Source organism: Salmo salar, chromosome 01 (genome assembly GCF_965601325.2).
Source record: "Salmo salar chromosome 01, fSalSal1, whole genome shotgun sequence".
Taxonomy (NCBI): Eukaryota; Metazoa; Chordata; class Actinopteri; order Salmoniformes; family Salmonidae; genus Salmo; species Salmo salar.
The window spans coordinates 184,868,975-184,940,858 of NC_138291.1; positions in this window are offsets into that span (position 1 = coordinate 184,868,975).

Here is a 71,884-nt window from a genome sequence, read left to right on the forward strand (position 1 = left end):
AGTGTGCCCGGGTACAACCTCTATGTTGTGAGTGGCTACCTGGTTGATCCTGCCAGTAGCATATGCTTGTCTCAAAGATTAAGCCATGCAAGTCTAAGTACACACGGCCGGTACAGTGAAACTGCGAATGGCTCATTAAATCAGTTATGGGTTCGATTCCGGAGAGGGATCCTGAGAAATGGCTACCACATCCAAGGAAGGCAGCAGGGGTGCAAATTACCCACTCCCGACACAAACCAAACTCTGCTGTGGGTCGGGTAGGGTAGGGGGCTCACGCCTCCCGCCTCTCCCTTCCCTCGGCGCGGGTGAACTGGTCCTAGCCCGGTTCCCCGCAGTTCCTTTTTGCCTGGGATGCGCCCGACTGGCTCCATCCCCTTTCCCCGTTAGGCACGGCTAGATGACGCACCGATGGGTGGGTGTGTAGGCCGCTACCGAGGGGGACTGGGGGTGTCCGGTGAACCGGGACTTCCCGAAATGGTCTCACATTTTTAAGCGGCTTGAGTATCACCCAGTATCCTCGCGCGGCACTGGGAACCCAGTCAACCGCTCTGCGCCCCGGCGCAGGCGGGGGTTTAATGTCTCCCCGGCCCCACCGGCGCTTCGGCGACGGCGGCAGAGGAGCACCCGGAGGCCCCCATAAAGTTAAACCTACCTGTCTTTGAACTATGACCTCTCGCTCTGGCGAAGGGCGGAGGAAAGGAGGGCAACCTCCCCAACTCCCAACCCTTGAAACACGGACCAAGGAGACTAACGCACGCGCAAGTCAGAGTGTTTTCTCCGACACACCCCGTGGCGCAATGAAAGTGAGGGCCGGCGCGCGCTGGCTGAGGTGGGATCCCGGCCCTACGGGGTTGGGCGCACCACCGGCCCGTCTCGCCCGCTCTGTCGGGGAGGTGGAGCGTGAGCGTGTGCGATAGGACCCGAAAGATGATGAACTATGCCTGGGCGGTCCTGACGTGCAAATCGGTTGTCCGATCACCGCGGTGAGCACGGAAGCTGGGCGGGAAACCCGAGAGAGGGGCCCAAGCCCTGGAAAGAGTTGCAGTTCCGGCGGCGTCCGGTGAGCTCTTGCTGGCCCTTGAAAATCCGTAAGAGAGGGTGTAAATCTCACGTCGGGCCGTACCCATATCCGCAGCAGGTCTCCAAGGGCAACATCCTCTGGCATGTTAGAACAATGCATGTTAAGGAAAGTTGATGAGTCAGATCCGTAACTTCGGGGTAAAGATTGGTTCTAAGGGCAGGGCTGGGTAGGTCGGGCTAGGGTGTGAAATGAGGCTGGGCTCGATTCATGCCGATCTCCCCAGAAAGATGCTCGTCGGCCCCAGTAACAAGGGGTAAGGGATCTCCGGCGGGTATGTAGCCTTCGAACCAAGCTTTTTTGGGACAGAAGGCGTCTTCCTCCACCTCCCCCGTTATTTCTAACTGGTTACCAGGTGCACAGAGAAGGGCCAGGAGGCAGAGTCCGGAGGCCCAGAGAGAGAGTGGGCAAGCAGACTAAAGAAGGTGGGTACCCGGGTGCAAAGTACCACCAGCACCTGGTAATCCTGGTGTGGACTTAGTCTCTGAGTGGTAAGCTGCAGGGTGACCAGGTGCACGAAGGCCGTTTTGGATCACCAGGTGCACGCGGTTCGTAACAGCGGGGCTATATGCTTTAGTGTCCGAGGAAGGGTGCTTAAGAGTGGGTGCCCTGGTTCGGATGGTGGTGGGTGCCCTGGTTCGGATGGTGGTGGGTGCCCTGGTTCGGATGGTGGTGGGTGCCCTGGTTCGCATGGTGGTGGGTGCCCTGGTTCGGATGGTGGTGGGTGCCCTGGTTCGGATGGTGGTGGGTGCCCTGGTTCGGATGGTGGTGGGTGCCCTGGTTCGGATGGTGGTGGGTGCCCTGGTTCGGATGGTGGTGGGTGCCCTGGTTCGGATGGTGGTGGGTGCCCTGGTTCGGATGGTGGTGGGTGCCCTGGTTCGGATGGTGGTGGGTGCCCTGGTTCGGATGGTGGTGGGTGCCCTGGTTCGGATGGTGGTGGGTGCCCTGGTTCGGATGGTGGTGGGTGCCCTGGTTCGGATGGTGTAAGAGCTTGTGGTGGGGGGTATCCCCCACTGGAGGTCATGCCCATAGAGAGGGGTGTTCCCCGGAGAGTGGGTGAAGGCTATCACTACCTGGTAACCCAAAATAATACCAGGCCCACAGCTGGACATAGTGCAATTTCTGAGAATTTTTGGACTTAGTCATTTTTCAAGAAAGCTCTGTCACTAACTTACATTGATGTTTAAAATGTCCAGTGGCGCCCTCTTGTGGAACATCCCGGGTGGGGGGTGTGTGAGAGGGGGGTATGGGACCGCCTATGGGGTGCTCCCTATCCGGGCATAGTAGTTTGAGGGAGTAAGCTCTACTCTCATGCCCGGAGAGATGGGTGTTCCCCGGATAGTGAGTGAAGGCCTAGAGGCCTGGAGGTCCGTAGTTCCACTGTCCTTAAGGGGGGCAGAGCAGTCAGCCTCTCTGGAGGTTGGCTGCTCTGTCCCCCTTTTTTTTTGGCCTAGTAACCCACAATTATACCAGGCCCACAGATCTGGCCAATGCCCAAACACACATAAAAACACTCATAAATCAGAAATGCTTTATCCCAGTGACATGGGGCTTCAGTATGTATCTCACATAGATAGATATGTTATGTGTGTACCATTTAAAAGTATTTAAAACCATTCTGAATGATTTTGACCTCAAAATAATACAATCACATGATTTGGCCTGGTAACTTAAAAACACATGAAAACCCTCATAAATCAGAAATGCTTTATCCCAGTGACATGGGGCTTCAGTATGTATCTCACATAGATAGATATGTTATGTGTGTACCATTTAAAAGTATTTAAAACCATTCTGAAGACTTTTGACCCCAAAATAACACAAGGCCCACAGCTGTGGCCAATGCCCAAACACACATAAAAACACTCATAAATCAGAAATGCTTTATCCCAGTGACATGGGGCTTCAGTATGTATCTCACATAGATAGATATGTTATGTGTGTACCATTTAAAAGTATTTAAAACCATTCTGAATGATTTTGACCTCAAAATAATACCATCACATGATTTGGCCTGGTAACCTAAAAACACATGAAAACCCTCATAAATCAGAAATGCTTTATCCCAGTGACATGGGGCTTCAGTATGTATCTCACATAGATAGATATGTTATGTGTGTACCATTTAAAAGTATTTAAAACCATTCTGAATGATTTTGACCTTATTTGAAAGCTCCATAAATTGATCTATGGCGCCATCAAGCGACTTTTTAAATGTACTTATCCCACTGACATGGGACAGCAGTGGGCTGCTGAAACAGGTGTCCTGGGGGTGGTGATGGCCTTTAAAAGTATTTAAAACCTTTTTAAAAAATGGTCCTGGTAACCCAGAATAAAACCAGGTGCCCGTTTGGACTTAGTGCAATTTCTGAGAAGAAAAACATAGTCATTTTTCTGAAGATTTTTTGAAAAGCTATATAATTCCCTCTTGCTGTATCTCATTGAGTTGGGCCATTAGGATGGTGCTCTAAGGGTGGGTATGGAGGTCCATATACCCTCTATAAGTATTTAAAACCGTTTTTCAAAAATTGTCCTGGTAACCCAGAATAAAACCAGGTGCACGTTTGGACTTAGTCTCTGAAGCGAACTGAAAAGTTGGCACTTTGTAACTTTTTTGACCAAAATCTGAAATTTTCAAATAATGATTAAAAATACTTCCCGGGGGGCTAGAGGTCCCAGACTTCGGCTCATACCCTCTCTCGTGATGGGCAACAATTAGCCCCGGGTTAGAAAATGTCGCTTCTATAGGAACCTATTTTTTCGGTAAACGGAACTTTTTTTCGCAAACTTAAAACTCGATTTTCTATTATAAATTGTTATGGAAAAACGGTTTAAATTAGATGGAAATGTTCGTCTACGTGTGCCCTTTCGTGCAAAAAAACCCCCATCCTGATTGGAGTTGTACTTTTCGATTTATTCAAGTTTAAAGTGTCCTACCGTGACATCGGGAATAGCCTTGAAACTGTGTGAGTGAGAGTTATTTTTACACACTCGTGGCCGTGTGGGGCAGACAGGTACCGGCGCGATTTGAGAAACCTGGTTTTTGACAACTGGAGAACCACATTCCGTCGGCGACCCATAGGTGGTTGCTACTCTGGCCGAATAGGGAGTGCTTTATGGACACTTTTGAGGGTTACAAGCCCCTCGGAACCATGGTAGTTCGGTCCTTATCCCTTCGGCGACCGATTGATGATTACTACTCATGCCGAATAGGGAGAGCTTTATGGACACTTTTGAGGGTTACAAGCCCCTCGGAACCATGGTAGTTCGGTCCTTATCCCTTCGGCGACCGATTGATGATTACTACTCATGCCGAATAGGGAGAGCTTTATGGACACTTTTGAGGGTTACAAGCCCCTCGGAACCATGGTAGTTCGGTCCTTATCCCTTCGGCGACCCGATTGATGATTACTACTCATGCCGAATAGGGAGAGCTTTATGGACACTTTTGAGGGTTACAAGCCCCTCAGAACCGTGGGTACTTTGGACCATATCCCTTCCGCGCCTGCCCTAAGGATTTGGGCCGTCAAAGGGCATTAGGGCCTATGGGTTTGGGCCTTCAAGGGCAGTACACTAATCTCTGAATCCGTATCAGAGTGCCTCTTTTCAGGCATATTGACAAGTGTGTATAGCCCTGGAAGCCTATGAAAGTACCAGGGCATGGCTGTCTGGCCTTGGCATTATGCCCTAAGGATTTGGGCCGTCAAAGGGCATTAGGGCCTATGGGTTTGGGCCTTCAAGGGCAGTACACTAATCTCTGAATCCGTATCAGAGTGCCTCTTTTCAGGCATATTGACAAGTGTGTATAGCCCTGGAAGCCTATGAAAGTAAAGGATTTGGGCCGTCAAAGGGCATTTGGGCCGTCAAAGGGCATTAGGGCCTTGGGTCTTTAGGTTCCCAGGCTCTCGGTGGAAAAAAACGGTGTGATCCCCAGCGGGGCTCGAACACCGATCGTCAGATCATAAGCCACAGCCGCTACCCCCATGGCCAACTGGGCTTTGACGAACAAAGAGGCCCTGGAAGCCTATGAAAGTACCAGGGCATGGCTGTCTGGCCTTGGCATTATGCCCTAAGGATTTGGGCCGTCAAAGGGCATTAGGGCCTATGGGTTTGGGCCTTCAAGGGCAGTACACTAATCTCTGAATCCGTATCAGAGTGCCTCTTTTCAGGCATATTGACAAGTGTGTATAGCCCTGGAAGCCTATGAAAGTACCAGGGCATGGCTGTCTGGCCTTGGCATTATGCCCTAAGGATTTGGGCCGTCGAAGGGCATTTGGGCCGTCGAAGGGCATTAGGGCCGTCGAAGGGCATTAGGGCCGTCGAAGGGCATTAGGGCCGTCAAAGGGCATTAGGGCCTTGGGTCTTTAGGTTCCCAGGCTCTCGGTGGAAAAAAACGGTGTGATCCCCAGCGGGGCTCGAACACCGATCGTCAGATCGTAAGCCACAGCCGCTACCCCCATGGCCAACTGGGCTTTGACGAACAAAGAGGCAACGAGGTGATCTTTATGGTCAAATTTCCAATCAGTCCAATTGGTCTGATATTGGCCCACACCTGGGGCTCATTAAGCCCTAGTTAGGGTTAGGTCGTTGTTTGGTGGAGCAAACAAAGAGACATACACGCACGCAGGAGAGAGAAGCTATGAACAGTAGACTAAAACGTGATTGTGGGCTTTGTTCCAAGCGGAATATCGTGCGGATAGACCGACATTTCAAGTCTGTCCATGCACTTAAGCCTGCTACTACAGAATGGAAGCGTGCTATGCAATCTAGCCGGCGTTCAACTGAGAGACAGCAGCCCGAATCATGGCAGTGTATGCAGCCTAACAACGGTGTTGCACCGCAGCTGGAGCCCTGGGAGAACCCTGGGTATTTCCAGTGTGTTGAAAGTGAGTTGTCCGTGGAGCAGCAGCTGGTAGACAAGGGTGAGCAGTCCGCGGTGGTGGATCAGCAGCTGTGGGACGAGAGTGAGCAGGCGGCGGCGACTGCGCCGGTGCAGTCAACCAGTCAGATCGGTGGTGAACCATGCTCGGAACCGAGGGAGCAAGGCTGCGTCATGGTGACTTCCACGGAGAGCGAGAGTGATGAAGGCGGCGGTGTGTCCTCCAGAATTGAAGGTTGGAGGAATGGAATTTTGACTGAATATGAACACTTTGCTATTGGTAAAAACCCTTCAGTTAAACGAATTGACAATAGTCGCACCAGTCTATCCAGAGTACGACAATTCCTCCGCTATATGTCAGAGGGCAAGGCCGATGAAGGACTGTGTTCTCTGGATAACTACAGACGTGTGTATGAGTGGTATGGTGAATGTGAAGACCGTTGTTTGGCACCATCCACGTTAAAAATGTACCGAGCTGATGTTCGAAGTTTCCTGAATTATCTTATTCAGTTCCGGCCAAAAGGTCTGCAGGCTAAAGCCAGTGGAATTCGAAAGTTGTTACTCTGCTTGGCAAAGATGGACAGGGATTCGCGGCAGAGCCAGGCAACACACAGGGCAAAATTCCGCAAACGGTGCAGGGACGAGGTGCTCAGCGCTGCGGAGTTAAGCCGGTTTGTTGAGCTAAGTAATCAAGCTATTCCTTCGGTTCTCAGTAGGCTGGAGGTCCGAGCCACCTGCGCTGATAGACGTAGGTTTGCGGCTCTCATGTCCAGCCGGTTGGCCATCTTTAATGGCACTCGACGATCCCCAGTCACCACCTTCAGTGAGAGGGAATTTACTGAAGTAACCCCGGAAAGTGGGGGTTATCAGATGTGCATTTCAAGCCACAAAACGAACTATAGCTTCGGTGAGTGCAGAGTTGTTCTATCTGAGCAGGAATACACTTGGCTTAAACGATTCCATCAGATCAGGCCTAATCTGAGTGGAATCACCTCAGACACAACACTCTTCTTTTTCACGTCCTGCGGTCAACCGTACGGCAATCTCTGTGAGTATGTGGGCCAGATATTTGCAGAGTTTGGCATTGGAAGTAAAGTCACCTTCGGTACAATTCGACGAAGCGTTGCTACATTGAACTTTAATCAAGGCTCGGTTACAGACCGGGGAACTGTGGCTGACCATATGTGTCATTCTCTGGAAACGCAGGCACGGTACTACCGGTACCATGATTTGCCTCGTAACGCCAGCCGAGCGCGGTCACTAATTGAGGGACAAATCAACCCATGATTCACTGATAAATAAAGAACATTTATTTGAAATTCACCCATGTCTTTGTGTGTCATTTGGTCACGGTTGAGAATGTATGGAGGCCTGAGGGTCTGAAATACCAGGGTGTTATGGGGTACCAGGTGCACTGAGCTGAAGAGACAGGCCGAGATAGAGGGCAGGCAGGTGGGCAGGCAGGGTAGAGAGAGTAAGCCTTGGTAACCAGTTCAATCACCAGGTACACATGCTGGACTTAGTGCAATGAGAGAGAAGTATGACTCTGTCATTGAATTGTATTGGGTTACCAGGTGACCTTGGTGGGGGGTGTGGGTCCCCCCTATGGGGTCTCCCTAACCCCCCTATGGTGGTCTCAGAGTGGGCATGTAGGTCTGTATACCCTTTAAAAATGTCACCCCTCCATAAATTGATCTATGGCGCCATCAAGCGACTTTTTAAATGTACTTATCCCACTGACATGGGACAGCAGTGGGGTGCTGAAACATGTGTCCTGGGGGTGGTGATGGCCTTTAAAAGTATTTAAAACCTTTTTAAAAAATTGGTCCTGGTAACCCAGAATAAAACCAGGTGCCCGTTTGGACTTAGTGCAATTTCTGAGAAGAAAAACATAGTCATTTTTCTGAAGATTTTTTGAAAAGCTATATAATTCCCTCTTGCTGTATCTCATTGAGTTGGGCCCTTAGGATGGTGCTCTAAGGGTGGGTATGGAGGTCCATATGCCCTCTATAAGTATTTAAAACCGTTTTTCAAAAATTGTCCTGGTAACCCAGAATAAAACCAGGTGCCCGTTTGGACTTAGTGCAATTTCTGAGAAGAAAAACATAGTCATTTTTCTGAAGATTTTTTGAAAAGCTATATAATTCCCTCTTGCTGTATCTCATTGAGTTGGGCCATTAGGATGGTGCTCTAAGGGTGGGTATGGAGGTCCATATGCCCTCTATAAGTATTTAAAACCGTTTTTCAAAAATTGTCCTGGTAACCCAGAATAAAACCAGGTGCACGTTTGGACTTAGTCTCTGAAGCGAACTGAAAAGTTGGCACTTTGTAACTTTTTTGACCAAAATCTGAAATTTTCAAATAATGATTAAAAATACTTCCTGAGGGGCTAGAGGTCCCAAATTTTGGCTCATACCCTCTCTCGTGATGGGCAACAATTAGCCCCGGGTCAGAAAATTTCGCTTCCATAGGAACATATTTTTTCGGTAAACGGAACTTTTTTTCGCAAACTTAAAACTCGATTTTCTATTATAAATTGTTATGGAAAAACGGTTTAAATTAGATGGAAATGTTCGTCTACGTGTGCCCTTTCGTGCAAAAAAACCCCCATCCTGATTGGAGTTGTACTTTTCGATTTATTCAAGTTTAAAGTGTCCTACCGTGACATCGGGAATAGCCTTGAAACTGTGTGAGTGAGAGTTATTTTTACACACTCGTGGCCGTGTGGGGCAGACAGGTACCGGCGCGATTTGAGAAACCTGGTTTTTGACAACTGGAGAACCACATTCCGTCGGCGACCCATAGGTGGTTGCTACTCTGGCCGAATAGGGAGTGCTTTATGGACACTTTTGAGGGTTACAAGCCCCTCGTAACCATGGTAGTTCGGTCCTTATCCCTTCGGCGACCGATTGATGATTACTACTCATGCCGAATAGGGAGAGCTTTATGGACACTTTTGAGGGTTACAAGCCCCTCGGAACCATGGTAGTTCGGTCCTTATCCCTTCGGCGACCGATTGATGATTACTACTCTGGCCGAATAGGGAGTGATTTATGGACATTTTTGAGGGTTGCTTGTCCCTCATAACCATGGTTCCTTTGGTTCATATCCCTTCTGCGCCTGATTGGTCGTTACTACTCAGGCCGAATAGGGAGTGCTTTATGGACACTTTTGAGGGTTACAAGCCCCTCAGAACCGTGGGTACTTTGGACCATATCCCTCCGGCGCCCGATTGGTCCTAAGTATTGATCCGATTTTCCCAGCTTGGTGGTGGGAGGATATTGAGCTCTGTCCTGGACAGGTGGTCTATCCCAGCTATCACCTTGTGGGTTTGGGTCCTCCATGACCATGGTTCTTGTCCCATGAATGTGTCCGTCCCTAGCTTCCAACACGTTGCGTATCCATGGTTGTCCTCTGTTGTCGAGCCTGTTTTACATCTTCTGACCGATTTGCAATCTGTTTCCACCTGGGAGGGCCCCTGTCGGCCGGCCATTGGTCGGTGTTCAGACGGACGGTTCCTCCCGCCCCACGTGGAATTGCCTCTATCGGGGGAGCCCCTGTCGGAGACGGTTATCCCCGTCTTAATGTCAAGCTTCAGCCGCGCTCCGTTCGTGCGAGATCTAGCCGGCCCGTCTGTCTCAGTGGCCCTACATTGGTGGGGAGTGGACTACCCAGGTAGCGATGCCTGCGGATGACGTTCACCCATACCGTACCGGCGCCAGAAACACATGTATTTCTCAAACCCTGTCTTTTATCCACGTTGATGGCGTTCCGAATTAACCCTCCAGCTAAGACAAGATACCTGATTAAGCGGTGCCCCGGCACCTGTGGCTCCGGCCACGGGCAGTTCAGGGCCTCCCGCTGGGCGCACGGTGGATTGACCTAGGGCCTCCTCCCCTCACGGGATAGGAGTGGTCCCTGGCTGTTCTCCGCTTAGTGTGCCCGGGTACAACCTCTATGTTGTGAGTGGCTACCTGGTTGATCCTGCCAGTAGCATATGCTTGTCTCAAAGATTAAGCCATGCAAGTCTAAGTACACACGGCCGGTACAGTGAAACTGCGAATGGCTCATTAAATCAGTTATGGGTTCGATTCCGGAGAGGGATCCTGAGAAATGGCTACCACATCCAAGGAAGGCAGCAGGGGTGCAAATTACCCACTCCCGACACAAACCAAACTCTGCTGTGGGTCGGGTAGGGTAGGGGGCTCACGCCTCCCGCCTCTCCCTTCCCTCGGCGCGGGTGAACTGGTCCTAGCCCGGTTCCCCGCAGTTCCTTTTTGCCTGGGATGCGCCCGACTGGCTCCATCCCCTTTCCCCGTTAGGCACGGCTAGATGACGCACCGATGGGTGGGTGTGTAGGCCGCTACCGAGGGGGACTGGGGGTGTCCGGTGAACCGGGACTTCCCGAAATGGTCTCACATTTTTAAGCGGCTTGAGTATCACCCAGTATCCTCGCGCGGCACTGGGAACCCAGTCAACCGCTCTGCGCCCCGGCGCAGGCGGGGGTTTAATGTCTCCCCGGCCCCACCGGCGCTTCGGCGACGGCGGCAGAGGAGCACCCGGAGGCCCCCATAAAGTTAAACCTACCTGTCTTTGAACTATGACCTCTCGCTCTGGCGAAGGGCGGAGGAAAGGAGGGCAACCTCCCCAACTCCCAACCCTTGAAACACGGACCAAGGAGACTAACGCACGCGCAAGTCAGAGTGTTTTCTCCGACACACCCCGTGGCGCAATGAAAGTGAGGGCCGGCGCGCGCTGGCTGAGGTGGGATCCCGGCCCTACGGGGTTGGGCGCACCACCGGCCCGTCTCGCCCGCTCTGTCGGGGAGGTGGAGCGTGAGCGTGTGCGATAGGACCCGAAAGATGATGAACTATGCCTGGGCGGTCCTGACGTGCAAATCGGTTGTCCGATCACCGCGGTGAGCACGGAAGCTGGGCGGGAAACCCGAGAGAGGGGCCCAAGCCCTGGAAAGAGTTGCAGTTCCGGCGGCGTCCGGTGAGCTCTTGCTGGCCCTTGAAAATCCGTAAGAGAGGGTGTAAATCTCACGTCGGGCCGTACCCATATCCGCAGCAGGTCTCCAAGGGCAACATCCTCTGGCATGTTAGAACAATGCATGTTAAGGAAAGTTGATGAGTCAGATCCGTAACTTCGGGGTAAAGATTGGTTCTAAGGGCAGGGCTGGGTAGGTCGGGCTAGGGTGTGAAATGAGGCTGGGCTCGATTCATGCCGATCTCCCCAGAAAGATGCTCGTCGGCCCCAGTAACAAGGGGTAAGGGATCTCCGGCGGGTATGTAGCCTTCGAACCAAGCTTTTTTGGGACAGAAGGCGTCTTCCTCCACCTCCCCCGTTATTTCTAACTGGTTACCAGGTGCACAGAGAAGGGCCAGGAGGCAGAGTCCGGAGGCCCAGAGAGAGAGTGGGCAAGCAGACTAAAGAAGGTGGGTACCCGGGTGCAAAGTACCACCAGCACCTGGTAATCCTGGTGTGGACTTAGTCTCTGAGTGGTAAGCTGCAGGGTGACCAGGTGCACGAAGGCCGTTTTGGATCACCAGGTGCACGCGGTTCGTAACAGCGGGGCTATATGCTTTAGTGTCCGAGGAAGGGTGCTTAAGAGTGGGTGCCCTGGTTCGGATGGTGGTGGGTGCCCTGGTTCGGATGGTGGTGGGTGCCCTGGTTCGGATGGTGGTGGGTGCCCTGGTTCGCATGGTGGTGGGTGCCCTGGTTCGGATGGTGGTGGGTGCCCTGGTTCGGATGGTGGTGGGTGCCCTGGTTCGGATGGTGGTGGGTGCCCTGGTTCGGATGGTGGTGGGTGCCCTGGTTCGGATGGTGGTGGGTGCCCTGGTTCGGATGGTGGTGGGTGCCCTGGTTCGGATGGTGGTGGGTGCCCTGGTTCGGATGGTGGTGGGTGCCCTGGTTCGGATGGTGGTGGGTGCCCTGGTTCGGATGGTGGTGGGTGCCCTGGTTCGGATGGTGTAAGAGCTTGTGGTGGGGGGTATCCCCCACTGGAGGTCATGCCCATAGAGAGGGGTGTTCCCCGGAGAGTGGGTGAAGGCTATCACTACCTGGTAACCCAAAATAATACCAGGCCCACAGCTGGACATAGTGCAATTTCTGAGAATTTTTGGACTTAGTCATTTTTCAAGAAAGCTCTGTCACTAACTTACATTGATGTTTAAAATGTCCAGTGGCGCCCTCTTGTGGAACATCCCGGGTGGGGGGTGTGTGAGAGGGGGGTATGGGACCGCCTATGGGGTGCTCCCTATCCGGGCATAGTAGTTTGAGGGAGTAAGCTCTACTCTCATGCCCGGAGAGATGGGTGTTCCCCGGATAGTGAGTGAAGGCCTAGAGGCCTGGAGGTCCGTAGTTCCACTGTCCTTAAGGGGGGCAGAGCAGTCAGCCTCTCTGGAGGTTGGCTGCTCTGTCCCCCTTTTTTTTTGGCCTAGTAACCCACAATTATACCAGGCCCACAGATCTGGCCAATGCCCAAACACACATAAAAACACTCATAAATCAGAAATGCTTTATCCCAGTGACATGGGGCTTCAGTATGTATCTCACATAGATAGATATGTTATGTGTGTACCATTTAAAAGTATTTAAAACCATTCTGAATGATTTTGACCTCAAAATAATACAATCACATGATTTGGCCTGGTAACTTAAAAACACATGAAAACCCTCATAAATCAGAAATGCTTTATCCCAGTGACATGGGGCTTCAGTATGTATCTCACATAGATAGATATGTTATGTGTGTACCATTTAAAAGTATTTAAAACCATTCTGAAGACTTTTGACCCCAAAATAACACAAGGCCCACAGCTGTGGCCAATGCCCAAACACACATAAAAACACTCATAAATCAGAAATGCTTTATCCCAGTGACATGGGGCTTCAGTATGTATCTCACATAGATAGATATGTTATGTGTGTACCATTTAAAAGTATTTAAAACCATTCTGAATGATTTTGACCTCAAAATAATACCATCACATGATTTGGCCTGGTAACCTAAAAACACATGAAAACCCTCATAAATCAGAAATGCTTTATCCCAGTGACATGGGGCTTCAGTATGTATCTCACATAGATAGATATGTTATGTGTGTACCATTTAAAAGTATTTAAAACCATTCTGAATGATTTTGACCTTATTTGAAAGCTCCATAAATTGATCTATGGCGCCATCAAGCGACTTTTTAAATGTACTTATCCCACTGACATGGGACAGCAGTGGGCTGCTGAAACAGGTGTCCTGGGGGTGGTGATGGCCTTTAAAAGTATTTAAAACCTTTTTAAAAAATGGTCCTGGTAACCCAGAATAAAACCAGGTGCCCGTTTGGACTTAGTGCAATTTCTGAGAAGAAAAACATAGTCATTTTTCTGAAGATTTTTTGAAAAGCTATATAATTCCCTCTTGCTGTATCTCATTGAGTTGGGCCATTAGGATGGTGCTCTAAGGGTGGGTATGGAGGTCCATATACCCTCTATAAGTATTTAAAACCGTTTTTCAAAAATTGTCCTGGTAACCCAGAATAAAACCAGGTGCACGTTTGGACTTAGTCTCTGAAGCGAACTGAAAAGTTGGCACTTTGTAACTTTTTTGACCAAAATCTGAAATTTTCAAATAATGATTAAAAATACTTCCCGGGGGGCTAGAGGTCCCAGACTTCGGCTCATACCCTCTCTCGTGATGGGCAACAATTAGCCCCGGGTTAGAAAATGTCGCTTCTATAGGAACCTATTTTTTCGGTAAACGGAACTTTTTTTCGCAAACTTAAAACTCGATTTTCTATTATAAATTGTTATGGAAAAACGGTTTAAATTAGATGGAAATGTTCGTCTACGTGTGCCCTTTCGTGCAAAAAAACCCCCATCCTGATTGGAGTTGTACTTTTCGATTTATTCAAGTTTAAAGTGTCCTACCGTGACATCGGGAATAGCCTTGAAACTGTGTGAGTGAGAGTTATTTTTACACACTCGTGGCCGTGTGGGGCAGACAGGTACCGGCGCGATTTGAGAAACCTGGTTTTTGACAACTGGAGAACCACATTCCGTCGGCGACCCATAGGTGGTTGCTACTCTGGCCGAATAGGGAGTGCTTTATGGACACTTTTGAGGGTTACAAGCCCCTCGGAACCATGGTAGTTCGGTCCTTATCCCTTCGGCGACCGATTGATGATTACTACTCATGCCGAATAGGGAGAGCTTTATGGACACTTTTGAGGGTTACAAGCCCCTCGGAACCATGGTAGTTCGGTCCTTATCCCTTCGGCGACCGATTGATGATTACTACTCTGGCCGAATAGGGAGTGATTTATGGACATTTTTGAGGGTTGCTTGTCCCTCATAACCATGGTTCCTTTGGTTCATATCCCTTCTGCGCCTGATTGGTCGTTACTACTCAGGCCGAATAGGGAGTGCTTTATGGACACTTTTGAGGGTTACAAGCCCCTCAGAACCGTGGGTACTTTGGACCATATCCCTCCGGCGCCCGATTGGTCCTAAGTATTGATCCGATTTTCCCAGCTTGGTGGTGGGAGGATATTGAGCTCTGTCCTGGACAGGTGGTCTATCCCAGCTATCACCTTGTGGGTTTGGGTCCTCCATGACCATGGTTCTTGTCCCATGAATGTGTCCGTCCCTAGCTTCCAACACGTTGCGTATCCATGGTTGTCCTCTGTTGTCGAGCCTGTTTTACATCTTCTGACCGATTTGCAATCTGTTTCCACCTGGGAGGGCCCCTGTCGGCCGGCCATTGGTCGGTGTTCAGACGGACGGTTCCTCCCGCCCCACGTGGAATTGCCTCTATCGGGGGAGCCCCTGTCGGAGACGGTTATCCCCGTCTTAATGTCAAGCTTCAGCCGCGCTCCGTTCGTGCGAGATCTAGCCGGCCCGTCTGTCTCAGTGGCCCTACATTGGTGGGGAGTGGACTACCCAGGTAGCGATGCCTGCGGATGACGTTCACCCATACCGTACCGGCGCCAGAAACACATGTATTTCTCAAACCCTGTCTTTTATCCACGTTGATGGCGTTCCGAATTAACCCTCCAGCTAAGACAAGATACCTGATTAAGCGGTGCCCCGGCACCTGTGGCTCCGGCCACGGGCAGTTCAGGGCCTCCCGCTGGGCGCACGGTGGATTGACCTAGGGCCTCCTCCCCTCACGGGATAGGAGTGGTCCCTGGCTGTTCTCCGCTTAGTGTGCCCGGGTACAACCTCTATGTTGTGAGTGGCTACCTGGTTGATCCTGCCAGTAGCATATGCTTGTCTCAAAGATTAAGCCATGCAAGTCTAAGTACACACGGCCGGTACAGTGAAACTGCGAATGGCTCATTAAATCAGTTATGGGTTCGATTCCGGAGAGGGATCCTGAGAAATGGCTACCACATCCAAGGAAGGCAGCAGGGGTGCAAATTACCCACTCCCGACACAAACCAAACTCTGCTGTGGGTCGGGTAGGGTAGGGGGCTCACGCCTCCCGCCTCTCCCTTCCCTCGGCGCGGGTGAACTGGTCCTAGCCCGGTTCCCCGCAGTTCCTTTTTGCCTGGGATGCGCCCGACTGGCTCCATCCCCTTTCCCCGTTAGGCACGGCTAGATGACGCACCGATGGGTGGGTGTGTAGGCCGCTACCGAGGGGGACTGGGGGTGTCCGGTGAACCGGGACTTCCCGAAATGGTCTCACATTTTTAAGCGGCTTGAGTATCACCCAGTATCCTCGCGCGGCACTGGGAACCCAGTCAACCGCTCTGCGCCCCGGCGCAGGCGGGGGTTTAATGTCTCCCCGGCCCCACCGGCGCTTCGGCGACGGCGGCAGAGGAGCACCCGGAGGCCCCCATAAAGTTAAACCTACCTGTCTTTGAACTATGACCTCTCGCTCTGGCGAAGGGCGGAGGAAAGGAGGGCAACCTCCCCAACTCCCAACCCTTGAAACACGGACCAAGGAGACTAACGCACGCGCAAGTCAGAGTGTTTTCTCCGACACACCCCGTGGCGCAATGAAAGTGAGGGCCGGCGCGCGCTGGCTGAGGTGGGATCCCGGCCCTACGGGGTTGGGCGCACCACCGGCCCGTCTCGCCCGCTCTGTCGGGGAGGTGGAGCGTGAGCGTGTGCGATAGGACCCGAAAGATGATGAACTATGCCTGGGCGGTCCTGACGTGCAAATCGGTTGTCCGATCACCGCGGTGAGCACGGAAGCTGGGCGGGAAACCCGAGAGAGGGGCCCAAGCCCTGGAAAGAGTTGCAGTTCCGGCGGCGTCCGGTGAGCTCTTGCTGGCCCTTGAAAATCCGTAAGAGAGGGTGTAAATCTCACGTCGGGCCGTACCCATATCCGCAGCAGGTCTCCAAGGGCAACATCCTCTGGCATGTTAGAACAATGCATGTTAAGGAAAGTTGATGAGTCAGATCCGTAACTTCGGGGTAAAGATTGGTTCTAAGGGCAGGGCTGGGTAGGTCGGGCTAGGGTGTGAAATGAGGCTGGGCTCGATTCATGCCGATCTCCCCAGAAAGATGCTCGTCGGCCCCAGTAACAAGGGGTAAGGGATCTCCGGCGGGTATGTAGCCTTCGAACCAAGCTTTTTTGGGACAGAAGGCGTCTTCCTCCACCTCCCCCGTTATTTCTAACTGGTTACCAGGTGCACAGAGAAGGGCCAGGAGGCAGAGTCCGGAGGCCCAGAGAGAGAGTGGGCAAGCAGACTAAAGAAGGTGGGTACCCGGGTGCAAAGTACCACCAGCACCTGGTAATCCTGGTGTGGACTTAGTCTCTGAGTGGTAAGCTGCAGGGTGACCAGGTGCACGAAGGCCGTTTTGGATCACCAGGTGCACGCGGTTCGTAACAGCGGGGCTATATGCTTTAGTGTCCGAGGAAGGGTGCTTAAGAGTGGGTGCCCTGGTTCGGATGGTGGTGGGTGCCCTGGTTCGGATGGTGGTGGGTGCCCTGGTTCGGATGGTGGTGGGTGCCCTGGTTCGCATGGTGGTGGGTGCCCTGGTTCGGATGGTGGTGGGTGCCCTGGTTCGGATGGTGGTGGGTGCCCTGGTTCGGATGGTGGTGGGTGCCCTGGTTCGGATGGTGGTGGGTGCCCTGGTTCGGATGGTGGTGGGTGCCCTGGTTCGGATGGTGGTGGGTGCCCTGGTTCGGATGGTGGTGGGTGCCCTGGTTCGGATGGTGGTGGGTGCCCTGGTTCGGATGGTGGTGGGTGCCCTGGTTCGGATGGTGGTGGGTGCCCTGGTTCGGATGGTGTAAGAGCTTGTGGTGGGGGGTATCCCCCACTGGAGGTCATGCCCATAGAGAGGGGTGTTCCCCGGAGAGTGGGTGAAGGCTATCACTACCTGGTAACCCAAAATAATACCAGGCCCACAGCTGGACATAGTGCAATTTCTGAGAATTTTTGGACTTAGTCATTTTTCAAGAAAGCTCTGTCACTAACTTACATTGATGTTTAAAATGTCCAGTGGCGCCCTCTTGTGGAACATCCCGGGTGGGGGGTGTGTGAGAGGGGGGTATGGGACCGCCTATGGGGTGCTCCCTATCCGGGCATAGTAGTTTGAGGGAGTAAGCTCTACTCTCATGCCCGGAGAGATGGGTGTTCCCCGGATAGTGAGTGAAGGCCTAGAGGCCTGGAGGTCCGTAGTTCCACTGTCCTTAAGGGGGGCAGAGCAGTCAGCCTCTCTGGAGGTTGGCTGCTCTGTCCCCCTTTTTTTTTGGCCTAGTAACCCACAATTATACCAGGCCCACAGATCTGGCCAATGCCCAAACACACATAAAAACACTCATAAATCAGAAATGCTTTATCCCAGTGACATGGGGCTTCAGTATGTATCTCACATAGATAGATATGTTATGTGTGTACCATTTAAAAGTATTTAAAACCATTCTGAATGATTTTGACCTCAAAATAATACAATCACATGATTTGGCCTGGTAACTTAAAAACACATGAAAACCCTCATAAATCAGAAATGCTTTATCCCAGTGACATGGGGCTTCAGTATGTATCTCACATAGATAGATATGTTATGTGTGTACCATTTAAAAGTATTTAAAACCATTCTGAAGACTTTTGACCCCAAAATAACACAAGGCCCACAGCTGTGGCCAATGCCCAAACACACATAAAAACACTCATAAATCAGAAATGCTTTATCCCAGTGACATGGGGCTTCAGTATGTATCTCACATAGATAGATATGTTATGTGTGTACCATTTAAAAGTATTTAAAACCATTCTGAATGATTTTGACCTCAAAATAATACCATCACATGATTTGGCCTGGTAACCTAAAAACACATGAAAACCCTCATAAATCAGAAATGCTTTATCCCAGTGACATGGGGCTTCAGTATGTATCTCACATAGATAGATATGTTATGTGTGTACCATTTAAAAGTATTTAAAACCATTCTGAATGATTTTGACCTTATTTGAAAGCTCCATAAATTGATCTATGGCGCCATCAAGCGACTTTTTAAATGTACTTATCCCACTGACATGGGACAGCAGTGGGCTGCTGAAACAGGTGTCCTGGGGGTGGTGATGGCCTTTAAAAGTATTTAAAACCTTTTTAAAAAATGGTCCTGGTAACCCAGAATAAAACCAGGTGCCCGTTTGGACTTAGTGCAATTTCTGAGAAGAAAAACATAGTCATTTTTCTGAAGATTTTTTGAAAAGCTATATAATTCCCTCTTGCTGTATCTCATTGAGTTGGGCCATTAGGATGGTGCTCTAAGGGTGGGTATGGAGGTCCATATACCCTCTATAAGTATTTAAAACCGTTTTTCAAAAATTGTCCTGGTAACCCAGAATAAAACCAGGTGCACGTTTGGACTTAGTCTCTGAAGCGAACTGAAAAGTTGGCACTTTGTAACTTTTTTGACCAAAATCTGAAATTTTCAAATAATGATTAAAAATACTTCCCGGGGGGCTAGAGGTCCCAGACTTCGGCTCATACCCTCTCTCGTGATGGGCAACAATTAGCCCCGGGTTAGAAAATGTCGCTTCTATAGGAACCTATTTTTTCGGTAAACGGAACTTTTTTTCGCAAACTTAAAACTCGATTTTCTATTATAAATTGTTATGGAAAAACGGTTTAAATTAGATGGAAATGTTCGTCTACGTGTGCCCTTTCGTGCAAAAAAACCCCCATCCTGATTGGAGTTGTACTTTTCGATTTATTCAAGTTTAAAGTGTCCTACCGTGACATCGGGAATAGCCTTGAAACTGTGTGAGTGAGAGTTATTTTTACACACTCGTGGCCGTGTGGGGCAGACAGGTACCGGCGCGATTTGAGAAACCTGGTTTTTGACAACTGGAGAACCACATTCCGTCGGCGACCCATAGGTGGTTGCTACTCTGGCCGAATAGGGAGTGCTTTATGGACACTTTTGAGGGTTACAAGCCCCTCGGAACCATGGTAGTTCGGTCCTTATCCCTTCGGCGACCGATTGATGATTACTACTCATGCCGAATAGGGAGAGCTTTATGGACACTTTTGAGGGTTACAAGCCCCTCGGAACCATGGTAGTTCGGTCCTTATCCCTTCGGCGACCGATTGATGATTACTACTCATGCCGAATAGGGAGAGCTTTATGGACACTTTTGAGGGTTACAAGCCCCTCGGAACCATGGTAGTTCGGTCCTTATCCCTTCGGCGACCCGATTGATGATTACTACTCATGCCGAATAGGGAGAGCTTTATGGACACTTTTGAGGGTTACAAGCCCCTCAGAACCGTGGGTACTTTGGACCATATCCCTTCCGCGCCTGCCCTAAGGATTTGGGCCGTCAAAGGGCATTAGGGCCTATGGGTTTGGGCCTTCAAGGGCAGTACACTAATCTCTGAATCCGTATCAGAGTGCCTCTTTTCAGGCATATTGACAAGTGTGTATAGCCCTGGAAGCCTATGAAAGTACCAGGGCATGGCTGTCTGGCCTTGGCATTATGCCCTAAGGATTTGGGCCGTCAAAGGGCATTAGGGCCTATGGGTTTGGGCCTTCAAGGGCAGTACACTAATCTCTGAATCCGTATCAGAGTGCCTCTTTTCAGGCATATTGACAAGTGTGTATAGCCCTGGAAGCCTATGAAAGTAAAGGATTTGGGCCGTCAAAGGGCATTTGGGCCGTCAAAGGGCATTAGGGCCTTGGGTCTTTAGGTTCCCAGGCTCTCGGTGGAAAAAAACGGTGTGATCCCCAGCGGGGCTCGAACACCGATCGTCAGATCATAAGCCACAGCCGCTACCCCCATGGCCAACTGGGCTTTGACGAACAAAGAGGCCCTGGAAGCCTATGAAAGTACCAGGGCATGGCTGTCTGGCCTTGGCATTATGCCCTAAGGATTTGGGCCGTCAAAGGGCATTAGGGCCTATGGGTTTGGGCCTTCAAGGGCAGTACACTAATCTCTGAATCCGTATCAGAGTGCCTCTTTTCAGGCATATTGACAAGTGTGTATAGCCCTGGAAGCCTATGAAAGTACCAGGGCATGGCTGTCTGGCCTTGGCATTATGCCCTAAGGATTTGGGCCGTCGAAGGGCATTTGGGCCGTCGAAGGGCATTAGGGCCGTCGAAGGGCATTAGGGCCGTCGAAGGGCATTAGGGCCGTCAAAGGGCATTAGGGCCTTGGGTCTTTAGGTTCCCAGGCTCTCGGTGGAAAAAAACGGTGTGATCCCCAGCGGGGCTCGAACACCGATCGTCAGATCGTAAGCCACAGCCGCTACCCCCATGGCCAACTGGGCTTTGACGAACAAAGAGGCAACGAGGTGATCTTTATGGTCAAATTTCCAATCAGTCCAATTGGTCTGATATTGGCCCACACCTGGGGCTCATTAAGCCCTAGTTAGGGTTAGGTCGTTGTTTGGTGGAGCAAACAAAGAGACATACACGCACGCAGGAGAGAGAAGCTATGAACAGTAGACTAAAACGTGATTGTGGGCTTTGTTCCAAGCGGAATATCGTGCGGATAGACCGACATTTCAAGTCTGTCCATGCACTTAAGCCTGCTACTACAGAATGGAAGCGTGCTATGCAATCTAGCCGGCGTTCAACTGAGAGACAGCAGCCCGAATCATGGCAGTGTATGCAGCCTAACAACGGTGTTGCACCGCAGCTGGAGCCCTGGGAGAACCCTGGGTATTTCCAGTGTGTTGAAAGTGAGTTGTCCGTGGAGCAGCAGCTGGTAGACAAGGGTGAGCAGTCCGCGGTGGTGGATCAGCAGCTGTGGGACGAGAGTGAGCAGGCGGCGGCGACTGCGCCGGTGCAGTCAACCAGTCAGATCGGTGGTGAACCATGCTCGGAACCGAGGGAGCAAGGCTGCGTCATGGTGACTTCCACGGAGAGCGAGAGTGATGAAGGCGGCGGTGTGTCCTCCAGAATTGAAGGTTGGAGGAATGGAATTTTGACTGAATATGAACACTTTGCTATTGGTAAAAACCCTTCAGTTAAACGAATTGACAATAGTCGCACCAGTCTATCCAGAGTACGACAATTCCTCCGCTATATGTCAGAGGGCAAGGCCGATGAAGGACTGTGTTCTCTGGATAACTACAGACGTGTGTATGAGTGGTATGGTGAATGTGAAGACCGTTGTTTGGCACCATCCACGTTAAAAATGTACCGAGCTGATGTTCGAAGTTTCCTGAATTATCTTATTCAGTTCCGGCCAAAAGGTCTGCAGGCTAAAGCCAGTGGAATTCGAAAGTTGTTACTCTGCTTGGCAAAGATGGACAGGGATTCGCGGCAGAGCCAGGCAACACACAGGGCAAAATTCCGCAAACGGTGCAGGGACGAGGTGCTCAGCGCTGCGGAGTTAAGCCGGTTTGTTGAGCTAAGTAATCAAGCTATTCCTTCGGTTCTCAGTAGGCTGGAGGTCCGAGCCACCTGCGCTGATAGACGTAGGTTTGCGGCTCTCATGTCCAGCCGGTTGGCCATCTTTAATGGCACTCGACGATCCCCAGTCACCACCTTCAGTGAGAGGGAATTTACTGAAGTAACCCCGGAAAGTGGGGGTTATCAGATGTGCATTTCAAGCCACAAAACGAACTATAGCTTCGGTGAGTGCAGAGTTGTTCTATCTGAGCAGGAATACACTTGGCTTAAACGATTCCATCAGATCAGGCCTAATCTGAGTGGAATCACCTCAGACACAACACTCTTCTTTTTCACGTCCTGCGGTCAACCGTACGGCAATCTCTGTGAGTATGTGGGCCAGATATTTGCAGAGTTTGGCATTGGAAGTAAAGTCACCTTCGGTACAATTCGACGAAGCGTTGCTACATTGAACTTTAATCAAGGCTCGGTTACAGACCGGGGAACTGTGGCTGACCATATGTGTCATTCTCTGGAAACGCAGGCACGGTACTACCGGTACCATGATTTGCCTCGTAACGCCAGCCGAGCGCGGTCACTAATTGAGGGACAAATCAACCCATGATTCACTGATAAATAAAGAACATTTATTTGAAATTCACCCATGTCTTTGTGTGTCATTTGGTCACGGTTGAGAATGTATGGAGGCCTGAGGGTCTGAAATACCAGGGTGTTATGGGGTACCAGGTGCACTGAGCTGAAGAGACAGGCCGAGATAGAGGGCAGGCAGGTGGGCAGGCAGGGTAGAGAGAGTAAGCCTTGGTAACCAGTTCAATCACCAGGTACACATGCTGGACTTAGTGCAATGAGAGAGAAGTATGACTCTGTCATTGAATTGTATTGGGTTACCAGGTGACCTTGGTGGGGGGTGTGGGTCCCCCCTATGGGGTCTCCCTAACCCCCCTATGGTGGTCTCAGAGTGGGCATGTAGGTCTGTATACCCTTTAAAAATGTCACCCCTCCATAAATTGATCTATGGCGCCATCAAGCGACTTTTTAAATGTACTTATCCCACTGACATGGGACAGCAGTGGGGTGCTGAAACATGTGTCCTGGGGGTGGTGATGGCCTTTAAAAGTATTTAAAACCTTTTTAAAAAATTGGTCCTGGTAACCCAGAATAAAACCAGGTGCCCGTTTGGACTTAGTGCAATTTCTGAGAAGAAAAACATAGTCATTTTTCTGAAGATTTTTTGAAAAGCTATATAATTCCCTCTTGCTGTATCTCATTGAGTTGGGCCCTTAGGATGGTGCTCTAAGGGTGGGTATGGAGGTCCATATGCCCTCTATAAGTATTTAAAACCGTTTTTCAAAAATTGTCCTGGTAACCCAGAATAAAACCAGGTGCCCGTTTGGACTTAGTGCAATTTCTGAGAAGAAAAACATAGTCATTTTTCTGAAGATTTTTTGAAAAGCTATATAATTCCCTCTTGCTGTATCTCATTGAGTTGGGCCATTAGGATGGTGCTCTAAGGGTGGGTATGGAGGTCCATATGCCCTCTATAAGTATTTAAAACCGTTTTTCAAAAATTGTCCTGGTAACCCAGAATAAAACCAGGTGCACGTTTGGACTTAGTCTCTGAAGCGAACTGAAAAGTTGGCACTTTGTAACTTTTTTGACCAAAATCTGAAATTTTCAAATAATGATTAAAAATACTTCCTGAGGGGCTAGAGGTCCCAAATTTTGGCTCATACCCTCTCTCGTGATGGGCAACAATTAGCCCCGGGTCAGAAAATTTCGCTTCCATAGGAACATATTTTTTCGGTAAACGGAACTTTTTTTCGCAAACTTAAAACTCGATTTTCTATTATAAATTGTTATGGAAAAACGGTTTAAATTAGATGGAAATGTTCGTCTACGTGTGCCCTTTCGTGCAAAAAAACCCCCATCCTGATTGGAGTTGTACTTTTCGATTTATTCAAGTTTAAAGTGTCCTACCGTGACATCGGGAATAGCCTTGAAACTGTGTGAGTGAGAGTTATTTTTACACACTCGTGGCCGTGTGGGGCAGACAGGTACCGGCGCGATTTGAGAAACCTGGTTTTTGACAACTGGAGAACCACATTCCGTCGGCGACCCATAGGTGGTTGCTACTCTGGCCGAATAGGGAGTGCTTTATGGACACTTTTGAGGGTTACAAGCCCCTCGTAACCATGGTAGTTCGGTCCTTATCCCTTCGGCGACCGATTGATGATTACTACTCATGCCGAATAGGGAGAGCTTTATGGACACTTTTGAGGGTTACAAGCCCCTCGGAACCATGGTAGTTCGGTCCTTATCCCTTCGGCGACCGATTGATGATTACTACTCTGGCCGAATAGGGAGTGATTTATGGACATTTTTGAGGGTTGCTTGTCCCTCATAACCATGGTTCCTTTGGTTCATATCCCTTCTGCGCCTGATTGGTCGTTACTACTCAGGCCGAATAGGGAGTGCTTTATGGACACTTTTGAGGGTTACAAGCCCCTCAGAACCGTGGGTACTTTGGACCATATCCCTCCGGCGCCCGATTGGTCCTAAGTATTGATCCGATTTTCCCAGCTTGGTGGTGGGAGGATATTGAGCTCTGTCCTGGACAGGTGGTCTATCCCAGCTATCACCTTGTGGGTTTGGGTCCTCCATGACCATGGTTCTTGTCCCATGAATGTGTCCGTCCCTAGCTTCCAACACGTTGCGTATCCATGGTTGTCCTCTGTTGTCGAGCCTGTTTTACATCTTCTGACCGATTTGCAATCTGTTTCCACCTGGGAGGGCCCCTGTCGGCCGGCCATTGGTCGGTGTTCAGACGGACGGTTCCTCCCGCCCCACGTGGAATTGCCTCTATCGGGGGAGCCCCTGTCGGAGACGGTTATCCCCGTCTTAATGTCAAGCTTCAGCCGCGCTCCGTTCGTGCGAGATCTAGCCGGCCCGTCTGTCTCAGTGGCCCTACATTGGTGGGGAGTGGACTACCCAGGTAGCGATGCCTGCGGATGACGTTCACCCATACCGTACCGGCGCCAGAAACACATGTATTTCTCAAACCCTGTCTTTTATCCACGTTGATGGCGTTCCGAATTAACCCTCCAGCTAAGACAAGATACCTGATTAAGCGGTGCCCCGGCACCTGTGGCTCCGGCCACGGGCAGTTCAGGGCCTCCCGCTGGGCGCACGGTGGATTGACCTAGGGCCTCCTCCCCTCACGGGATAGGAGTGGTCCCTGGCTGTTCTCCGCTTAGTGTGCCCGGGTACAACCTCTATGTTGTGAGTGGCTACCTGGTTGATCCTGCCAGTAGCATATGCTTGTCTCAAAGATTAAGCCATGCAAGTCTAAGTACACACGGCCGGTACAGTGAAACTGCGAATGGCTCATTAAATCAGTTATGGGTTCGATTCCGGAGAGGGATCCTGAGAAATGGCTACCACATCCAAGGAAGGCAGCAGGGGTGCAAATTACCCACTCCCGACACAAACCAAACTCTGCTGTGGGTCGGGTAGGGTAGGGGGCTCACGCCTCCCGCCTCTCCCTTCCCTCGGCGCGGGTGAACTGGTCCTAGCCCGGTTCCCCGCAGTTCCTTTTTGCCTGGGATGCGCCCGACTGGCTCCATCCCCTTTCCCCGTTAGGCACGGCTAGATGACGCACCGATGGGTGGGTGTGTAGGCCGCTACCGAGGGGGACTGGGGGTGTCCGGTGAACCGGGACTTCCCGAAATGGTCTCACATTTTTAAGCGGCTTGAGTATCACCCAGTATCCTCGCGCGGCACTGGGAACCCAGTCAACCGCTCTGCGCCCCGGCGCAGGCGGGGGTTTAATGTCTCCCCGGCCCCACCGGCGCTTCGGCGACGGCGGCAGAGGAGCACCCGGAGGCCCCCATAAAGTTAAACCTACCTGTCTTTGAACTATGACCTCTCGCTCTGGCGAAGGGCGGAGGAAAGGAGGGCAACCTCCCCAACTCCCAACCCTTGAAACACGGACCAAGGAGACTAACGCACGCGCAAGTCAGAGTGTTTTCTCCGACACACCCCGTGGCGCAATGAAAGTGAGGGCCGGCGCGCGCTGGCTGAGGTGGGATCCCGGCCCTACGGGGTTGGGCGCACCACCGGCCCGTCTCGCCCGCTCTGTCGGGGAGGTGGAGCGTGAGCGTGTGCGATAGGACCCGAAAGATGATGAACTATGCCTGGGCGGTCCTGACGTGCAAATCGGTTGTCCGATCACCGCGGTGAGCACGGAAGCTGGGCGGGAAACCCGAGAGAGGGGCCCAAGCCCTGGAAAGAGTTGCAGTTCCGGCGGCGTCCGGTGAGCTCTTGCTGGCCCTTGAAAATCCGTAAGAGAGGGTGTAAATCTCACGTCGGGCCGTACCCATATCCGCAGCAGGTCTCCAAGGGCAACATCCTCTGGCATGTTAGAACAATGCATGTTAAGGAAAGTTGATGAGTCAGATCCGTAACTTCGGGGTAAAGATTGGTTCTAAGGGCAGGGCTGGGTAGGTCGGGCTAGGGTGTGAAATGAGGCTGGGCTCGATTCATGCCGATCTCCCCAGAAAGATGCTCGTCGGCCCCAGTAACAAGGGGTAAGGGATCTCCGGCGGGTATGTAGCCTTCGAACCAAGCTTTTTTGGGACAGAAGGCGTCTTCCTCCACCTCCCCCGTTATTTCTAACTGGTTACCAGGTGCACAGAGAAGGGCCAGGAGGCAGAGTCCGGAGGCCCAGAGAGAGAGTGGGCAAGCAGACTAAAGAAGGTGGGTACCCGGGTGCAAAGTACCACCAGCACCTGGTAATCCTGGTGTGGACTTAGTCTCTGAGTGGTAAGCTGCAGGGTGACCAGGTGCACGAAGGCCGTTTTGGATCACCAGGTGCACGCGGTTCGTAACAGCGGGGCTATATGCTTTAGTGTCCGAGGAAGGGTGCTTAAGAGTGGGTGCCCTGGTTCGGATGGTGGTGGGTGCCCTGGTTCGGATGGTGGTGGGTGCCCTGGTTCGGATGGTGGTGGGTGCCCTGGTTCGGATGGTGGTGGGTGCCCTGGTTCGGATGGTGGTGGGTGCCCTGGTTCGGATGGTGGTGGGTGCCCTGGTTCGGATGGTGGTGGGTGCCCTGGTTCGGATGGTGGTGGGTGCCCTGGTTCGGATGGTGGTGGGTGCCCTGGTTCGGATGGTGGTGGGTGCCCTGGTTCGGATGGTGGTGGGTGCCCTGGTTCGGATGGTGGTGGGTGCCCTGGTTCGGATGGTGGTGGGTGCCCTGGTTCGGATGGTGGTGGGTGCCCTGGTTCGGATGGTGTAAGAGCTTGTGGTGGGGGGTATCCCCCACTGGAGGTCATGCCCATAGAGAGGGGTGTTCCCCGGAGAGTGGGTGAAGGCTATCACTACCTGGTAACCCAAAATAATACCAGGCCCACAGCTGGACATAGTGCAATTTCTGAGAATTTTTGGACTTAGTCATTTTTCAAGAAAGCTCTGTCACTAACTTACATTGATGTTTAAAATGTCCAGTGGCGCCCTCTTGTGGAACATCCCGGGTGGGGGGTGTGTGAGAGGGGGGTATGGGACCGCCTATGGGGTGCTCCCTATCCGGGCATAGTAGTTTGAGGGAGTAAGCTCTACTCTCATGCCCGGAGAGATGGGTGTTCCCCGGATAGTGAGTGAAGGCCTAGAGGCCTGGAGGTCCGTAGTTCCACTGTCCTTAAGGGGGGCAGAGCAGTCAGCCTCTCTGGAGGTTGGCTGCTCTGTCCCCCTTTTTTTTTGGCCTAGTAACCCACAATTATACCAGGCCCACAGATCTGGCCAATGCCCAAACACACATAAAAACACTCATAAATCAGAAATGCTTTATCCCAGTGACATGGGGCTTCAGTATGTATCTCACATAGATAGATATGTTATGTGTGTACCATTTAAAAGTATTTAAAACCATTCTGAATGATTTTGACCTCAAAATAATACAATCACATGATTTGGCCTGGTAACTTAAAAACACATGAAAACCCTCATAAATCAGAAATGCTTTATCCCAGTGACATGGGGCTTCAGTATGTATCTCACATAGATAGATATGTTATGTGTGTACCATTTAAAAGTATTTAAAACCATTCTGAAGACTTTTGACCCCAAAATAACACAAGGCCCACAGCTGTGGCCAATGCCCAAACACACATAAAAACACTCATAAATCAGAAATGCTTTATCCCAGTGACATGGGGCTTCAGTATGTATCTCACATAGATAGATATGTTATGTGTGTACCATTTAAAAGTATTTAAAACCATTCTGAATGATTTTGACCTCAAAATAATACCATCACATGATTTGGCCTGGTAACCTAAAAACACATGAAAACCCTCATAAATCAGAAATGCTTTATCCCAGTGACATGGGGCTTCAGTATGTATCTCACATAGATAGATATGTTATGTGTGTACCATTTAAAAGTATTTAAAACCATTCTGAATGATTTTGACCTTATTTGAAAGCTCCATAAATTGATCTATGGCGCCATCAAGCGACTTTTTAAATGTACTTATCCCACTGACATGGGACAGCAGTGGGCTGCTGAAACAGGTGTCCTGGGGGTGGTGATGGCCTTTAAAAGTATTTAAAACCTTTTTAAAAAATGGTCCTGGTAACCCAGAATAAAACCAGGTGCCCGTTTGGACTTAGTGCAATTTCTGAGAAGAAAAACATAGTCATTTTTCTGAAGATTTTTTGAAAAGCTATATAATTCCCTCTTGCTGTATCTCATTGAGTTGGGCCATTAGGATGGTGCTCTAAGGGTGGGTATGGAGGTCCATATACCCTCTATAAGTATTTAAAACCGTTTTTCAAAAATTGTCCTGGTAACCCAGAATAAAACCAGGTGCACGTTTGGACTTAGTCTCTGAAGCGAACTGAAAAGTTGGCACTTTGTAACTTTTTTGACCAAAATCTGAAATTTTCAAATAATGATTAAAAATACTTCCCGGGGGGCTAGAGGTCCCAGACTTCGGCTCATACCCTCTCTCGTGATGGGCAACAATTAGCCCCGGGTTAGAAAATGTCGCTTCTATAGGAACCTATTTTTTCGGTAAACGGAACTTTTTTTCGCAAACTTAAAACTCGATTTTCTATTATAAATTGTTATGGAAAAACGGTTTAAATTAGATGGAAATGTTCGTCTACGTGTGCCCTTTCGTGCAAAAAAACCCCCATCCTGATTGGAGTTGTACTTTTCGATTTATTCAAGTTTAAAGTGTCCTACCGTGACATCGGGAATAGCCTTGAAACTGTGTGAGTGAGAGTTATTTTTACACACTCGTGGCCGTGTGGGGCAGACAGGTACCGGCGCGATTTGAGAAACCTGGTTTTTGACAACTGGAGAACCACATTCCGTCGGCGACCCATAGGTGGTTGCTACTCTGGCCGAATAGGGAGTGCTTTATGGACACTTTTGAGGGTTACAAGCCCCTCGGAACCATGGTAGTTCGGTCCTTATCCCTTCGGCGACCGATTGATGATTACTACTCATGCCGAATAGGGAGAGCTTTATGGACACTTTTGAGGGTTACAAGCCCCTCGGAACCATGGTAGTTCGGTCCTTATCCCTTCGGCGACCGATTGATGATTACTACTCATGCCGAATAGGGAGAGCTTTATGGACACTTTTGAGGGTTACAAGCCCCTCGGAACCATGGTAGTTCGGTCCTTATCCCTTCGGCGACCCGATTGATGATTACTACTCATGCCGAATAGGGAGAGCTTTATGGACACTTTTGAGGGTTACAAGCCCCTCAGAACCGTGGGTACTTTGGACCATATCCCTTCCGCGCCTGCCCTAAGGATTTGGGCCGTCAAAGGGCATTAGGGCCTATGGGTTTGGGCCTTCAAGGGCAGTACACTAATCTCTGAATCCGTATCAGAGTGCCTCTTTTCAGGCATATTGACAAGTGTGTATAGCCCTGGAAGCCTATGAAAGTACCAGGGCATGGCTGTCTGGCCTTGGCATTATGCCCTAAGGATTTGGGCCGTCAAAGGGCATTAGGGCCTATGGGTTTGGGCCTTCAAGGGCAGTACACTAATCTCTGAATCCGTATCAGAGTGCCTCTTTTCAGGCATATTGACAAGTGTGTATAGCCCTGGAAGCCTATGAAAGTAAAGGATTTGGGCCGTCAAAGGGCATTTGGGCCGTCAAAGGGCATTAGGGCCTTGGGTCTTTAGGTTCCCAGGCTCTCGGTGGAAAAAAACGGTGTGATCCCCAGCGGGGCTCGAACACCGATCGTCAGATCATAAGCCACAGCCGCTACCCCCATGGCCAACTGGGCTTTGACGAACAAAGAGGCCCTGGAAGCCTATGAAAGTACCAGGGCATGGCTGTCTGGCCTTGGCATTATGCCCTAAGGATTTGGGCCGTCAAAGGGCATTAGGGCCTATGGGTTTGGGCCTTCAAGGGCAGTACACTAATCTCTGAATCCGTATCAGAGTGCCTCTTTTCAGGCATATTGACAAGTGTGTATAGCCCTGGAAGCCTATGAAAGTACCAGGGCATGGCTGTCTGGCCTTGGCATTATGCCCTAAGGATTTGGGCCGTCAAAGGGCATTAGGGCCTATGGGTTTGGGCCTTCAAGGGCAGTACACTAATCTCTGAATCCGTATCAGAGTGCCTCTTTTCAGGCATATTGACAAGTGTGTATAGCCCTGGAAGCCTATGAAAGTAAAGGATTTGGGCCGTCAAAGGGCATTTGGGCCGTCAAAGGGCATTAGGGCCTTGGGTCTTTAGGTTCCCAGGCTCTCGGTGGAAAAAAACGGTGTGATCCCCAGCGGGGCTCGAACACCGATCGTCAGATCATAAGCCACAGCCGCTACCCCCATGGCCAACTGGGCTTTGACGAACAAAGAGGCCCTGGAAGCCTATGAAAGTACCAGGGCATGGCTGTCTGGCCTTGGCATTATGCCCTAAGGATTTGGGCCGTCAAAGGGCATTAGGGCCTATGGGTTTGGGCCTTCAAGGGCAGTACACTAATCTCTGAATCCGTATCAGAGTGCCTCTTTTCAGGCATATTGACAAGTGTGTATAGCCCTGGAAGCCTATGAAAGTACCAGGGCATGGCTGTCTGGCCTTGGCATTATGCCCTAAGGATTTGGGCCGTCGAAGGGCATTTGGGCCGTCGAAGGGCATTTGGGCCGTCGAAGGGCATTAGGGCCGTCGAAGGGCATTAGGGCCGTCAAAGGGCATTAGGGCCGTCAAAGGGCATTAGGGCCGTCAAAGGGCATTAGGGCCTTGGGTCTTTAGGTTCCCAGGCTCTCGGTGGAAAAAAACGGTGTGATCCCCAGCGGGGCTCGAACACCGATCGTCAGATCGTAAGCCACAGCCGCTACCCCCATGGCCAACTGGGCTTTGACGAACAAAGAGGCAACGAGGTGATCTTTATGGTCAAATTTCCAATCAGTCCAATTGGTCTGATATTGGCCCACACCTGGGGCTCATTAAGCCCTAGTTAGGGTTAGGTCGTTGTTTGGTGGAGCAAACAAAGAGACATACACGCACGCAGGAGAGAGAAGCTATGAACAGTAGACTAAAACGTGATTGTGGGCTTTGTTCCAAGCGGAATATCGTGCGGATAGACCGACATTTCAAGTCTGTCCATGCACTTAAGCCTGCTACTACAGAATGGAAGCGTGCTATGCAATCTAGCCGGCGTTCAACTGAGAGACAGCAGCCCGAATCATGGCAGTGTATGCAGCCTAACAACGGTGTTGCACCGCAGCTGGAGCCCTGGGAGAACCCTGGGTATTTCCAGTGTGTTGAAAGTGAGTTGTCCGTGGAGCAGCAGCTGGTAGACAAGGGTGAGCAGTCCGCGGTGGTGGATCAGCAGCTGTGGGACGAGAGTGAGCAGGCGGCGGCGACTGCGCCGGTGCAGTCAACCAGTCAGATCGGTGGTGAACCATGCTCGGAACCGAGGGAGCAAGGCTGCGTCATGGTGACTTCCACGGAGAGCGAGAGTGATGAAGGCGGCGGTGTGTCCTCCAGAATTGAAGGTTGGAGGAATGGAATTTTGACTGAATATGAACACTTTGCTATTGGTAAAAACCCTTCAGTTAAACGAATTGACAATAGTCGCACCAGTCTATCCAGAGTACGACAATTCCTCCGCTATATGTCAGAGGGCAAGGCCGATGAAGGACTGTGTTCTCTGGATAACTACAGACGTGTGTATGAGTGGTATGGTGAATGTGAAGACCGTTGTTTGGCACCATCCACGTTAAAAATGTACCGAGCTGATGTTCGAAGTTTCCTGAATTATCTTATTCAGTTCCGGCCAAAAGGTCTGCAGGCTAAAGCCAGTGGAATTCGAAAGTTGTTACTCTGCTTGGCAAAGATGGACAGGGATTCGCGGCAGAGCCAGGCAACACACAGGGCAAAATTCCGCAAACGGTGCAGGGACGAGGTGCTCAGCGCTGCGGAGTTAAGCCGGTTTGTTGAGCTAAGTAATCAAGCTATTCCTTCGGTTCTCAGTAGGCTGGAGGTCCGAGCCACCTGCGCTGATAGACGTAGGTTTGCGGCTCTCATGTCCAGCCGGTTGGCCATCTTTAATGGCACTCGACGATCCCCAGTCACCACCTTCAGTGAGAGGGAATTTACTGAAGTAACCCCGGAAAGTGGGGGTTATCAGATGTGCATTTCAAGCCACAAAACGAACTATAGCTTCGGTGAGTGCAGAGTTGTTCTATCTGAGCAGGAATACACTTGGCTTAAACGATTCCATCAGATCAGGCCTAATCTGAGTGGAATCACCTCAGACACAACACTCTTCTTTTTCACGTCCTGCGGTCAACCGTACGGCAATCTCTGTGAGTATGTGGGCCAGATATTTGCAGAGTTTGGCATTGGAAGTAAAGTCACCTTCGGTACAATTCGACGAAGCGTTGCTACATTGAACTTTAATCAAGGCTCGGTTACAGACCGGGGAACTGTGGCTGACCATATGTGTCATTCTCTGGAAACGCAGGCACGGTACTACCGGTACCATGATTTGCCTCGTAACGCCAGCCGAGCGCGGTCACTAATTGAGGGACAAATCAACCCATGATTCACTGATAAATAAAGAACATTTATTTGAAATTCACCCATGTCTTTGTGTGTCATTTGGTCACGGTTGAGAATGTATGGAGGCCTGAGGGTCTGAAATACCAGGGTGTTATGGGGTACCAGGTGCACTGAGCTGAAGAGACAGGCCGAGATAGAGGGCAGGCAGGTGGGCAGGCAGGGTAGAGAGAGTAAGCCTTGGTAACCAGTTCAATCACCAGGTACACATGCTGGACTTAGTGCAATGAGAGAGAAGTATGACTCTGTCATTGAATTGTATTGGGTTACCAGGTGACCTTGGTGGGGGGTGTGGGTCCCCCCTATGGGGTCTCCCTAACCCCCCTATGGTGGTCTCAGAGTGGGCATGTAGGTCTGTATACCCTTTAAAAATGTCACCCCTCCATAAATTGATCTATGGCGCCATCAAGCGACTTTTTAAATGTACTTATCCCACTGACATGGGACAGCAGTGGGGTGCTGAAACATGTGTCCTGGGGGTGGTGATGGCCTTTAAAAGTATTTAAAACCTTTTTAAAAAATTGGTCCTGGTAACCCAGAATAAAACCAGGTGCCCGTTTGGACTTAGTGCAATTTCTGAGAAGAAAAACATAGTCATTTTTCTGAAGATTTTTTGAAAAGCTATATAATTCCCTCTTGCTGTATCTCATTGAGTTGGGCCCTTAGGATGGTGCTCTAAGGGTGGGTATGGAGGTCCATATGCCCTCTATAAGTATTTAAAACCGTTTTTCAAAAATTGTCCTGGTAACCCAGAATAAAACCAGGTGCACGTTTGGACTTAGTCTCTGAAGCGAACTGAAAAGTTGGCACTTTGTAACTTTTTTGACCAAAATCTGAAATTTTCAAATAATGATTAAAAATACTTCCTGAGGGGCTAGAGGTCCCAAATTTTGGCTCATACCCTCTCTCGTGATGGGCAACAATTAGCCCCGGGTTAGAAAATTTCGCTTCCATAGGAACCTATTTTTTCGGTAAACGGAACTTTTTTTCGCAAACTTAAAACTCGATTTTCTATTATAAATTGTTAACTTTGGACCATATCCCTCCGGCGTCCGATTGGTCCTAAGTATTGATCCGATTTTCCCAGCTTGGTGGTGGGAGGATATTGAGCTCTGTCCTGGACAGGTGCTCTATCCCAGCTATCACCTTGTGGGTTTGGGTCCTCCATGACCATGGTTCTTGTCCCATGAATGTGTCCGTCCCTAGCTTCCAACACGTTGCGTATCCATGGTTGTCCTCTGTTGTCGAGCCTGTTTTACATCTTCTGACCGATTTGCAATCTGTTTCCACCTGGGAGGGCCCCTGTCGGCCGGCCATTGGTCGGTGTTCAGACGGACGGTTCCTCCCGCCCCACGTGGAATTGCCTCTATCGGGGGAGCCCCTGTCGGAGACGGTTATCCCCGTCTTAATGTCAAGCTTCAGCCGCGCTCCGTTCGTGCGAGATCTAGCCGGCCCGTCTGTCTCAGTGGCCCTACATTGGTGGGGAGTGGACTACCCAGGTAGCGATGCCTGCGGATGACGTTCACCCATACCGTACCGGCGCCAGAAACACATGTATTTCTCAAACCCTGTCTTTTATCCACGTTGATGGCGTTCCGAATTAACCCTCCAGCTAAGACAAGATACCTGATTAAGCGGTGCCCCGGCACCTGTGGCTCCGGCCACGGGCAGTTCAGGGCCTCCCGCTGGGCGCACGGTGGATTGACCTAGGGCCTCCTCCCCTCACGGGATAGGAGTGGTCCCTGGCTGTTCTCCGCTTAGTGTGCCCGGGTACAACCTCTATGTTGTGAGTGGCTACCTGGTTGATCCTGCCAGTAGCATATGCTTGTCTCAAAGATTAAGCCATGCAAGTCTAAGTACACACGGCCGGTACAGTGAAACTGCGAATTGGCTCATTAAATCAGTTATGGGTTCGATTCCGGAGAGGGATCCTGAAGAAATGGCTACCACATCCAAGGAAGGCAGCAGGGGTGCAAATTACCCACTCCCGACACAAACCAAACTCTGCTGTGGGTCGGGTAGGGTAGGGGGCTCACGCCTCCCGCCTCTCCCTTCCCTCGGCGCGGGTGAACTGGTCCTAGCCCGGTTCCCCGCAGTTCCTTTTTGCCTGGGATGCGCCCGACTGGCTCCATCCCCTTTCCCCGTTAGGCACGGCTAGATGACGCACCGATGGGTGGGTGTGTAGGCCGCTACCGAGGGGGACTGGGGGTGTCCGGTGTGAACCGGGACTTCCCGAAATGGTCTCACATTTTTAAGCGGCTTGAGTATCACCCAGTATCCTCGCGCGGCACTGGGAACCCAGTCAACCGCTCTGCCGCCCCGGCGCAGGCGGGGGTTTAATGTCTCCCCGGCCCCACCGGCGCTTCGGCGACGGCGGCAGAGGAGCACCCGGAGGCCCCCATAAAGTTAAACCTACCTGTCTTTGAACTATGACCTCTCGCTCTGGCGAAGGGCGGAGGAAAGGAGGGCAACCTCCCCAACTCCCAACCCTTGAAACACGGACCAAGGAGACTAACGCACGCGCAAGTCAGAGTGTTTTCTCCGACACACCCCGTGGCGCAATGAAAGTGAGGGCCGGCGCGCGCTGGCTGAGGTGGGATCCCGGCCCTACGGGGTTGGGCGCACCACCGGCCCGTTCTCGCCCGCTCTGTCGGGGAGGTGGAGCGTGAGCGTGTGCGATAGGACCCGAAAGATGATGAACTATGCCTGGGCGGTCCTGACGTGCAAATCGGTTGTCCGATCACCGCGGTGAGCACGGAAGCTGGGCGGGAAACCCGAGAGAGGGGCCCAAGCCCTGGAAAGAGTTGCAGTTCCGGCGGCGTCCGGTGAGCTCTTGCTGGCCCTTGAAAATCCGTAAGAGAGGGTGTAAATCTCACGTCGGGCCGTACCCATATCCGCAGCAGGTCTCCAAGGGCAACATCCTCTGGCATGTTAGAACAATGCATGTTAAGGAAAGTTGATGAGTCAGATCCGTAACTTCGGGGTAAAGATTGGTTCTAAGGGCAGGGCTGGGTAGGTCGGGCTAGGGTGTGAAATGAGGCTGGGCTCGATTCATGCCGATCTCCCCAGAAAGATGCTCGTCGGCCCCAGTAACAAGGGGTAAGGGATCTCCGGCGGGTATGTAGCCTTCGAACCAAGCTTTTTTGGGACGGAAGGCGTCTTCCTCCACCTCCCCCGTTATTTCTAACTGGTTACCAGGTGCACAGAGAAGGGCCAGGAGGCAGAGTCCGGAGGCCCAGAGAGAGAGTGGGCAAGCAGACTAAAGAAGGTGGGTACCCGGGTGCAAAGTACCACCAGCACCTGGTAATCCTGGTGTGGACTTAGTCTCTGAGTGGTAAGCTGCAGGGTGACCAGGTGCACGAAGGCCGTTTTGGATCACCAGGTGCACGCGGTTCGTAACAGCGGGGCTATATGCTTTAGTGTCCGAGGAAGGGTGCTTAAGAGTGGGTGCCCTGGTTCGGATGGTGGTGGGTGCCCTGGTTCGGATGGTGGTGGGTGCCCTGGTTCGGATGGTGGTGGGTGCCCTGGTTCGGATGGTGGTGGGTGCCCTGGTTCGGATGGTGGTGGGTGCCCTGGTTCGGATGGTGGTGGGTGCCCTGGTTCAGATGGTGGTGGGTGCCCTGGTTCGGATGGTGGTGGGTGCCCTGGTTCGGATGGTGGTGGGTGCCCTGGTTCGGATGGTGGTGGGTGCCCTGGTTCGGATGGTGGTGGGTGCCCTGGTTCGGATGGTGGTGGGTGCCCTGGTTCGGATGGTGGTGGGTGCCCTGGTTCGGATGGTGGTGGGTGCCCTGGTTCGGATGGTGGTGGGTGCCCTGGTTCGGATGGTGGTGGGTGCCCTGGTTCGGATGGTGGTGGGTGCCCTGGTTCGGATGGTGTAAGAGCTTGTGGTGGGGGGTATCCCCCACTGGAGGTCATGCCCATAGAGAGGGGTGTTCCCCGGAGAGTGGGTGAAGGCTATCACTACCTGGTAACCCAAAATAATACCAGGCCCACAGCTGGACATAGTGCAATTTCTGAGAATTTTTGGACTTAGTCATTTTTCAAGAAAGCTCTGTCACTAACTTACATTGATGTTTAAAATGTCCAGTGGCGCCCTCTTGTGGAACATCCCGGGTGGGGGGTGTGTGAGAGGGGGGTATGGGACCGCCTATAGGGTGCTCCCTATCCGGGCATAGTAGTTTGAGGGAGTAAGCTCTACTCTCATGCCCGGAGAGATGGGTGTTCCCCGGATAGTGAGTGAAGGCCTAGAGGCCTGGAGGTCCGTAGTTCCACTGTCCTTAAGGGGGGCAGAGCAGTCAGCCTCTCTGGAGGTTGGCTGCTCTGTCCCCCTTTTTTTTTGGCCTAGTAACCCACAATTATACCAGGCCCACAGATCTGGCCAATGCCCAAACACACATAAAAACACTCATAAATCAGAAATGCTTTATCCCAGTGACATGGGGCTTCAGTATGTATCTCACATAGATAGATATGTTATGTGTGTACCATTTAAAAGTATTTAAAACCATTCTGAAGACTTTTGACCCCAAAATAACACAAGGCCCACAGCTGTGGCCAATGCCCAAACACACATAAAAACACTCATAAATCAGAAATGCTTTATCCCAGTGACATGGGGCTTCAGTATGTATCTCACATAGATAGATATGTTATGTGTGTACCATTTAAAAGTATTTAAAACCATTCTGAATGATTTTGACCTTATTTGAAAGCTCCATAAATTGATCTATGGCGCCATCAAGCGACTTTTTAAATGTACTTATCCCAATGACATGGGACAGCAGTGGGCTGCTGAAACAGGTGTCCTGGGGGTGGTGATGGCCTTTAAAAGTATTTAAAACCTTTTTAAAAAATTGGTCCTGGTAACCCAGAATAAAACCAGGTGCCCGTTTGGACTTAGTGCAATTTCTGAGAAGAAAAACATAGTCATTTTTCTGAAGATTTTTTGAAAAGCTATATAATTCCCTCTTGCTGTATCTCATTGAGTTGGGCCCTTAGGATGGTGCTCTAAGGGTGGGTATGGAGGTCCATATACCCTCTATAAGTATTTAAAACCGTTTTTCAAAAATTGTCCTGGTAACCCAGAATAAAACCAGGTGCACGTTTGGACTTAGTCTCTGAAGCGAACTGAAAAGTTGGCACTTTGTAACTTTTTTGACCAAAATCTGAAATTTTCAAATAATGATTAAAAATACTTCCTGAGGGGCTAGAGGTCCCAAATTTTGGCTCATACCCTCTCTCGTGATGGGCAACAATTAGCCCCGGGTTAGAAAATTTCGCTTCCATAGGAACCTATTTTTTCGGTAAACGGAACTTTTTTTCGCAAACTTAAAACTCGATTTTCTATTATAAATTGTTATGGAAAAACGGTTTAAATTAGATGGAAATGTTCGTCTACGTGTGCCCTTTCGTGCAAAAAAACCCCCATCCTGATTGGAGTTGTACTTTTCGATTTATTCAAGTTTAAAGTGTCCTACCGTGACATCGGGAATAGCCTTGAAACTGTGTGAGTGACAGTTATTTTTACACACTCGTGACCGTGTGGGGCAGACAGGTACCGGCGCGATTTGAGAAACCTGGTTTTTGACAACTGGAGAACCACATTCCGTCGGCGACCCATAGGTGGTTGCTACTCTGGCCGAATAGGGAGTGCTTTATGGACATTTTTGAGGGTTGCTTGTCCCTCATAACCATGGTTCCTTTGGTTCATATCCCTTCTGCGCCTGATTGGTCGTTACTACTCAGGCCGAATAGGGAGTGCTTTATGGACACTTTTGAGGGTTACAAGCCCCTCAGAACCGTGGGTACTTTGGACCATATCCCTCCGGCGTCCGATTGGTCCTAAGTATTGATCCGATTTTCCCAGCTTGGTGGTGGGAGGATATTGAGCTCTGTCCTGGACAGGTGCTCTATCCCAGCTATCACCTTGTGGGTTTGGGTCCTCCATGACCATGGTTCTTGTCCCATGAATGTGTCCGTCCCTAGCTTCCAACACGTTGCGTATCCATGGTTGTCCTCTGTTGTCGAGCCTGTTTTACATCTTCTGACCGATTTGCAATCTGTTTCCACCTGGGAGGGCCCCTGTCGGCCGGCCATTGGTCGGTGTTCAGACGGACGGTTCCTCCCGCCCCACGTGGAATTGCCTCTATCGGGGGAGCCCCTGTCGGAGACGGTTATCCCCGTCTTAATGTCAAGCTTCAGCCGCGCTCCGTTCGTGCGAGATCTAGCCGGCCCGTCTGTCTCAGTGGCCCTACATTGGTGGGGAGTGGACTACCCAGGTAGCGATGCCTGCGGATGACGTTCACCCATACCGTACCGGCGCCAGAAACACATGTATTTCTCAAACCCTGTCTTTTATCCACGTTGATGGCGTTCCGAATTAACCCTCCAGCTAAGACAAGATACCTGATTAAGCGGTGCCCCGGCACCTGTGGCTCCGGCCACGGGCAGTTCAGGGCCTCCCGCTGGGCGCACGGTGGATTGACCTAGGGCCTCCTCCCCTCACGGGATAGGAGTGGTCCCTGGCTGTTCTCCGCTTAGTGTGCCCGGGTACAACCTCTATGTTGTGAGTGGCTACCTGGTTGATCCTGCCAGTAGCATATGCTTGTCTCAAAGATTAAGCCATGCAAGTCTAAGTACACACGGCCGGTACAGTGAAACTGCGAATTGGCTCATTAAATCAGTTATGGGTTCGATTCCGGAGAGGGATCCTGAGAAATGGCTACCACATCCAAGGAAGGCAGCAGGGGTGCAAATTACCCACTCCCGACACAAACCAAACTCTGCTGTGGGTCGGGTAGGGTAGGGGGCTCACGCCTCCCGCCTCTCCCTTCCCTCGGCGCGGGTGAACTGGTCCTAGCCCGGTTCCCCGCAGTTCCTTTTTGCCTGGGATGCGCCCGACTGGCTCCATCCCCTTTCCCCGTTAGGCACGGCTAGATGACGCACCGATGGGTGGGTGTGTAGGCCGCTACCGAGGGGGACTGGGGGTGTCCGGTGAACCGGGACTTCCCGAAATGGTCTCACATTTTTAAGCGGCTTGAGTATCACCCAGTATCCTCGCGCGGCACTGGGAACCCAGTCAACCGCTCTGCGCCCCGGCGCAGGCGGGGGTTTAATGTCTCCCCGGCCCCACCGGCGCTTCGGCGACGGCGGCAGAGGAGCACCCGGAGGCCCCCATAAAGTTAAACCTACCTGTCTTTGAACTATGACCTCTCGCTCTGGCGAAGGGCGGAGGAAAGGAGGGCAACCTCCCCAACTCCCAACCCTTGAAACACGGACCAAGGAGACTAACGCACGCGCAAGTCAGAGTGTTTTCTCCGACACACCCCGTGGCGCAATGAAAGTGAGGGCCGGCGCGCGCTGGCTGAGGTGGGATCCCGGCCCTACGGGGTTGGGCGCACCACCGGCCCGTCTCGCCCGCTCTGTCGGGGAGGTGGAGCGTGAGCGTGTGCGATAGGACCCGAAAGATGATGAACTATGCCTGGGCGGTCCTGACGTGCAAATCGGTTGTCCGATCACCGCGGTGAGCACGGAAGCTGGGCGGGAAACCCGAGAGAGGGGCCCAAGCCCTGGAAAGAGTTGCAGTTCCGGCGGCGTCCGGTGAGCTCTTGCTGGCCCTTGAAAATCCGTAAGAGAGGGTGTAAATCTCACGTCGGGCCGTACCCATATCCGCAGCAGGTCTCCAAGGGCAACATCCTCTGGCATGTTAGAACAATGCATGTTAAGGAAAGTTGATGAGTCAGATCCGTAACTTCGGGGTAAAGATTGGTTCTAAGGGCAGGGCTGGGTAGGTCGGGCTAGGGTGTGAAATGAGGCTGGGCTCGATTCATGCCGATCTCCCCAGAAAGATGCTCGTCGGCCCCAGTAACAAGGGGTAAGGGATCTCCGGCGGGTATGTAGCCTTCGAACCAAGCTTTTTTGGGACGGAAGGCGTCTTCCTCCACCTCCCCCGTTATTTCTAACTGGTTACCAGGTGCACAGAGAAGGGCCAGGAGGCAGAGTCCGGAGGCCCAGAGAGAGAGTGGGCAAGCAGACTAAAGAAGGTGGGTACCCGGGTGCAAAGTACCACCAGCACCTGGTAATCCTGGTGTGGACTTAGTCTCTGAGTGGTAAGCTGCAGGGTGACCAGGTGCACGAAGGCCGTTTTGGATCACCAGGTGCACGCGGTTCGTAACAGCGGGGCTATATGCTTTAGTGTCCGAGGAAGGGTGCTTAAGAGTGGGTGCCCTGGTTCGGATGGTGGTGGGTGCCCTGGTTCGGATGGTGGTGGGTGCCCTGGTTCGGATGGTGGTGGGTGCCCTGGTTCGGATGGTGGTGGGTGCCCTGGTTCGGATGGTGGTGGGTGCCCTGGTTCGGATGGTGGTGGGTGCCCTGGTTCAGATGGTGGTGGGTGCCCTGGTTCGGATGGTGGTGGGTGCCCTGGTTCGGATGGTGGTGGGTGCCCTGGTTCGGATGGTGGTGGGTGCCCTGGTTCGGATGGTGGTGGGTGCCCTGGTTCGGATGGTGGTGGGTGCCCTGGTTCGGATGGTGGTGGGTGCCCTGGTTCGGATGGTGGTGGGTGCCCTGGTTCGGATGGTGGTGGGTGCCCTGGTTCGGATGGTGGTGGGTGCCCTGGTTCGGATGGTGGTGGGTGCCCTGGTTCGGATGGTGTAAGAGCTTGTGGTGGGGGGTATCCCCCACTGGAGGTCATGCCCATAGAGAGGGGTGTTCCCCGGAGAGTGGGTGAAGGCTATCACTACCTGGTAACCCAAAATAATACCAGGCCCACAGCTGGACATAGTGCAATTTCTGAGAATTTTTGGACTTAGTCATTTTTCAAGAAAGCTCTGTCACTAACTTACATTGATGTTTAAAATGTCCAGTGGCGCCCTCTTGTGGAACATCCCGGGTGGGGGGTGTGTGAGAGGGGGGTATGGGACCGCCTATAGGGTGCTCCCTATCCGGGCATAGTAGTTTGAGGGAGTAAGCTCTACTCTCATGCCCGGAGAGATGGGTGTTCCCCGGATAGTGAGTGAAGGCCTAGAGGCCTGGAGGTCCGTAGTTCCACTGTCCTTAAGGGGGGCAGAGCAGTCAGCCTCTCTGGAGGTTGGCTGCTCTGTCCCCCTTTTTTTTTGGCCTAGTAACCCACAATTATACCAGGCCCACAGATCTGGCCAATGCCCAAACACACATAAAAACACTCATAAATCAGAAATGCTTTATCCCAGTGACATGGGGCTTCAGTATGTATCTCACATAGATAGATATGTTATGTGTGTACCATTTAAAAGTATTTAAAACCATTCTGAAGACTTTTGACCCCAAAATAACACAAGGCCCACAGCTGTGGCCAATGCCCAAACACACATAAAAACACTCATAAATCAGAAATGCTTTATCCCAGTGACATGGGGCTTCAGTATGTATCTCACATAGATAGATATGTTATGTGTGTACCATTTAAAAGTATTTAAAACCATTCTGAATGATTTTGACCTTATTTGAAAGCTCCATAAATTGATCTATGGCGCCATCAAGCGACTTTTTAAATGTACTTATCCCAATGACATGGGACAGCAGTGGGCTGCTGAAACAGGTGTCCTGGGGGTGGTGATGGCCTTTAAAAGTATTTAAAACCTTTTTTAAAAATTGGTCCTGGTAACCCAGAATAAAACCAGGTGCCCGTTTGGACTTAGTGCAATTTCTGAGAAGAAAAACATAGTCATTTTTCTGAAGATTTTTTTAAAAGCTATATAATTCCCTCTTGCTGTATCTCATTGAGTTGGGCCCTTAGGATGGTGCTCTAAGGGTGGGTATGGAGGTCCATATACCCTCTATAAGTATTTAAAACCGTTTTTCAAAAATTGTCCTGGTAACCCAGAATAAAACCAGGTGCACGTTTGGACTTAGTCTCTGAAGCGAACTGAAAAGTTGGCACTTTGTAACTTTTTTGACCAAAATCTGAAATTTTCAAATAATGATTAAAAATACTTCCCGGGGGGCTAGAGGTCCCAGACTTCGGCTCATACCCTCTCTCGTGATGGGCAACAATTAGCCCCGGGTTAGAAAATGTCGCTTCTATAGGAACCTATTTTTTCGGTAAACGGAACTTTTTTTCGCAAACTTAAAACTCGATTTTCTATTATAAATTGTTATGGAAAAACGGTTTAAATTAGATGGAAATGTTCGTCTACGTGTGCCCTTTCGTGCAAAAAAACCCCCATCCTGATTGGAGTTGTACTTTTCGATTTATTCAAGTTTAAAGTGTCCTACCGTGACATCGGGAATAGCCTTGAAACTGTGTGAGTGACAGTTATTTTTACACACTCGTGACCGTGTGGGGCAGACAGGTACCGGCGCGATTTGAGAAACCTGGTTTTTGACAACTGGAGAACCACATTCCGTCGGCGACCCATAGGTGGTTGCTACTCTGGCCGAATAGGGAGTGCTTTATGGACATTTTTGAGGGTTGCTTGTCCCTCATAACCATGGTTCCTTTGGTTCATATCCCTTCTGCGCCTGATTGGTCGTTACTACTCAGGCCGAATAGGGAGTGCTTTATGGACACTTTTGAGGGTTACAAGCCCCTCAGAACCGTGGGTACTTTGGACCATATCCCTCCGGCGTCCGATTGGTCCTAAGTATTGATCCGATTTTCCCAGCTTGGTGGTGGGAGGATATTGAGCTCTGTCCTGGACAGGTGCTCTATCCCAGCTATCACCTTGTGGGTTTGGGTCCTCCATGACCATGGTTCTTGTCCCATGAATGTGTCCGTCCCTAGCTTCCAACACGTTGCGTATCCATGGTTGTCCTCTGTTGTCGAGCCTGTTTTACATCTTCTGACCGATTTGCAATCTGTTTCCACCTGGGAGGGCCCCTGTCGGCCGGCCATTGGTCGGTGTTCAGACGGACGGTTCCTCCCGCCCCACGTGGAATTGCCTCTATCGGGGGAGCCCCTGTCGGAGACGGTTATCCCCGTCTTAATGTCAAGCTTCAGCCGCGCTCCGTTCGTGCGAGATCTAGCCGGCCCGTCTGTCTCAGTGGCCCTACATTGGTGGGGAGTGGACTACCCAGGTAGCGATGCCTGCGGATGACGTTCACCCATACCGTACCGGCGCCAGAAACACATGTATTTCTCAAACCCTGTCTTTTATCCACGTTGATGGCGTTCCGAATTAACCCTCCAGCTAAGACAAGATACCTGATTAAGCGGTGCCCCGGCACCTGTGGCTCCGGCCACGGGCAGTTCAGGGCCTCCCGCTGGGCGCACGGTGGATTGACCTAGGGCCTCCTCCCCTCACGGGATAGGAGTGGTCCCTGGCTGTTCTCCGCTTAGTGTGCCCGGGTACAACCTCTATGTTGTGAGTGGCTACCTGGTTGATCCTGCCAGTAGCATATGCTTGTCTCAAAGATTAAGCCATGCAAGTCTAAGTACACACGGCCGGTACAGTGAAACTGCGAATTGGCTCATTAAATCAGTTATGGGTTCGATTCCGGAGAGGGATCCTGAGAAATGGCTACCACATCCAAGGAAGGCAGCAGGGGTGCAAATTACCCACTCCCGACACAAACCAAACTCTGCTGTGGGTCGGGTAGGGTAGGGGGCTCACGCCTCCCGCCTCTCCCTTCCCTCGGCGCGGGTGAACTGGTCCTAGCCCGGTTCCCCGCAGTTCCTTTTTGCCTGGGATGCGCCCGACTGGCTCCATCCCCTTTCCCCGTTAGGCACGGCTAGATGACGCACCGATGGGTGGGTGTGTAGGCCGCTACCGAGGGGGACTGGGGGTGTCCGGTGAACCGGGACTTCCCGAAATGGTCTCACATTTTTAAGCGGCTTGAGTATCACCCAGTATCCTCGCGCGGCACTGGGAACCCAGTCAACCGCTCTGCGCCCCGGCGCAGGCGGGGGTTTAATGTCTCCCCGGCCCCACCGGCGCTTCGGCGACGGCGGCAGAGGAGCACCCGGAGGCCCCCATAAAGTTAAACCTACCTGTCTTTGAACTATGACCTCTCGCTCTGGCGAAGGGCGGAGGAAAGGAGGGCAACCTCCCCAACTCCCAACCCTTGAAACACGGACCAAGGAGACTAACGCACGCGCAAGTCAGAGTGTTTTCTCCGACACACCCCGTGGCGCAATGAAAGTGAGGGCCGGCGCGCGCTGGCTGAGGTGGGATCCCGGCCCTACGGGGTTGGGCGCACCACCGGCCCGTCTCGCCCGCTCTGTCGGGGAGGTGGAGCGTGAGCGTGTGCGATAGGACCCGAAAGATGATGAACTATGCCTGGGCGGTCCTGACGTGCAAATCGGTTGTCCGATCACCGCGGTGAGCACGGAAGCTGGGCGGGAAACCCGAGAGAGGGGCCCAAGCCCTGGAAAGAGTTGCAGTTCCGGCGGCGTCCGGTGAGCTCTTGCTGGCCCTTGAAAATCCGTAAGAGAGGGTGTAAATCTCACGTCGGGCCGTACCCATATCCGCAGCAGGTCTCCAAGGGCAACATCCTCTGGCATGTTAGAACAATGCATGTTAAGGAAAGTTGATGAGTCAGATCCGTAACTTCGGGGTAAAGATTGGTTCTAAGGGCAGGGCTGGGTAGGTCGGGCTAGGGTGTGAAATGAGGCTGGGCTCGATTCATGCCGATCTCCCCAGAAAGATGCTCGTCGGCCCCAGTAACAAGGGGTAAGGGATCTCCGGCGGGTATGTAGCCTTCGAACCAAGCTTTTTTGGGACGGAAGGCGTCTTCCTCCACCTCCCCCGTTATTTCTAACTGGTTACCAGGTGCACAGAGAAGGGCCAGGAGGCAGAGTCCGGAGGCCCAGAGAGAGAGTGGGCAAGCAGACTAAAGAAGGTGGGTACCCGGGTGCAAAGTACCACCAGCACCTGGTAATCCTGGTGTGGACTTAGTCTCTGAGTGGTAAGCTGCAGGGTGACCAGGTGCACGAAGGCCGTTTTGGATCACCAGGTGCACGCGGTTCGTAACAGCGGGGCTATATGCTTTAGTGTCCGAGGAAGGGTGCTTAAGAGTGGGTGCCCTGGTTCGGATGGTGGTGGGTGCCCTGGTTCGGATGGTGGTGGGTGCCCTGGTTCGGATGGTGGTGGGTGCCCTGGTTCGGATGGTGGTGGGTGCCCTGGTTCGGATGGTGGTGGGTGCCCTGGTTCGGATGGTGGTGGGTGCCCTGGTTCAGATGGTGGTGGGTGCCCTGGTTCGGATGGTGGTGGGTGCCCTGGTTCGGATGGTGGTGGGTGCCCTGGTTCGGATGGTGGTGGGTGCCCTGGTTCGGATGGTGGTGGGTGCCCTGGTTCGGATGGTGGTGGGTGCCCTGGTTCGGATGGTGGTGGGTGCCCTGGTTCGGATGGTGGTGGGTGCCCTGGTTCGGATGGTGGTGGGTGCCCTGGTTCGGATGGTGGTGGGTGCCCTGGTTCGGATGGTGGTGGGTGCCCTGGTTCGGATGGTGTAAGAGCTTGTGGTGGGGGGTATCCCCCACTGGAGGTCATGCCCATAGAGAGGGGTGTTCCCCGGAGAGTGGGTGAAGGCTATCACTACCTGGTAACCCAAAATAATACCAGGCCCACAGCTGGACATAGTGCAATTTCTGAGAATTTTTGGACTTAGTCATTTTTCAAGAAAGCTCTGTCACTAACTTACATTGATGTTTAAAATGTCCAGTGGCGCCCTCTTGTGGAACATCCCGGGTGGGGGGTGTGTGAGAGGGGGGTATGGGACCGCCTATAGGGTGCTCCCTATCCGGGCATAGTAGTTTGAGGGAGTAAGCTCTACTCTCATGCCCGGAGAGATGGGTGTTCCCCGGATAGTGAGTGAAGGCCTAGAGGCCTGGAGGTCCGTAGTTCCACTGTCCTTAAGGGGGGCAGAGCAGTCAGCCTCTCTGGAGGTTGGCTGCTCTGTCCCCCTTTTTTTTTGGCCTAGTAACCCACAATTATACCAGGCCCACAGATCTGGCCAATGCCCAAACACACATAAAAACACTCATAAATCAGAAATGCTTTATCCCAGTGACATGGGGCTTCAGTATGTATCTCACATAGATAGATATGTTATGTGTGTACCATTTAAAAGTATTTAAAACCATTCTGAAGACTTTTGACCCCAAAATAACACAAGGCCCACAGCTGTGGCCAATGCCCAAACACACATAAAAACACTCATAAATCAGAAATGCTTTATCCCAGTGACATGGGGCTTCAGTATGTATCTCACATAGATAGATATGTTATGTGTGTACCATTTAAAAGTATTTAAAACCATTCTGAATGATTTTGACCTTATTTGAAAGCTCCATAAATTGATCTATGGCGCCATCAAGCGACTTTTTAAATGTACTTATCCCAATGACATGGGACAGCAGTGGGCTGCTGAAACAGGTGTCCTGGGGGTGGTGATGGCCTTTAAAAGTATTTAAAACCTTTTTAAAAAATTGGTCCTGGTAACCCAGAATAAAACCAGGTGCCCGTTTGGACTTAGTGCAATTTCTGAGAAGAAAAACATAGTCATTTTTCTGAAGATTTTTTGAAAAGCTATATAATTCCCTCTTGCTGTATCTCATTGAGTTGGGCCCTTAGGATGGTGCTCTAAGGGTGGGTATGGAGGTCCATATACCCTCTATAAGTATTTAAAACCGTTTTTCAAAAATTGTCCTGGTAACCCAGAATAAAACCAGGTGCACGTTTGGACTTAGTCTCTGAAGCGAACTGAAAAGTTGGCACTTTGTAACTTTTTTGACCAAAATCTGAAATTTTCAAATAATGATTAAAAATACTTCCTGAGGGGCTAGAGGTCCCAAATTTTGGCTCATACCCTCTCTCGTGATGGGCAACAATTAGCCCCGGGTTAGAAAATTTCGCTTCCATAGGAACCTATTTTTTCGGTAAACGGAACTTTTTTTCGCAAACTTAAAACTCGATTTTCTATTATAAATTGTTATGGAAAAACGGTTTAAATTAGATGGAAATGTTCGTCTACGTGTGCCCTTTCGTGCAAAAAAACCCCCATCCTGATTGGAGTTGTACTTTTCGATTTATTCAAGTTTAAAGTGTCCTACCGTGACATCGGGAATAGCCTTGAAACTGTGTGAGTGACAGTTATTTTTACACACTCGTGACCGTGTGGGGCAGACAGGTACCGGCGCGATTTGAGAAACCTGGTTTTTGACAACTGGAGAACCACATTCCGTCGGCGACCCATAGGTGGTTGCTACTCTGGCCGAATAGGGAGTGCTTTATGGACATTTTTGAGGGTTGCTTGTCCCTCATAACCATGGTTCCTTTGGTTCATATCCCTTCTGCGCCTGATTGGTCGTTACTACTCAGGCCGAATAGGGAGTGCTTTATGGACACTTTTGAGGGTTACAAGCCCCTCAGAACCGTGGGTACTTTGGACCATATCCCTCCGGCGTCCGATTGGTCCTAAGTATTGATCCGATTTTCCCAGCTTGGTGGTGGGAGGATATTGAGCTCTGTCCTGGACAGGTGCTCTATCCCAGCTATCACCTTGTGGGTTTGGGTCCTCCATGACCATGGTTCTTGTCCCATGAATGTGTCCGTCCCTAGCTTCCAACACGTTGCGTATCCATGGTTGTCCTCTGTTGTCGAGCCTGTTTTACATCTTCTGACCGATTTGCAATCTGTTTCCACCTGGGAGGGCCCCTGTCGGCCGGCCATTGGTCGGTGTTCAGACGGACGGTTCCTCCCGCCCCACGTGGAATTGCCTCTATCGGGGGAGCCCCTGTCGGAGACGGTTATCCCCGTCTTAATGTCAAGCTTCAGCCGCGCTCCGTTCGTGCGAGATCTAGCCGGCCCGTCTGTCTCAGTGGCCCTACATTGGTGGGGAGTGGACTACCCAGGTAGCGATGCCTGCGGATGACGTTCACCCATACCGTACCGGCGCCAGAAACACATGTATTTCTCAAACCCTGTCTTTTATCCACGTTGATGGCGTTCCGAATTAACCCTCCAGCTAAGACAAGATACCTGATTAAGCGGTGCCCCGGCACCTGTGGCTCCGGCCACGGGCAGTTCAGGGCCTCCCGCTGGGCGCACGGTGGATTGACCTAGGGCCTCCTCCCCTCACGGGATAGGAGTGGTCCCTGGCTGTTCTCCGCTTAGTGTGCCCGGGTACAACCTCTATGTTGTGAGTGGCTACCTGGTTGATCCTGCCAGTAGCATATGCTTGTCTCAAAGATTAAGCCATGCAAGTCTAAGTACACACGGCCGGTACAGTGAAACTGCGAATTGGCTCATTAAATCAGTTATGGGTTCGATTCCGGAGAGGGATCCTGAGAAATGGCTACCACATCCAAGGAAGGCAGCAGGGGTGCAAATTACCCACTCCCGACACAAACCAAACTCTGCTGTGGGTCGGGTAGGGTAGGGGGCTCACGCCTCCCGCCTCTCCCTTCCCTCGGCGCGGGTGAACTGGTCCTAGCCCGGTTCCCCGCAGTTCCTTTTTGCCTGGGATGCGCCCGACTGGCTCCATCCCCTTTCCCCGTTAGGCACGGCTAGATGACGCACCGATGGGTGGGTGTGTAGGCCGCTACCGAGGGGGACTGGGGGTGTCCGGTGAACCGGGACTTCCCGAAATGGTCTCACATTTTTAAGCGGCTTGAGTATCACCCAGTATCCTCGCGCGGCACTGGGAACCCAGTCAACCGCTCTGCGCCCCGGCGCAGGCGGGGGTTTAATGTCTCCCCGGCCCCACCGGCGCTTCGGCGACGGCGGCAGAGGAGCACCCGGAGGCCCCCATAAAGTTAAACCTACCTGTCTTTGAACTATGACCTCTCGCTCTGGCGAAGGGCGGAGGAAAGGAGGGCAACCTCCCCAACTCCCAACCCTTGAAACACGGACCAAGGAGACTAACGCACGCGCAAGTCAGAGTGTTTTCTCCGACACACCCCGTGGCGCAATGAAAGTGAGGGCCGGCGCGCGCTGGCTGAGGTGGGATCCCGGCCCTACGGGGTTGGGCGCACCACCGGCCCGTCTCGCCCGCTCTGTCGGGGAGGTGGAGCGTGAGCGTGTGCGATAGGACCCGAAAGATGATGAACTATGCCTGGGCGGTCCTGACGTGCAAATCGGTTGTCCGATCACCGCGGTGAGCACGGAAGCTGGGCGGGAAACCCGAGAGAGGGGCCCAAGCCCTGGAAAGAGTTGCAGTTCCGGCGGCGTCCGGTGAGCTCTTGCTGGCCCTTGAAAATCCGTAAGAGAGGGTGTAAATCTCACGTCGGGCCGTACCCATATCCGCAGCAGGTCTCCAAGGGCAACATCCTCTGGCATGTTAGAACAATGCATGTTAAGGAAAGTTGATGAGTCAGATCCGTAACTTCGGGGTAAAGATTGGTTCTAAGGGCAGGGCTGGGTAGGTCGGGCTAGGGTGTGAAATGAGGCTGGGCTCGATTCATGCCGATCTCCCCAGAAAGATGCTCGTCGGCCCCAGTAACAAGGGGTAAGGGATCTCCGGCGGGTATGTAGCCTTCGAACCAAGCTTTTTTGGGACGGAAGGCGTCTTCCTCCACCTCCCCCGTTATTTCTAACTGGTTACCAGGTGCACAGAGAAGGGCCAGGAGGCAGAGTCCGGAGGCCCAGAGAGAGAGTGGGCAAGCAGACTAAAGAAGGTGGGTACCCGGGTGCAAAGTACCACCAGCACCTGGTAATCCTGGTGTGGACTTAGTCTCTGAGTGGTAAGCTGCAGGGTGACCAGGTGCACGAAGGCCGTTTTGGATCACCAGGTGCACGCGGTTCGTAACAGCGGGGCTATATGCTTTAGTGTCCGAGGAAGGGTGCTTAAGAGTGGGTGCCCTGGTTCGGATGGTGGTGGGTGCCCTGGTTCGGATGGTGGTGGGTGCCCTGGTTCGGATGGTGGTGGGTGCCCTGGTTCGGATGGTGGTGGGTGCCCTGGTTCGGATGGTGGTGGGTGCCCTGGTTCGGATGGTGGTGGGTGCCCTGGTTCGGATGGTGGTGGGTGCCCTGGTTCGGATGGTGGTGGGTGCCCTGGTTCGGATGGTGGTGGGTGCCCTGGTTCGGATGGTGGTGGGTGCCCTGGTTCGGATGGTGGTGGGTGCCCTGGTTCGGATGGTGGTGGGTGCCCTGGTTCGGATGGTGGTGGGTGCCCTGGTTCGGATGGTGTAAGAGCTTGTGGTGGGGGGTATCCCCCACTGGAGGTCATGCCCATAGAGAGGGGTGTTCCCCGGAGAGTGGGTGAAGGCTATCACTACCTGGTAACCCAAAATAATACCAGGCCCACAGCTGGACATAGTGCAATTTCTGAGAATTTTTGGACTTAGTCATTTTTCAAGAAAGCTCTGTCACTAACTTACATTGATGTTTAAAATGTCCAGTGGCGCCCTCTTGTGGAACATCCCGGGTGGGGGGTGTGTGAGAGGGGGGTATGGGACCGCCTATAGGGTGCTCCCTATCCGGGCATAGTAGTTTGAGGGAGTAAGCTCTACTCTCATGCCCGGAGAGATGGGTGTTCCCCGGATAGTGAGTGAAGGCCTAGAGGCCTGGAGGTCCGTAGTTCCACTGTCCTTAAGGGGGGCAGAGCAGTCAGCCTCTCTGGAGGTTGGCTGCTCTGTCCCCCTTTTTTTTTGGCCTAGTAACCCACAATTATACCAGGCCCACAGATCTGGCCAATGCCCAAACACACATAAAAACACTCATAAATCAGAAATGCTTTATCCCAGTGACATGGGGCTTCAGTATGTATCTCACATAGATAGATATGTTATGTGTGTACCATTTAAAAGTATTTAAAACCATTCTGAAGACTTTTGACCCCAAAATAACACAAGGCCCACAGCTGTGGCCAATGCCCAAACACACATAAAAACACTCATAAATCAGAAATGCTTTATCCCAGTGACATGGGGCTTCAGTATGTATCTCACATAGATAGATATGTTATGTGTGTACCATTTAAAAGTATTTAAAACCATTCTGAATGATTTTGACCTCAAAATAATACAATCACATGATTTGGCCTGGTAACTTAAAAACACATGAAAACCCTCATAAATCAGAAATGCTTTATCCCAGTGACATGGGGCTTCAGTATGTATCTCACATAGATAGATATGTTATGTGTGTACCATTTAAAAGTATTTAAAACCATTCTGAAGACTTTTGACCCCAAAATAACACAAGGCCCACAGCTGTGGCCAATGCCCAAACACACATAAAAACACTCATAAATCAGAAATGCTTTATCCCAGTGACATGGGGCTTCAGTATGTATCTCACATAGATAGATATGTTATGTGTGTACCATTTAAAAGTATTTAAAACCATTCTGAATGATTTTGACCTTATTTGAAAGCTCCATAAATTGATCTATGGCGCCATCAAGCGACTTTTTAAATGTACTTATCCCAATGACATGGGACAGCAGTGGGCTGCTGAAACAGGTGTCCTGGGGGTGGTGATGGCCTTTAAAAGTATTTAAAACCTTTTTAAAAAATTGGTCCTGGTAACCCAGAATAAAACCAGGTGCCCGTTTGGACTTAGTGCAATTTCTGAGAAGAAAAACATAGTCATTTTTCTGAAGATTTTTTGAAAAGCTATATAATTCCCTCTTGCTGTATCTCATTGAGTTGGGCCCTTAGGATGGTGCTCTAAGGGTGGGTATGGAGGTCCATATACCCTCTATAAGTATTTAAAACCGTTTTTCAAAAATTGTCCTGGTAACCCAGAATAAAACCAGGTGCACGTTTGGACTTAGTCTCTGAAGCGAACTGAAAAGTTGGCACTTTGTAACTTTTTTGACCAAAATCTGAAATGTTCAAATAATGATTAAAAATACTTCCCGGGGGGCTAGAGGTCCCAGACTTCGGCTCATACCCTCTCTCGTGATGGGCAACAATTAGCCCCGGGTTAGAAAATGTCGCTTCTATAGGAACCTATTTTTTCGGTAAACGGAACTTTTTTTCGCAAACTTAAAACTCGATTTTCTATTATAAATTGTTATGGAAAAACGGTTTAAATTAGATGGAAATGTTCGTCTACGTGTGCCCTTTCGTGCAAAAAAACCCCCATCCTGATTGGAGTTGTACTTTTCGATTTATTCAAGTTTAAAGTGTCCTACCGTGACATCGGGAATAGCCTTGAAACTGTGTGAGTGACAGTTATTTTTACACACTCGTAGCCGTGTGGGGCAGACAGGTACCGGCGCGAAATCATAAACCTGGTTTTTGACAACACGACTTCCATGGCCTAGAAGCTCGGGGATAGTGGCAAACTACTAGTCCGATATAATAAATGCGAAACGGACACTTCTGAGGGTTGCTTGTCCCTCGGAACCATGGTAGTTCGGTCCTTATCCCTTCGGCGACCGATTGATGATTACTACTCATGCCGAATAGGGAGAGCTTTATGGACACTTTTGAGGGTTACAAGCCCCTCAGAACCGTGGGTACTTTGGACCATATCCCTTCCGCGCCTGCCCTGTACACTAATCTCTGAATCCGTATCAGAGTGCCTCTTTTCAGGCATATTGACAAGTGTGTATAGCCCTGGAAGCCTATGAAAGTACCAGGGCATGGCTGTCTGGCCTTGGCATTATGCCCTAAGGATTTGGGCCGTCAAAGGGCATTAGGGCCTATGGGTTTGGGCCTTCAAGGGCAGTACACTAATCTCTGAATCCGTATCAGAGTGCCTCTTTTCAGGCATATTGACAAGTGTGTATAGCCCTGGAAGCCTATGAAAGTACCAGGGCATGGCTGTCTGGCCTTGGCATTATGCCCTAAGGATTTGGGCCGTCAAAGGGCATTAGGGCCTATGGGTTTGGGCCTTCAAGGGCAGTACACTAATCTCTGAATCCGTATCAGAGTGCCTCTTTTCAGGCATATTGACAAGTGTGTATAGCCCTGGAAGCCTATGAAAGTACCAGGGCATGGCTGTCTGGCCTTGGCATTATGCCCTAAGGATTTGGGCCGTCAAAGGGCATTAGGGCCTATGGGTTTGGGCCTTCAAGGGCAGTACACTAATCTCTGAATCCGTATCAGAGTGCCTCTTTTCAGGCATATTGACAAGTGTGTATAGCCCTGGAAGCCTATGAAAGTACCAGGGCATGGCTGTCTGGCCTTGGCATTATGCCCTAAGGATTTGGGCCGTCAAAGGGCATTTGGGCCGTCAGAGGGCATTAGGGCCGTCAAAGGGCATTAGGGCTTTAGGTTCCCAGGCTCTCGGTGGAAAAAAACGGTGTGATCCCCAGCGGGGCTCGAACACCGATCGTCAGATCGTAAGCCACAGCCGCTACCCCCATGGCCAACTGGGCTTTGACGAACAAAGAGGCAACGAGGTGATCTTTATGGTCAAATTTCCAATCAGTCCAATTGGTCTGATATTGGCCCACACCTGGGGCTCATTAAGCCCTAGTTAGGGTTAGGTCGTTGTTTGGTGGAGCAAACAAAGAGACATACACGCACGCAGGAGAGAGAAGCTATGAACAGTAGACTAAAACGTGATTGTGGGCTTTGTTCCAAGCGGAATATCGTGCGGATAGACCGACATTTCAAGTCTGTCCATGCACTTAAGCCTGCTACTACAGAATGGAAGCGTGCTATGCAATCTAGCCGGCGTTCAACTGAGAGACAGCAGCCCGAATCATGGCAGTGTATGCAGCCTAACAACGGTGTTGCACCGCAGCTGGAGCCCTGGGAGAACCCTGGGTATTTCCAGTGTGTTGAAAGTGAGTTGTCCGTGGAGCAGCAGCTGGTAGACAAGGGTGAGCAGTCCGCGGTGGTGGATCAGCAGCTGTGGGACGAGAGTGAGCAGGCGGCGGCGACTGCGCCGGTGCAGTCAACCAGTCAGATCGGTGGTGAACCATGCTCGGAACCGAGGGAGCAAGGCTGCGTCATGGTGACTTCCACGGAGAGCGAGAGTGATGAAGGCGGCGGTGTGTCCTCCAGAATTGAAGGTTGGAGGAATGGAATTTTGACTGAATATGAACACTTTGCTATTGGTAAAAACCCTTCAGTTAAACGAATTGACAATAGTCGCACCAGTCTATCCAGAGTACGACAATTCCTCCGCTATATGTCAGAGGGCAAGGCCGATGAAGGACTGTGTTCTCTGGATAACTACAGACGTGTGTATGAGTGGTATGGTGAATGTGAAGACCGTTGTTTGGCACCATCCACGTTAAAAATGTACCGAGCTGATGTTCGAAGTTTCCTGAATTATCTTATTCAGTTCCGGCCAAAAGGTCTGCAGGCTAAAGCCAGTGGAATTCGAAAGTTGTTACTCTGCTTGGCAAAGATGGACAGGGATTCGCGGCAGAGCCAGGCAACACACAGGGCAAAATTCCGCAAACGGTGCAGGGACGAGGTGCTCAGCGCTGCGGAGTTAAGCCGCTTTGTTGAGCTAAGTAATCAAGCTATTCCTTCGGTTCTCAGTAGGCTGGAGGTCCGAGCCACCTGCGCTGATAGACGTAGGTTTGCGGCTCTCATGTCCAGCCGGTTGGCCATCTTTAATGGCACTCGACGATCCCCAGTCACCACCTTCAGTGAGAGGGAATTTACTGAAGTAACCCCGGAAAGTGGGGGTTATCAGATGTGCATTTCAAGCCACAAAACGAACTATAGCTTCGGTGAGTGCAGAGTTGTTCTATCTGAGCAGGAATACACTTGGCTTAAACGATTCCATCAGATCAGGCCTAATCTGAGTGGAATCACCTCAGACACAACACTCTTCTTTTTCACGTCCTGCGGTCAACCGTACGGCAATCTCTGTGAGTATGTGGGCCAGATATTTGCAGAGTTTGGCATTGGAAGTAAAGTCACCTTCGGTACAATTCGACGAAGCGTTGCTACATTGAACTTTAATCAAGGCTCGGTTACAGACCGGGGAACTGTGGCTGACCATATGTGTCATTCTCTGGAAACGCAGGCACGGTACTACCGGTACCATGATTTGCCTCGTAACGCCAGCCGAGCGCGGTCACTAATTGAGGGACAAATCAACCCATGATTCACTGATAAATAAAGAACATTTATTTGAAATTCACCCATGTCTTTGTGTGTCATTTGGTCACGGTTGAGAATGTATGGAGGCCTGAGGGTCTGAAATACCAGGGTGTTATGGGGTACCAGGTGCACTGAGCTGAAGAGACAGGCCGAGATAGAGGGCAGGCAGGTGGGCAGGCAGGGTAGAGAGAGTAAGCCTTGGTAACCAGTTCAATCACCAGGTACACATGCTGGACTTAGTGCAATGAGAGAGAAGTATGACTCTGTCATTGAATTGTATTGGGTTACCAGGTGACCTTGGTGGGGGGTGTGGGTCCCCCTATGGGGTCTCCCTAACCCCCCTATGGTGGTCTCAGAGTGGGCATGTAGGTCTGTATACCCTTTAAAAATGTCACCCCTCCATAAATTGATCTATGGCGCCATCAAGCGACTTTTTAAATGTACTTATCCCACTGACATGGGTCAGCAGTGGGGTGCTGAAACATGTGTCCTGGGGGTGGTGATGGCCTTTAAAAGTATTTAAAACCTTTTTAAAAAATTGGTACTGGTAACCCAAACATAAAACATAGTGCAATTTCTGAGAGGTGAAACATAGCCGTTTTTGTGAGACTTTTGGACTTAGTCATTTTTCTGAGAATTATTTGAAAGCTCCATAAATTGATCTATGGCGCCATCAAGCGACTTTTTAAATGTACTTATCCCACTGACATGGGACAGCAGTGGGGTGCTGAAACAGGTGTCCTGGGGGTGGTGATGGCCTTTAAAAGTATTTAAAACCTTTTTAAAAAATTGGTCCTGGTAACCCAGAATAAAACCAGGTGCCCGTTTGGACTTAGTGCAATTTCTGAGAAGAAAAACATAGTCATTTTTCTGAAGATTTTTTGAAAAGCTATATAATTCCCTCTTGCTGTATCTCATTGAGTTGGGCCCTTAGGATGGTGCTCTAAGGGTGGGTATGGAGGTCCATATACCCTCTATAAGTATTTAAAACCGTTTTTCAAAAATTGTCCTGGTAACCCAGAATAAAACCAGGTGCACGTTTGGACTTAGTCTCTGAAGCGAACTGAAAAGTTGGCACTTTGTAACTTTTTTGACCAAAATCTGAAATTTTCAAATAATGATTAAAAATACTTCCCGGGGGGCTAGAGGTCCCAAATTTTGGCTCATACCCTCTCTCGTGATGGGCAACAATTAGCCCCGGGTTAGAAAATTTCGCTTCCATAGGAACCTATTTTTTCGGTAAACGGAACTTTTTTTCGCAAACTTAAAACTCGATTTTCTATTATAAATTGTTATGGAAAAACGGTTTAAATTAGATGGAAATGTTCGTCTACGTGTGCCCTTTCGTGCAAAAAAACCCCCATCCTGATTGGAGTTGTACTTTTCGATTTATTCAAGTTTAAAGTGTCCTACCGTGACATCGGGAATAGCCTTGAAACTGTGTGAGTGACAGTTATTTTTACACACTCGTGACCGTGTGGGGCAGACAGGTACCGGCGCGATTTGAGAAACCTGGTTTTTGACAACTGGAGAACCACATTCCGTCGGCGACCCATAGGTGGTTGCTACTCTGGCCGAATAGGGAGTGCTTTATGGACATTTTTGAGGGTTGCTTGTCCCTCATAACCATGGTTCCTTTGGTTCATATCCCTTCTGCGCCTGATTGGTCGTTACTACTCAGGCCGAATAGGGAGTGCTTTATGGACACTTTTGAGGGTTACAAGCCCCTCAGAACCGTGGGTACTTTGGACCATATCCCTCCGGCGTCCGATTGGTCCTAAGTATTGATCCGATTTTCCCAGCTTGGTGGTGGGAGGATATTGAGCTCTGTCCTGGACAGGTGCTCTATCCCAGCTATCACCTTGTGGGTTTGGGTCCTCCATGACCATGGTTCTTGTCCCATGAATGTGTCCGTCCCTAGCTTCCAACACGTTGCGTATCCATGGTTGTCCTCTGTTGTCGAGCCTGTTTTACATCTTCTGACCGATTTGCAATCTGTTTCCACCTGGGAGGGCCCCTGTCGGCCGGCCATTGGTCGGTGTTCAGACGGACGGTTCCTCCCGCCCCACGTGGAATTGCCTCTATCGGGGGAGCCCCTGTCGGAGACGGTTATCCCCGTCTTAATGTCAAGCTTCAGCCGCGCTCCGTTCGTGCGAGATCTAGCCGGCCCGTCTGTCTCAGTGGCCCTACATTGGTGGGGAGTGGACTACCCAGGTAGCGATGCCTGCGGATGACGTTCACCCATACCGTACCGGCGCCAGAAACACATGTATTTCTCAAACCCTGTCTTTTATCCACGTTGATGGCGTTCCGAATTAACCCTCCAGCTAAGACAAGATACCTGATTAAGCGGTGCCCCGGCACCTGTGGCTCCGGCCACGGGCAGTTCAGGGCCTCCCGCTGGGCGCACGGTGGATTGACCTAGGGCCTCCTCCCCTCACGGGATAGGAGTGGTCCCTGGCTGTTCTCCGCTTAGTGTGCCCGGGTACAACCTCTATGTTGTGAGTGGCTACCTGGTTGATCCTGCCAGTAGCATATGCTTGTCTCAAAGATTAAGCCATGCAAGTCTAAGTACACACGGCCGGTACAGTGAAACTGCGAATTGGCTCATTAAATCAGTTATGGGTTCGATTCCGGAGAGGGATCCTGAGAAATGGCTACCACATCCAAGGAAGGCAGCAGGGGTGCAAATTACCCACTCCCGACACAAACCAAACTCTGCTGTGGGTCGGGTAGGGTAGGGGGCTCACGCCTCCCGCCTCTCCCTTCCCTCGGCGCGGGTGAACTGGTCCTAGCCCGGTTCCCCGCAGTTCCTTTTTGCCTGGGATGCGCCCGACTGGCTCCATCCCCTTTCCCCGTTAGGCACGGCTAGATGACGCACCGATGGGTGGGTGTGTAGGCCGCTACCGAGGGGGACTGGGGGTGTCCGGTGAACCGGGACTTCCCGAAATGGTCTCACATTTTTAAGCGGCTTGAGTATCACCCAGTATCCTCGCGCGGCACTGGGAACCCAGTCAACCGCTCTGCGCCCCGGCGCAGGCGGGGGTTTAATGTCTCCCCGGCCCCACCGGCGCTTCGGCGACGGCGGCAGAGGAGCACCCGGAGGCCCCCATAAAGTTAAACCTACCTGTCTTTGAACTATGACCTCTCGCTCTGGCGAAGGGCGGAGGAAAGGAGGGCAACCTCCCCAACTCCCAACCCTTGAAACACGGACCAAGGAGACTAACGCACGCGCAAGTCAGAGTGTTTTCTCCGACACACCCCGTGGCGCAATGAAAGTGAGGGCCGGCGCGCGCTGGCTGAGGTGGGATCCCGGCCCTACGGGGTTGGGCGCACCACCGGCCCGTCTCGCCCGCTCTGTCGGGGAGGTGGAGCGTGAGCGTGTGCGATAGGACCCGAAAGATGATGAACTATGCCTGGGCGGTCCTGACGTGCAAATCGGTTGTCCGATCACCGCGGTGAGCACGGAAGCTGGGCGGGAAACCCGAGAGAGGGGCCCAAGCCCTGGAAAGAGTTGCAGTTCCGGCGGCGTCCGGTGAGCTCTTGCTGGCCCTTGAAAATCCGTAAGAGAGGGTGTAAATCTCACGTCGGGCCGTACCCATATCCGCAGCAGGTCTCCAAGGGCAACATCCTCTGGCATGTTAGAACAATGCATGTTAAGGAAAGTTGATGAGTCAGATCCGTAACTTCGGGGTAAAGATTGGTTCTAAGGGCAGGGCTGGGTAGGTCGGGCTAGGGTGTGAAATGAGGCTGGGCTCGATTCATGCCGATCTCCCCAGAAAGATGCTCGTCGGCCCCAGTAACAAGGGGTAAGGGATCTCCGGCGGGTATGTAGCCTTCGAACCAAGCTTTTTTGGGACGGAAGGCGTCTTCCTCCACCTCCCCCGTTATTTCTAACTGGTTACCAGGTGCACAGAGAAGGGCCAGGAGGCAGAGTCCGGAGGCCCAGAGAGAGAGTGGGCAAGCAGACTAAAGAAGGTGGGTACCCGGGTGCAAAGTACCACCAGCACCTGGTAATCCTGGTGTGGACTTAGTCTCTGAGTGGTAAGCTGCAGGGTGACCAGGTGCACGAAGGCCGTTTTGGATCACCAGGTGCACGCGGTTCGTAACAGCGGGGCTATATGCTTTAGTGTCCGAGGAAGGGTGCTTAAGAGTGGGTGCCCTGGTTCGGATGGTGGTGGGTGCCCTGGTTCGGATGGTGGTGGGTGCCCTGGTTCGGATGGTGGTGGGTGCCCTGGTTCGGATGGTGGTGGGTGCCCTGGTTCGGATGGTGGTGGGTGCCCTGGTTCGGATGGTGGTGGGTGCCCTGGTTCGGATGGTGGTGGGTGCCCTGGTTCGGATGGTGGTGGGTGCCCTGGTTCGGATGGTGGTGGGTGCCCTGGTTCGGATGGTGGTGGGTGCCCTGGTTCGGATGGTGGTGGGTGCCCTGGTTCGGATGGTGGTGGGTGCCCTGGTTCGGATGGTGGTGGGTGCCCTGGTTCGGATGGTGTAAGAGCTTGTGGTGGGGGGTATCCCCCACTGGAGGTCATGCCCATAGAGAGGGGTGTTCCCCGGAGAGTGGGTGAAGGCTATCACTACCTGGTAACCCAAAATAATACCAGGCCCACAGCTGGACATAGTGCAATTTCTGAGAATTTTTGGACTTAGTCATTTTTCAAGAAAGCTCTGTCACTAACTTACATTGATGTTTAAAATGTCCAGTGGCGCCCTCTTGTGGAACATCCCGGGTGGGGGGTGTGTGAGAGGGGGGTATGGGACCGCCTATAGGGTGCTCCCTATCCGGGCATAGTAGTTTGAGGGAGTAAGCTCTACTCTCATGCCCGGAGAGATGGGTGTTCCCCGGATAGTGAGTGAAGGCCTAGAGGCCTGGAGGTCCGTAGTTCCACTGTCCTTAAGGGGGGCAGAGCAGTCAGCCTCTCTGGAGGTTGGCTGCTCTGTCCCCCTTTTTTTTTGGCCTAGTAACCCACAATTATACCAGGCCCACAGATCTGGCCAATGCCCAAACACACATAAAAACACTCATAAATCAGAAATGCTTTATCCCAGTGACATGGGGCTTCAGTATGTATCTCACATAGATAGATATGTTATGTGTGTACCATTTAAAAGTATTTAAAACCATTCTGAAGACTTTTGACCCCAAAATAACACAAGGCCCACAGCTGTGGCCAATGCCCAAACACACATAAAAACACTCATAAATCAGAAATGCTTTATCCCAGTGACATGGGGCTTCAGTATGTATCTCACATAGATAGATATGTTATGTGTGTACCATTTAAAAGTATTTAAAACCATTCTGAATGATTTTGACCTTATTTGAAAGCTCCATAAATTGATCTATGGCGCCATCAAGCGACTTTTTAAATGTACTTATCCCAATGACATGGGACAGCAGTGGGCTGCTGAAACAGGTGTCCTGGGGGTGGTGATGGCCTTTAAAAGTATTTAAAACCTTTTTAAAAAATTGGTCCTGGTAACCCAGAATAAAACCAGGTGCCCGTTTGGACTTAGTGCAATTTCTGAGAAGAAAAACATAGTCATTTTTCTGAAGATTTTTTGAAAAGCTATATAATTCCCTCTTGCTGTATCTCATTGAGTTGGGCCCTTAGGATGGTGCTCTAAGGGTGGGTATGGAGGTCCATATACCCTCTATAAGTATTTAAAACCGTTTTTCAAAAATTGTCCTGGTAACCCAGAATAAAACCAGGTGCACGTTTGGACTTAGTCTCTGAAGCGAACTGAAAAGTTGGCACTTTGTAACTTTTTTGGCTTGGTGGTGGGAGGATATTGAGCTCTGTCCTGGACAGGTGCTCTATCCCAGCTATCACCTTGTGGGTTTGGGTCCTCCATGACCATGGTTCTTGTCCCATGAATGTGTCCGTCCCTAGCTTCCAACACGTTGCGTATCCATGGTTGTCCTCTGTTGTCGAGCCTGTTTTACATCTTCTGACCGATTTGCAATCTGTTTCCACCTGGGAGGGCCCCTGTCGGCCGGCCATTGGTCGGTGTTCAGACGGACGGTTCCTCCCGCCCCACGTGGAATTGCCTCTATCGGGGGAGCCCCTGTCGGAGACGGTTATCCCCGTCTTAATGTCAAGCTTCAGCCGCGCTCCGTTCGTGCGAGATCTAGCCGGCCCGTCTGTCTCAGTGGCCCTACATTGGTGGGGAGTGGACTACCCAGGTAGCGATGCCTGCGGATGACGTTCACCCATACCGTACCGGCGCCAGAAACACATGTATTTCTCAAACCCTGTCTTTTATCCACGTTGATGGCGTTCCGAATTAACCCTCCAGCTAAGACAAGATACCTGATTAAGCGGTGCCCCGGCACCTGTGGCTCCGGCCACGGGCAGTTCAGGGCCTCCCGCTGGGCGCACGGTGGATTGACCTAGGGCCTCCTCCCCTCACGGGATAGGAGTGGTCCCTGGCTGTTCTCCGCTTAGTGTGCCCGGGTACAACCTCTATGTTGTGAGTGGCTACCTGGTTGATCCTGCCAGTAGCATATGCTTGTCTCAAAGATTAAGCCATGCAAGTCTAAGTACACACGGCCGGTACAGTGAAACTGCGAATTGGCTCATTAAATCAGTTATGGGTTCGATTCCGGAGAGGGATCCTGAGAAATGGCTACCACATCCAAGGAAGGCAGCAGGGGTGCAAATTACCCACTCCCGACACAAACCAAACTCTGCTGTGGGTCGGGTAGGGTAGGGGGCTCACGCCTCCCGCCTCTCCCTTCCCTCGGCGCGGGTGAACTGGTCCTAGCCCGGTTCCCCGCAGTTCCTTTTTGCCTGGGATGCGCCCGACTGGCTCCATCCCCTTTCCCCGTTAGGCACGGCTAGATGACGCACCGATGGGTGGGTGTGTAGGCCGCTACCGAGGGGGACTGGGGGTGTCCGGTGAACCGGGACTTCCCGAAATGGTCTCACATTTTTAAGCGGCTTGAGTATCACCCAGTATCCTCGCGCGGCACTGGGAACCCAGTCAACCGCTCTGCGCCCCGGCGCAGGCGGGGGTTTAATGTCTCCCCGGCCCCACCGGCGCTTCGGCGACGGCGGCAGAGGAGCACCCGGAGGCCCCCATAAAGTTAAACCTACCTGTCTTTGAACTATGACCTCTCGCTCTGGCGAAGGGCGGAGGAAAGGAGGGCAACCTCCCCAACTCCCAACCCTTGAAACACGGACCAAGGAGACTAACGCACGCGCAAGTCAGAGTGTTTTCTCCGACACACCCCGTGGCGCAATGAAAGTGAGGGCCGGCGCGCGCTGGCTGAGGTGGGATCCCGGCCCTACGGGGTTGGGCGCACCACCGGCCCGTCTCGCCCGCTCTGTCGGGGAGGTGGAGCGTGAGCGTGTGCGATAGGACCCGAAAGATGATGAACTATGCCTGGGCGGTCCTGACGTGCAAATCGGTTGTCCGATCACCGCGGTGAGCACGGAAGCTGGGCGGGAAACCCGAGAGAGGGGCCCAAGCCCTGGAAAGAGTTGCAGTTCCGGCGGCGTCCGGTGAGCTCTTGCTGGCCCTTGAAAATCCGTAAGAGAGGGTGTAAATCTCACGTCGGGCCGTACCCATATCCGCAGCAGGTCTCCAAGGGCAACATCCTCTGGCATGTTAGAACAATGCATGTTAAGGAAAGTTGATGAGTCAGATCCGTAACTTCGGGGTAAAGATTGGTTCTAAGGGCAGGGCTGGGTAGGTCGGGCTAGGGTGTGAAATGAGGCTGGGCTCGATTCATGCCGATCTCCCCAGAAAGATGCTCGTCGGCCCCAGTAACAAGGGGTAAGGGATCTCCGGCGGGTATGTAGCCTTCGAACCAAGCTTTTTTGGGACGGAAGGCGTCTTCCTCCACCTCCCCCGTTATTTCTAACTGGTTACCAGGTGCACAGAGAAGGGCCAGGAGGCAGAGTCCGGAGGCCCAGAGAGAGAGTGGGCAAGCAGACTAAAGAAGGTGGGTACCCGGGTGCAAAGTACCACCAGCACCTGGTAATCCTGGTGTGGACTTAGTCTCTGAGTGGTAAGCTGCAGGGTGACCAGGTGCACGAAGGCCGTTTTGGATCACCAGGTGCACGCGGTTCGTAACAGCGGGGCTATATGCTTTAGTGTCCGAGGAAGGGTGCTTAAGAGTGGGTGCCCTGGTTCGGATGGTGGTGGGTGCCCTGGTTCGGATGGTGGTGGGTGCCCTGGTTCGGATGGTGGTGGGTGCCCTGGTTCGGATGGTGGTGGGTGCCCTGGTTCGGATGGTGGTGGGTGCCCTGGTTCGGATGGTGGTGGGTGCCCTGGTTCAGATGGTGGTGGGTGCCCTGGTTCGGATGGTGGTGGGTGCCCTGGTTCGGATGGTGGTGGGTGCCCTGGTTCGGATGGTGGTGGGTGCCCTGGTTCGGATGGTGGTGGGTGCCCTGGTTCGGATGGTGGTGGGTGCCCTGGTTCGGATGGTGGTGGGTGCCCTGGTTCGGATGGTGGTGGGTGCCCTGGTTCGGATGGTGGTGGGTGCCCTGGTTCGGATGGTGGTGGGTGCCCTGGTTCGGATGGTGGTGGGTGCCCTGGTTCGGATGGTGTAAGAGCTTGTGGTGGGGGGTATCCCCCACTGGAGGTCATGCCCATAGAGAGGGGTGTTCCCCGGAGAGTGGGTGAAGGCTATCACTACCTGGTAACCCAAAATAATACCAGGCCCACAGCTGGACATAGTGCAATTTCTGAGAATTTTTGGACTTAGTCATTTTTCAAGAAAGCTCTGTCACTAACTTACATTGATGTTTAAAATGTCCAGTGGCGCCCTCTTGTGGAACATCCCGGGTGGGGGGTGTGTGAGAGGGGGGTATGGGACCGCCTATAGGGTGCTCCCTATCCGGGCATAGTAGTTTGAGGGAGTAAGCTCTACTCTCATGCCCGGAGAGATGGGTGTTCCCCGGATAGTGAGTGAAGGCCTAGAGGCCTGGAGGTCCGTAGTTCCACTGTCCTTAAGGGGGGCAGAGCAGTCAGCCTCTCTGGAGGTTGGCTGCTCTGTCCCCCTTTTTTTTTGGCCTAGTAACCCACAATTATACCAGGCCCACAGATCTGGCCAATGCCCAAACACACATAAAAACACTCATAAATCAGAAATGCTTTATCCCAGTGACATGGGGCTTCAGTATGTATCTCACATAGATAGATATGTTATGTGTGTACCATTTAAAAGTATTTAAAACCATTCTGAAGACTTTTGACCCCAAAATAACACAAGGCCCACAGCTGTGGCCAATGCCCAAACACACATAAAAACACTCATAAATCAGAAATGCTTTATCCCAGTGACATGGGGCTTCAGTATGTATCTCACATAGATAGATATGTTATGTGTGTACCATTTAAAAGTATTTAAAACCATTCTGAATGATTTTGACCTTATTTGAAAGCTCCATAAATTGATCTATGGCGCCATCAAGCGACTTTTTAAATGTACTTATCCCAATGACATGGGACAGCAGTGGGCTGCTGAAACAGGTGTCCTGGGGGTGGTGATGGCCTTTAAAAGTATTTAAAACCTTTTTAAAAAATTGGTCCTGGTAACCCAGAATAAAACCAGGTGCCCGTTTGGACTTAGTGCAATTTCTGAGAAGAAAAACATAGTCATTTTTCTGAAGATTTTTTGAAAAGCTATATAATTCCCTCTTGCTGTATCTCATTGAGTTGGGCCCTTAGGATGGTGCTCTAAGGGTGGGTATGGAGGTCCATATACCCTCTATAAGTATTTAAAACCGTTTTTCAAAAATTGTCCTGGTAACCCAGAATAAAACCAGGTGCACGTTTGGACTTAGTCTCTGAAGCGAACTGAAAAGTTGGCACTTTGTAACTTTTTTGACCAAAATCTGAAATTTTCAAATAATGATTAAAAATACTTCCTGAGGGGCTAGAGGTCCCAAATTTTGGCTCATACCCTCTCTCGTGATGGGCAACAATTAGCCCCGGGTTAGAAAATTTCGCTTCCATAGGAACCTATTTTTTCGGTAAACGGAACTTTTTTTCGCAAACTTAAAACTCGATTTTCTATTATAAATTGTTATGGAAAAACGGTTTAAATTAGATGGAAATGTTCGTCTACGTGTGCCCTTTCGTGCAAAAAAACCCCCATCCTGATTGGAGTTGTACTTTTCGATTTATTCAAGTTTAAAGTGTCCTACCGTGACATCGGGAATAGCCTTGAAACTGTGTGAGTGACAGTTATTTTTACACACTCGTGACCGTGTGGGGCAGACAGGTACCGGCGCGATTTGAGAAACCTGGTTTTTGACAACTGGAGAACCACATTCCGTCGGCGACCCATAGGTGGTTGCTACTCTGGCCGAATAGGGAGTGCTTTATGGACATTTTTGAGGGTTGCTTGTCCCTCATAACCATGGTTCCTTTGGTTCATATCCCTTCTGCGCCTGATTGGTCGTTACTACTCAGGCCGAATAGGGAGTGCTTTATGGACACTTTTGAGGGTTACAAGCCCCTCAGAACCGTGGGTACTTTGGACCATATCCCTCCGGCGTCCGATTGGTCCTAAGTATTGATCCGATTTTCCCAGCTTGGTGGTGGGAGGATATTGAGCTCTGTCCTGGACAGGTGCTCTATCCCAGCTATCACCTTGTGGGTTTGGGTCCTCCATGACCATGGTTCTTGTCCCATGAATGTGTCCGTCCCTAGCTTCCAACACGTTGCGTATCCATGGTTGTCCTCTGTTGTCGAGCCTGTTTTACATCTTCTGACCGATTTGCAATCTGTTTCCACCTGGGAGGGCCCCTGTCGGCCGGCCATTGGTCGGTGTTCAGACGGACGGTTCCTCCCGCCCCACGTGGAATTGCCTCTATCGGGGGAGCCCCTGTCGGAGACGGTTATCCCCGTCTTAATGTCAAGCTTCAGCCGCGCTCCGTTCGTGCGAGATCTAGCCGGCCCGTCTGTCTCAGTGGCCCTACATTGGTGGGGAGTGGACTACCCAGGTAGCGATGCCTGCGGATGACGTTCACCCATACCGTACCGGCGCCAGAAACACATGTATTTCTCAAACCCTGTCTTTTATCCACGTTGATGGCGTTCCGAATTAACCCTCCAGCTAAGACAAGATACCTGATTAAGCGGTGCCCCGGCACCTGTGGCTCCGGCCACGGGCAGTTCAGGGCCTCCCGCTGGGCGCACGGTGGATTGACCTAGGGCCTCCTCCCCTCACGGGATAGGAGTGGTCCCTGGCTGTTCTCCGCTTAGTGTGCCCGGGTACAACCTCTATGTTGTGAGTGGCTACCTGGTTGATCCTGCCAGTAGCATATGCTTGTCTCAAAGATTAAGCCATGCAAGTCTAAGTACACACGGCCGGTACAGTGAAACTGCGAATTGGCTCATTAAATCAGTTATGGGTTCGATTCCGGAGAGGGATCCTGAGAAATGGCTACCACATCCAAGGAAGGCAGCAGGGGTGCAAATTACCCACTCCCGACACAAACCAAACTCTGCTGTGGGTCGGGTAGGGTAGGGGGCTCACGCCTCCCGCCTCTCCCTTCCCTCGGCGCGGGTGAACTGGTCCTAGCCCGGTTCCCCGCAGTTCCTTTTTGCCTGGGATGCGCCCGACTGGCTCCATCCCCTTTCCCCGTTAGGCACGGCTAGATGACGCACCGATGGGTGGGTGTGTAGGCCGCTACCGAGGGGGACTGGGGGTGTCCGGTGAACCGGGACTTCCCGAAATGGTCTCACATTTTTAAGCGGCTTGAGTATCACCCAGTATCCTCGCGCGGCACTGGGAACCCAGTCAACCGCTCTGCGCCCCGGCGCAGGCGGGGGTTTAATGTCTCCCCGGCCCCACCGGCGCTTCGGCGACGGCGGCAGAGGAGCACCCGGAGGCCCCCATAAAGTTAAACCTACCTGTCTTTGAACTATGACCTCTCGCTCTGGCGAAGGGCGGAGGAAAGGAGGGCAACCTCCCCAACTCCCAACCCTTGAAACACGGACCAAGGAGACTAACGCACGCGCAAGTCAGAGTGTTTTCTCCGACACACCCCGTGGCGCAATGAAAGTGAGGGCCGGCGCGCGCTGGCTGAGGTGGGATCCCGGCCCTACGGGGTTGGGCGCACCACCGGCCCGTCTCGCCCGCTCTGTCGGGGAGGTGGAGCGTGAGCGTGTGCGATAGGACCCGAAAGATGATGAACTATGCCTGGGCGGTCCTGACGTGCAAATCGGTTGTCCGATCACCGCGGTGAGCACGGAAGCTGGGCGGGAAACCCGAGAGAGGGGCCCAAGCCCTGGAAAGAGTTGCAGTTCCGGCGGCGTCCGGTGAGCTCTTGCTGGCCCTTGAAAATCCGTAAGAGAGGGTGTAAATCTCACGTCGGGCCGTACCCATATCCGCAGCAGGTCTCCAAGGGCAACATCCTCTGGCATGTTAGAACAATGCATGTTAAGGAAAGTTGATGAGTCAGATCCGTAACTTCGGGGTAAAGATTGGTTCTAAGGGCAGGGCTGGGTAGGTCGGGCTAGGGTGTGAAATGAGGCTGGGCTCGATTCATGCCGATCTCCCCAGAAAGATGCTCGTCGGCCCCAGTAACAAGGGGTAAGGGATCTCCGGCGGGTATGTAGCCTTCGAACCAAGCTTTTTTGGGACGGAAGGCGTCTTCCTCCACCTCCCCCGTTATTTCTAACTGGTTACCAGGTGCACAGAGAAGGGCCAGGAGGCAGAGTCCGGAGGCCCAGAGAGAGAGTGGGCAAGCAGACTAAAGAAGGTGGGTACCCGGGTGCAAAGTACCACCAGCACCTGGTAATCCTGGTGTGGACTTAGTCTCTGAGTGGTAAGCTGCAGGGTGACCAGGTGCACGAAGGCCGTTTTGGATCACCAGGTGCACGCGGTTCGTAACAGCGGGGCTATATGCTTTAGTGTCCGAGGAAGGGTGCTTAAGAGTGGGTGCCCTGGTTCGGATGGTGGTGGGTGCCCTGGTTCGGATGGTGGTGGGTGCCCTGGTTCGGATGGTGGTGGGTGCCCTGGTTCGGATGGTGGTGGGTGCCCTGGTTCGGATGGTGGTGGGTGCCCTGGTTCGGATGGTGGTGGGTGCCCTGGTTCAGATGGTGGTGGGTGCCCTGGTTCGGATGGTGGTGGGTGCCCTGGTTCGGATGGTGGTGGGTGCCCTGGTTCGGATGGTGGTGGGTGCCCTGGTTCGGATGGTGGTGGGTGCCCTGGTTCGGATGGTGGTGGGTGCCCTGGTTCGGATGGTGGTGGGTGCCCTGGTTCGGATGGTGGTGGGTGCCCTGGTTCGGATGGTGGTGGGTGCCCTGGTTCGGATGGTGGTGGGTGCCCTGGTTCGGATGGTGGTGGGTGCCCTGGTTCGGATGGTGTAAGAGCTTGTGGTGGGGGGTATCCCCCACTGGAGGTCATGCCCATAGAGAGGGGTGTTCCCCGGAGAGTGGGTGAAGGCTATCACTACCTGGTAACCCAAAATAATACCAGGCCCACAGCTGGACATAGTGCAATTTCTGAGAATTTTTGGACTTAGTCATTTTTCAAGAAAGCTCTGTCACTAACTTACATTGATGTTTAAAATGTCCAGTGGCGCCCTCTTGTGGAACATCCCGGGTGGGGGGTGTGTGAGAGGGGGGTATGGGACCGCCTATAGGGTGCTCCCTATCCGGGCATAGTAGTTTGAGGGAGTAAGCTCTACTCTCATGCCCGGAGAGATGGGTGTTCCCCGGATAGTGAGTGAAGGCCTAGAGGCCTGGAGGTCCGTAGTTCCACTGTCCTTAAGGGGGGCAGAGCAGTCAGCCTCTCTGGAGGTTGGCTGCTCTGTCCCCCTTTTTTTTTGGCCTAGTAACCCACAATTATACCAGGCCCACAGATCTGGCCAATGCCCAAACACACATAAAAACACTCATAAATCAGAAATGCTTTATCCCAGTGACATGGGGCTTCAGTATGTATCTCACATAGATAGATATGTTATGTGTGTACCATTTAAAAGTATTTAAAACCATTCTGAAGACTTTTGACCCCAAAATAACACAAGGCCCACAGCTGTGGCCAATGCCCAAACACACATAAAAACACTCATAAATCAGAAATGCTTTATCCCAGTGACATGGGGCTTCAGTATGTATCTCACATAGATAGATATGTTATGTGTGTACCATTTAAAAGTATTTAAAACCATTCTGAATGATTTTGACCTTATTTGAAAGCTCCATAAATTGATCTATGGCGCCATCAAGCGACTTTTTAAATGTACTTATCCCAATGACATGGGACAGCAGTGGGCTGCTGAAACAGGTGTCCTGGGGGTGGTGATGGCCTTTAAAAGTATTTAAAACCTTTTTAAAAAATTGGTCCTGGTAACCCAGAATAAAACCAGGTGCCCGTTTGGACTTAGTGCAATTTCTGAGAAGAAAAACATAGTCATTTTTCTGAAGATTTTTTGAAAAGCTATATAATTCCCTCTTGCTGTATCTCATTGAGTTGGGCCCTTAGGATGGTGCTCTAAGGGTGGGTATGGAGGTCCATATACCCTCTATAAGTATTTAAAACCGTTTTTCAAAAATTGTCCTGGTAACCCAGAATAAAACCAGGTGCACGTTTGGACTTAGTCTCTGAAGCGAACTGAAAAGTTGGCACTTTGTAACTTTTTTGACCAAAATCTGAAATTTTCAAATAATGATTAAAAATACTTCCTGAGGGGCTAGAGGTCCCAAATTTTGGCTCATACCCTCTCTCGTGATGGGCAACAATTAGCCCCGGGTTAGAAAATTTCGCTTCCATAGGAACCTATTTTTTCGGTAAACGGAACTTTTTTTCGCAAACTTAAAACTCGATTTTCTATTATAAATTGTTATGGAAAAACGGTTTAAATTAGATGGAAATGTTCGTCTACGTGTGCCCTTTCGTGCAAAAAAACCCCCATCCTGATTGGAGTTGTACTTTTCGATTTATTCAAGTTTAAAGTGTCCTACCGTGACATCGGGAATAGCCTTGAAACTGTGTGAGTGACAGTTATTTTTACACACTCGTGACCGTGTGGGGCAGACAGGTACCGGCGCGATTTGAGAAACCTGGTTTTTGACAACTGGAGAACCACATTCCGTCGGCGACCCATAGGTGGTTGCTACTCTGGCCGAATAGGGAGTGCTTTATGGACATTTTTGAGGGTTGCTTGTCCCTCATAACCATGGTTCCTTTGGTTCATATCCCTTCTGCGCCTGATTGGTCGTTACTACTCAGGCCGAATAGGGAGTGCTTTATGGACACTTTTGAGGGTTACAAGCCCCTCAGAACCGTGGGTACTTTGGACCATATCCCTCCGGCGTCCGATTGGTCCTAAGTATTGATCCGATTTTCCCAGCTTGGTGGTGGGAGGATATTGAGCTCTGTCCTGGACAGGTGCTCTATCCCAGCTATCACCTTGTGGGTTTGGGTCCTCCATGACCATGGTTCTTGTCCCATGAATGTGTCCGTCCCTAGCTTCCAACACGTTGCGTATCCATGGTTGTCCTCTGTTGTCGAGCCTGTTTTACATCTTCTGACCGATTTGCAATCTGTTTCCACCTGGGAGGGCCCCTGTCGGCCGGCCATTGGTCGGTGTTCAGACGGACGGTTCCTCCCGCCCCACGTGGAATTGCCTCTATCGGGGGAGCCCCTGTCGGAGACGGTTATCCCCGTCTTAATGTCAAGCTTCAGCCGCGCTCCGTTCGTGCGAGATCTAGCCGGCCCGTCTGTCTCAGTGGCCCTACATTGGTGGGGAGTGGACTACCCAGGTAGCGATGCCTGCGGATGACGTTCACCCATACCGTACCGGCGCCAGAAACACATGTATTTCTCAAACCCTGTCTTTTATCCACGTTGATGGCGTTCCGAATTAACCCTCCAGCTAAGACAAGATACCTGATTAAGCGGTGCCCCGGCACCTGTGGCTCCGGCCACGGGCAGTTCAGGGCCTCCCGCTGGGCGCACGGTGGATTGACCTAGGGCCTCCTCCCCTCACGGGATAGGAGTGGTCCCTGGCTGTTCTCCGCTTAGTGTGCCCGGGTACAACCTCTATGTTGTGAGTGGCTACCTGGTTGATCCTGCCAGTAGCATATGCTTGTCTCAAAGATTAAGCCATGCAAGTCTAAGT